At 36.2% G+C, this 72,089-nt stretch overlaps 1 protein-coding gene across 2 annotated transcripts; it reads right to left on the reverse strand.

The window, feature by feature from the left end:
- Positions 1–12,844: 12,844 nt before the first annotated feature.
- On the reverse strand, positions 12,845–41,302 carry LOC131157550 (protein TONSOKU). 2 transcript variants are annotated; one of them, XM_058111801.1, is made up of 21 exons: positions 40,947–41,302; positions 38,897–39,691; positions 30,879–31,055; positions 29,987–30,078; positions 28,514–28,612; positions 28,180–28,280; positions 27,799–28,101; positions 27,671–27,711; positions 27,336–27,584; positions 26,421–26,568; positions 24,912–25,028; positions 20,602–20,702; positions 20,340–20,463; positions 20,021–20,133; positions 16,150–16,261; positions 15,787–15,891; positions 15,638–15,704; positions 15,397–15,517; positions 14,726–14,899; positions 13,614–13,731; positions 12,845–13,539 (listed from the first exon to the last, which is right to left on the reverse strand). In XM_058111801.1, the coding sequence occupies exons 1-21, from the start codon at positions 41,217–41,219 to the stop codon at positions 13,040–13,042; spliced, it is 3,930 nt and encodes a 1,309-aa protein (XP_057967784.1). In that variant the 5' UTR covers positions 41,220–41,302; the 3' UTR covers positions 12,845–13,039. The 2 variants fall into 2 exon arrangements, with proteins under 2 accessions (XP_057967784.1, XP_057967775.1); XM_058111792.1 differs by having other exon boundaries at positions 27,799–28,280.
- Between the last annotated feature and the right edge of the window lie 30,787 nt (positions 41,303–72,089).

The raw sequence follows: 72,089 nt of genomic DNA on the forward strand, positions 1-72,089 counted from the left end.
AATAGAAGGTTTGACAATTAATTCCCCTTGACAGCAAGCAGTACACATGAAATCATTTGATAAAAGAATCTTCTGGTTCTTTAGTGGATGACCATGTGAATTCTCAATGATTCTTTGCATCATTACATCTCCAGGATGTCCAAGATGATCATGTCAAAGTGTAAATAACTTTGGGTCATTGCACATTTGGTGTAAGACATTATATGATTCAACTGCTTTAATCTTTGTATAATACAATCGAAAAGATAAAGTTAGCAGTTTTTCTAAAATTTGTTTCTTCCCATAAACAATAGAAGTAATATAAAGGAATTTTTTACTACCCTCTTTTGTATTTTCAATGTAATATCCATTGAGTCTTAAATTTTTAAAGCTTAATTGATTTCTTTTGGATCTGTTGCAATATAAAATTTCATCAATTTGTAATAAAGTATCATTGGGTAACTTTATATTAGCTCTTCTGAAGCCTTCAATCAAATTTGTAGAATCGGATATTGTATTAACATTTTTTGAATATATATTCAAGTAATGGAAATATTTCCTATCTCGAAGAATTGTGTGTGTTGTAGCATTGTCAGCTAAACAAACTTCTTCCAAAGACATCTTAGAATTGATCAAAGTTTTAAGACAATTCACACTACAACACATATTTTAAAAATCCATTATTATAATTGATCATAACAACAATAAATAGGATAATTTATTTATTAAAATTCAAATACAATATTTCTTACTTTAGATCTTAAAATATTACATCATTATTTTCATTTTGATTTACAAGGAAATCAGCAACATCAAAATAAATAGAGTTAAATGGTCCAACATCAAGGTCTATTGGAACAATATTATCAGCAAAATTTTCTATTTATCTACTATTTTCCTTTCTCTTATTAAGGCTTGGTATAGATCTACCAAGTGTCTGGGTGTACAACAGGTATGCAACCAATGAAATTTTTCATCCGCATCTGTAGCATTCATTTTCATGATGTCTGGCTCTCTAATTTTGATCATTAACCCACTTCTAGGGGCTATCCCTCTTCTAGGGGTTATCCCTATTCTGTAGGATTGTAACCTCATGTCGATGTCAGTGATTATTTTGACCACGACCACAACCATACACACAATCATATTTGTAGCCTCGTCCTCGACCACGAGATGTATTCATATTCACTTCAGGGAATGGGGTTGAACCAGTTGGACGAGTGTTAATGTTCATTCAACTTGAACACGCGCAACGGAAGCACACAATAAAATATGAAAAAATCAACAACCACTAATGCAATCACTTGATAATGAAATATACTTAAGAATCAATCAAACAATAATAAGAAGAATCAAAAACACAATTAGAATGCACAAGACTTACGTGGTTCGGCAATAGCCTACGTCCACGAGAGCAGCACTTCGGTTCTCACTATGATCAATGTCAAATCTTACAACTTTGAATCTTACTTGAGCTTAATCCCATCTAGGGTTACATAATGATGTTTATATAACAATCTAATGAGTACAAAAGTGTTCTAGTATAACTAAACTACATCTGTAGCAATCCCCCAAAGGAAAATCATCCAGATAAGCCCAATCTACAAGCCCCCCGATTTGAATTTACATTATTTGCGCCAACAAAAATCATTGACGGTTTCACTAAACTATCGACGGTTTGGAGTAGAAGAAAACTCTTTGCTGCTATTGCCTGAAACCATTGACGATTAGGCCCCAAACCATCGACAGTTTGCCCTTCTTAGCTACACCTTGCTTCTGTCCTTTTGTCCCTCATGTCATATAACTTTCTCCGGTACATGTGATCCACTTTGAATATAAGCCACGTCCTCAATAATCTCCACCTTGGAGAATATTCACCACCTTGGAAATTTGAAAGCATAAACCGCTGCTCCACCCGAACCTGTAGATTGGGACGTGCCTCCCCTCTAACACCTGAAGACGTAAACCAAGTCCAATTCATGCTTGAACTTGACCGTGGTAACTAGGACTCCACCTAATTGAATACCCAGCTCCTTAAAAAATCCTCTGAACCACAATTCTACCTTGGCAGCCTCAATCTCTGCCAAGAACTCCAATCCAGTTGTAACTAGCGCACCCTAAGACTATACCCCAAACTTCAAACAATTAGGCATTCCCACAATGTACCCCGTTGCAAGCCTCCTATCTTCCAAGTCCCCTGTGTAGCTTCCATCTATGAATGTCACAACTGACGAAACCCTTTGTTGTCCACCGAAGTACTCAAATGCACTAGCGTAGGAAACCTTTGACATGACCCGAACATCACCATTCATCCTTGAGTACTGAGTGGTAGACTATTTACTTAGATTCACCAATGGTGTACCGGTGACCAGTTTAACATGAACTATAAACAACACCAGCACTTGATCCCCAAAAACCACCCCGAGATAACTACAATTTCCATGTAGTTTTGTCCATACAGCCGCCCCGAGATAACACCAATCTCCCCGCAACTACAAAGTCACCCTGAGATAATTCCAATCTCCCTGTAACTTTACTCTTGTAAATCTCTAACCCAAGAATAATCTTGGCAACACTCAAGACCTTCATGTCAACTTCTTTCTTAATGGAGTCCCTAACTGATTTACCTCAGTTGGAACCTTTCCAGAAATCAGCATGTCACTCACATAAAACCATAGAATGCTTGCCCACTTGTAGCCTATCTCCCTCTCCCCATCTAGGAGCTCCACCAAGCCCCCTCTCTGATTCTTATACAATACCTCCATCTCCTCCACCATGGCACTTGTTCACCTACCCTTCTCTTGGTTGTGCACTACCTTCTAAAAGGTCGTAGGATCCTTCCTAGTAGTAACGGTTACATAAGACATGAGATCACACCTGGGAGGTGGCCTGATAGTGCCTCTGAGCCCATTGTGATCCTGTTGGCCTCCCAAGCTTAAAATCCTTGCATTATGACCAACGTTATCTCTGACTTGAGTTTGAAACTCCACCTACATCACAATCTCCTTTTTACTTGAGTTTATCTTGCATCACTGCAAGTCTCTTGAGTTAGAACTCCCTGCACTTCTATCCTATGTCTCCAACTCCACCTGTTCAACATGCTCATAGCTACTATTGCAGCTTTCTGGCACCCATTTCTCTTCATCTACCTAAGTACGTTGTCCCATGGCTTTAACACCTAAAGTCATATCTCCACCAATCACCACCCTATTTTTCATTGAATCACCCAACTTGAACCCATATTTCTTATATACTAGAAAGATTCATGGTCTAAACATCACACCAAGCTTAGATCCCACCTTACTAGAAATATCCATGGATGGACCTCCAAAGTCTATCGCATAACCACTCCAAGCCTCTTCTACAACTCTCCCATCTAGTGATTCTTTTAGTGATTGATTAACCAAGAAACACACCATACTCGCTGACATTACCAAAAAGTCTCTTACAAGCCTTGCATACACCATGCCCTGCTCACAAAACTCCTTGAACACCAGCGTACTCAATAACAATATCTGACCTGAGGAACTCTCTCCTAGTCTGGTACTCCATCTCAGCCACAAGTTACACCTAGCAAACAACTCCAACTTGTTCCACATGAGATACCCCCAAACCTTTCATGATAACCTCACAAAATACCCATGTCGAACCCATGATGCTGCCCTCACTGGTCCCTAAACATCCACACCAATGTAGTTAATACTACGTATTATTTTGTGCATGGTTACATTACATAAAACAGTATTTCTTGACACAAAACTCTCAACTATAGCTCCACCTACAACTGTGTTACCTTGCTGTGCATAGAGATTCCCTGCTATCCTCTATCCCTTCATCACCATCAATACGCCATCACATACCATCATCGTCCCGCCTTTAGACTTGTAACTATACCCATCACAATCCAAAGCACCCAATGATATCATGTAGAGATCTGAAGAATTATAGTAATTAAATAATAAAAGACAAAAAATAAAAAGGAAAATTTCAAAAGGGACTCATAGGATCTCTTCGACAAACGCAGGGCCCTCATCAACGAGCATCCTTCTTAGGCTCGTTGACATGGACCCATGTCTCGTCGACAAGAACTTACTGAGAGGGGTTTAGTAGAGTCTGAAGTTTGTTGACGAGGGTTACGAGTTCATCAACGAACTCCCTTCATGGACTCGTCGACGAGATGATGTGTCTTGTTGACGAATCCGCATTTTATAAATATGCTTAACTTGGGTTTTACAGTGAGAAAATCATGCAAAAGTACTCTCTCTCTCTCTCTCTCTCTCTCTCTCTCTCTCTCTCTCTCTCAAACTCGTCCCTCTCTCCTTCTCTCTAGATTTCTGGCTCCATTTCTTCCCGTTTCGATGATCGGAAGCTGTCACGCTACTCCTGGGAAGATTCTCTTCAAGTCTGTTAGAATAGATTGTTGGTTAGGCCAACTTGGGCACCATCCCAAAACTAGGGTAAGTTGATTATTTGGGTATTTTTAGTATTATCAGGCTTATTTGAGTTTAGATTCTATGTCATGTGGGAATATACTGGTGTTTTGTGGAGTAAAACTAGGGTATTATGTTTTCAGGATTAGGGTGTTTTTGGGACCCTGCAGATATGGGTTGAGGACCCCGAGTGGGTATATTTCCAGGAGCTCGAGTAAATTATAGTTTAGAAATGTTGGATATGAAGAGTTGGGGAAAATATGAATGTGATCATTATTATGGTAAATTAAGTTGTGTGACTAGGGGTTATATGGGTGTTATTTCAGGGTGTTGAAAACTATGAACACCGGATGCGTGAGATTATTAAATAATATCTAGAGCTAGATAGTCAGGTAAGAGGAATACATGTTATGCCAGCGTTATTAGACATTTTACCAATATAATATTGTATTTGATCAGAGCATGAAAATTATACAGTTTTACAGAACATATTTATAGAGTTTTATTGAATTGTGTGGCATGAGAAATATTGGAATGTTATTAGAATATGTTATACAGTTTTACAGAAGCATGCTTTGATAGTCTACAGAGTTATGAAATATAATTCATACAATTTTATATACAGAGCTACGACTATACAGAATTATACAGAAATACAGTTTATATGATATACAATATTTTACAGAATCATGCTTATACAATATTTTACAAATTACGATTACGTAGTGTATTTCAGAACAAGATTGTACAGTATTTTACAGAGTTGATTATACAGTGTTTTTATTACATTGATTATATAGAAATATACAAAACCATGATTATACAAAATTTTATAGAATCATGATATACAGAAATATATATTATACAGAATATAGAGTCATGACATACAGAATACAAAATTACAGAATATACAGATATATAGTTATTACAGCGTCATAGCTATACAGTTGATACAGAATCATGGTTATTACAGAAATACAAAATCATGGTAAAACAATTAGATTTATATAAAAATATTATTATAACAGCATCAGACCTCGATGGAACACAGCAATTTATAGAGCACGGTACCGTTGCGATACAGTATAGATAGTGCAACCATACGTCTCAAATAGAGTATGGTACAACCGATTGTGCCCTCGAGTAGAGTTGTTAGCTCCCTAGCATCCGAACTAGTTGGAGCGGGCCTTTCGTGCTATAGGCATCTAGATATGTATACAGTTAGGCTAGCACTGGAGGGCCAACCAGTCTTTAGCCCTGCCTACGGGCCACACAACCCAGTCATGAGGGGGTAAGTCATGACATATATTTATCCAGGGGGAAGTCTACAGATATATGGTTATGTATAGTACACACAAAAAGCAAAGATTACGTATTATAGATAGAAGTACTTTTGAATAGATAACTCAGAAATTTTCATATTCTATATGATACAAGCATGTGTTATTATACAGATTTTTTTCTTGATGTATATCATATACAGTATTAATTAAATGATGGTTGTCAATTAACTCATATGCCACACACTAGTAATAACATGTTTCTCCTTACTGAGAGGTTTCTCACCCCTAGTATTATTAAACATTTCAGGTAATCCAGAGAAGCGAGCAGAGCCTGCTCAGAGGTAAAGGTGGTGTAGAGTCAGCATAGCTTTTGGGGTGAGTTTTGGGCTGGTTTGTGGAGCCCACAGTATTTTGGAATTTTGGGGCAGTGTTATGTATATGTGTGTATGTGTACAACTAGGTATAAAGTACTCTAGTATTGTATTTTGGAATATGTTGGATATGTATGTACTTCTACTGCTTAGGTGTAATATGAAATGCACAGGATACCACCGTCCCACTTTGGGTCGTGATGATGTCAGTTATGCCCATGCAAGGTATCACAAATTATATATTAATATAGAAGAAAAAAATGGATGGAAATTTCAAGTCGTTACATATCACGTTCTTTCGTAGATCGGGTACATGCCTTACCCCACATAACGTCCTTACCACACCGTCAACATCTTGATCCTGATATCCCCCATTCCGATAACTTTGCAAACCACATTGTTTCCCATTAGAATGGATTAGGACTCACCAATTTGTAAGTGGTGAAGCAAGCTTTGTTGGGTTTCATGTGAAAAGAATATCCCAAGTGTAAGACCCAAGAACTCGTGAGGCATTCTGCACCTGATGAAACAGGAAGCATCTCACCATTACTACTCCCCGAGACCCCTTCTTTAACTACATTCAAGGATTTTGATGAACTCTTTTGAGATTTTGCCTTTCCCTTCTCCCACTCTAGACATTCCAATTATATGTGCCTTAGTTTCCCGCACTTAAAACAGTGAATTTTTTTCTTCCTCCTAGACTAATTTCTATTACCACTTAGTCCACTTCAGGATTTGCCTCTCCCACAATCCTAATTACTTTTCGCCATGAGCCCTTCACCATGTGAACCATCATCGTAGGCCTTTTTCCTTTGATGGAACCTCAGTAATGCACTCGTGATATCCTCCAACTCTACGGTTTTCTTTCCCACAAGTGTTGTAACCAGATTCTGATATGTAGGTGACGTAAGTAGGGAATTCAGCAGCATCAACACCTTGTCCTCCTCCTTGAACTTCACATCAACTCGCCCTAGATCACTAGTGATGTGATTAAATGTGTTGATGTGCTGAGTCAAGTCTGAAATCTTTGCCATCTTAAGCCAATAAAGCTTTTTCTTAAGATATATCTTGCTCGAAATCAACTTGGACATGTATCAGTACTCTAGTTTTAGCTAAACCTCCGCCGGCAAGTCCTCATCCATGACATGATACAACACATCATCAACCAGACATAACTTGATCGTGGAAACCGCCTTTACTTTAAGCTCCTTCCAACTTGCATTGTTCATGTCGTTCGACTTCTTTTCGTGTAACGCCTTCACCATCCCTTGTTGCACTAGCAAGTCCTTCACCCTTTGTTGCCAAAACCCGAAATTACTAGTTCCATCAAACTTGTTCACATCAAACTTAATCGAAGAGACTCCAGCCATTGTAGAACCAATAGCTCTGATATCACTTGTTAATGTTCGTCCAACTTGAACATGTGTAGCAGAATCACACAATCAAACATGAAACAATCAACAACCACTAATGCAATCAATTGATAAGGAATTATACTTAAGAAGCAATCAAACAATAATAAGAAGAATCAAAAACACAACTAGAATGCACAAGATTTACGTGGTCTAGCAATAGCCTACGTCCATGGGAGCAAACTTCGGTTTTCATTATTATCAATGTCAAAGCTTACAACTTTGAAGCTTACTTGAAGCTTAATCCCATCTAGGGTTACATAATGATGTTTATATAATGCATATAGAAGTGTTCTAGTATAACTAAACTACATCTATAGTGATCCCCCAGAGGAAAATCCTCCAGATAAGCCCAATATACAAGCCCTCGATTTGAATTTATGTGATCTGCACCGATGAAAACCGTCAACAGTTTGGAGCAGAAAAAGACTTTTCACAGCTATTGCCTAAAATCGTCGACGGTTTGCCCTCCCTAGCTGGACCTTACTTCTGTCCCTTTGTCTCTCATGTCACGTAGCTTTCTCCAGTACATGTCATCCCCAACAATGAGTTTAGTGATTTTTTATCAAAAGCTCGTTATTTTGATCAGCAACAAGAATACATAATATAAGTTCAAAAAATTTAGTAAATTTCCTCTCTCTATATGCTGCTGCAAAAACACATTAGTGGGATGGAAAGTAGTAAAAGTTTTTTCTAGCATGTTTTCATCAGTTTATTTTCACCACATAATTTTAGCTTTAATCTAATCTTATGCAAATTCGAGTTATATTCGCTGACTGTTTTAAAGTCTTGCAACCTCAGTTGCAACCAACCATTCATATCGAACTTTTGGTAAAATCACAGTCTTTTGGTGGTCAAATCTATCCTTTAAATTTTTCCATATGATAAGTGGTCTTCAACAATGAGGTATTCAGTCTTTAATTCTTCATCTAAATGATGATGTAGGAAGATCATAGGTTTTTTGTGATCCTACAGGGACGTAGTATTTCCATCTAAAATAGTGTTTTCCAAGTTCATTGCATTTAGATAGATATCAACATCAAGAATCCATGATAAATAATTGTTGCCTTTGATATCAAGGGGAACAAATTCAATTTTACTTATGTTCGACATGTAAATAAATTAACAATAATAAGGTAATTTAGAAAAATAAAATGTAAAAATTGAAATAAAATTGAAATAGTAATCTAATATTATTTCCACCCTTTTGGGGTACTTAAATATGTTTTCTCGGGAACATTATGTTACTTTTCTCAATTTGTACTCTTCAAGATATGATTTCAATTACAATATGAAAATGGGTAATAATTTACCACTTCTTCTGAAGAGTAAATGTACTACCTCATCTGGAGGATAAACGTCGCACCTCTTCAAGAGGTCAATTTTAATATCTCTTCGAGAGGTTAAAAATATACCCTCTTTAGAAGATAAATGTTTACCATCTCCTCTGAAAACTAGATACATAGCCTCTTCAGGAGGTCTATCTCTTCGTGAGATTAAATATATAGGCCAAAAATTTAAATATATAGCCTCTTCAGGAGGACTATCTTACCATCTCTTTTGAAGATTGGTACTCTTTAAACTTTAAAAGATATATTCTCTTCTGGAGAATATATACTTTTGTGGAAAGAAAGTTACAAGAAATAAATTAAATAGGATTTAAAGAAATATCTGAGATAGTTAGAGTCTCGTACTAATAATATGTTATAAAAATGCAGAAAATAAATAGAGATGAGATAGAAATTTACGTGGTTTGGCTATGCCTACTCCACGGGCAGATAGGATCAAAATTTTCACTATCTAGGGAGGAATTACAAGATGATTTGGAACCGGCTTTATACAAAATATATCCAGCTTTGAACAAGATATCTCTCTTCTCTTTATCTCTACTCTTCTTTCTATATACCTACTTATTTCAAGCATGCAAATGTGTATACAAGCATGTAATGTGTATGTTCCAAATGAGAGGGGAAGGATGCCCTTTTATAGGGAAATAAGGATAGCAAAACATTTATTGGGGTGGAAGATAAGGGGTGACATTCATATTTTTCATAACAAAGAAAAATTTTTAAAATTTTTAAAATCTTAAAGAAGATCAATATTTATTTTTGTTAAATTTGAGGGGAGTTAAATGTGTTTTTCCTTACAAAATAAAGACCATTTGTTGACTTTTTTCATGAGTACAGTCACTGATATTATAAAAATCTTATGCTCTGCTTTGATACTGTTTTCATCCATTCTATGGAATTGGTCATCACATCCATTGCGGGGTTTTTGGTCCCACTCTGCGTTGCTTTTTCAATGGTGTAGTCAGAGCATCGTCTAGCGAGTGCACAATAAAATTTTATGAAAAAAGCCCAAATCAAATTGTCTTGAGTGGCTTGGTAGTTGGTAGCTTATAAAAGGGTTTAGGTAAGGATTGGCCCATTCCATATCGAAATTTTAGATCCAATCTCGAAGTCGACTTGTTAGGAGAACCATTCAGAAAATTTGACTACTACATCAAATACAAGGGGGAAAGCACAAAGGATGATAAGTTTCCCCATATCAACATGCTCGAACCTTCAAGCTATGATGGTGAAGCAACTTTTAATTGGCAGTCAAAGAATGTCATAGCCCAAAATGCTCCAGCAAATTATGGATAACCAAAGAGAGTTGGGCAACAATGTATAAAATAAGTTCGATATCACATCAATCCTCATCGAAAAATGCCAAAACCATATCCAAAGATTGCATGAAGAGCTTATGCACATGATTGAGCATATGACGGCATTCTCTCCATCTTTCAAAAAAAAAAAAACGCATAAATGTAGCACCTCAAAGCCCAGCTTAATTCTCTCAAGCAAAGCCAGCAGCAACAACATAGACAAGCAAGGATTGACCCTCTCATCCCCCCAACTACTTTGGTGTTCAGCTCTCCTTAGCCAACATTCCGGCCAGTATCAATGCAAGCATCTTTCAGAGGCAATGACTCTTTTCTGCATCTCAAAAAGAGTTAGTACACTCAAAAGCCAGCTTAAACCCAAAAGGTTGAATCAACAACTATATCCACTACTCAAAAGAAGAAAAACAAGAAAAAATTTGGAGAATCAAGTGATCCAGATCGAGAACCACAAATTAGGGTTCTAGAAAAGGATAATCCAATCTCTAAACTCCTTACTGAGATGGCTAATCTATTACACCCAGAAGAAGCACCAAAATCATCACTTGCCATGATGATAGATGATGATTCTTCTGACGAAGAGATCCAACTTCCAAAGCCTACAATGATGACCCAACCATCCACCCACAGAACTGAATACGACAGTCTTACAAACGATAAAGGAGTAGATAACAACATCAATCTCTTAGAGAATACTGCATCAGCCATTCCCACACATAGTTCAAGCAACAATGGAAATGGGTCAACCATTTCATTGGAAGGAATACCTCCAAGCCAATGGAGGAATAAGATCCCTGAGCTCCACGCATGGTGCACAAAAAAACTAATGAAGGAGGGAATTACCCTTAAGGAGGTCATTGGAATGGCTATTTCCAAATTCATTGGAAGATTAAGAATCTTGTGGATCAATCTTGGAGATTACAGACAGTTGCAAGTATCAGAGGTTCCAAACCTTGATGTCTTCATCTCCACAATCATTGAAGAATTCTATGGTGCCCAAGAAGACCACGTCACTCAGGCTAGAGAAAAGTACATGAAGATCAAATGCTGCTCATTTAGAAGGAAAGATCTGGAGAAGCATTATAATCTTATCTCTGAAAGGTATTACACTCTGCGGGCCAGATGACATCAACCTCAAGCAAGCTTATCTTAATAGCTTGCCTAATCCACTAGGAAAAGAAGTCCTCCGTGAACTTCAAATGAGCGGAAAAAGACTCGAAAGCACCTCCTTTGATAAATTCTATCAGAGTGCTCCTATGAATCTGGATGCGCTTTGTAGAAAGTACGACATGTACCGAAGAGTCTAGAAAGTAGGCTACTTGTGGGGCTGGAGTTAAAGGGCTACATTTATTTTTGTGTATTTTGTAATAATTAGGTAATTTGAAATGCTGAAGGATCAAAATATGGGCACAAATAGTTGGAAAGATAAAACACACTTACCGAACTTTGAGAAATGGCTAAAAGAAACTCAATTTTTCTATAGTTTTAAGAATTTTATGAATCCCCCTTATTGCTAATTTGAATCAAAGGTTTTATTTGAAAAAGGGAAAGAAAAGAAAAATAAGAAGGAAATTTATTTTTCACTATATTTTTTCTATATTAAATACCATTTAAAATAAAAAATTATTTTAATACGATTAAAAATTAAGAAAAATAAAATGTTAAGGATGTGTAAAATTAAAATTTTGTTAACTGATTTGATGCATTTTTTATTTTCTTTTTCACTTTCCTTGATAATATAACATGAAAACATAGAATCCTTTTTATTTTCCTTTCCCTAATATTTTTCAAGTTCCAAACAAGTCGTAAAGGTTTGTTAAAAAGACGTAAATCTTTTCTTACATTTTATAAAAATAAATAAATAAATCTTTTGAAGAGTGTAAGTGTTTCAAAAATTAAATCTAAATATGTTTGTAAAAATTTTGAAATCTCAATAAAAATTTCTGAACTTTTTTAAATCTCTAAGAGAAGTGCCCTATCAAGTCTCATAAGAGGTCAGTGTCTTTTACCTTATGTTAGAACCCTCCATAACATAAAACTATGACTAAAACGAGGAAAGAATTCCTTAACAAAGAAAACTAAAATCCATTAATGAAGAAATAACATCAACAAGAAAACAAATTATTCTACCGAAGTAAGGCAAACTAAAAGGGAAAAAATCATGAAAAATGAACATTACAAGCATAAAGGTAGAGTTATGGGGTAATTGTTTTAATTTGATTGGCCTTGGAGTGGGATTGTGTTTAAATAAATTCACTAAATAGGCAAATCAATTAAAACTCATGTATTTTGGGGTAGCTTTTAAATTTTTTTAAAAAAAAAAAAAAAAAATTATATTTTTTTTATTTATAATTACTAATTAATTTGTAATAAGAGAACATTGCTTTATTTAAAACTTTAATCCATATAATTGCATGCTAATTTTACCAAATAGCTACAGTCTAGCCAGTTAAAATTAAGACAACACATTCAGATATTTCATATCAAATAATTAAAACAATTTAGTATTTAAATTCATTGGCTAGTTTAAGTTAAGTTGAAAAATAATTCATAAAATCAAATTTGATTTTAGTGTTCGCCACTCACACTTAACATTATGAAACGCACACCACTTTTCTGCCAATTATGAGGAGGGTGCATGGAGATAGATATTTCCATATTCCATAGCAGGGAAAGAAATAAAATTTACATTTAGAACAATGAACCCTGCCACCAAAACATGATCTTTGACGTACCATATAATACACGAGAAACCGCAGCACCACACAGAAGCCCTCAAATTAGTGGACACATAAATATTACTGATATATTACAGTGCTGGATCCTTCTGCTACGGAACTGCAGAAGATGTTATATATAAATATATATCAACATAAAAAATAAAAAAATTAATAATAAAAATTCAATCCCGTGGTCGGCAGCAAGGTTTCACCTTGCAACACCTAATTCCCTGAACTGAGAAATGGACCGTCTCTTCCTTAATGTGCCTCTGAGCCATCCCGGCCCTAAAACTCGACGACCACGCATTATATAAAGTTTCTGCAACTTGTGTTGAGAACCCATTGTTGCTCAGATCCAGTGACTTCAAGAGTCTGGTCATACCAATAGCAGTCGAAAGCTCTTGAAGGAACTGGGGCGAGGGATCTCTTTGGCATGAACTTGTGCAACTGTCATCAAATCCAGATAAAGCAGCAGCAGCAGGAGGTTCTTCTTCCCTGATTAACTCATCTTCACTATCAGCAATTTCAAGTCGATCGCAATTGGTACTAGTAGCGCATATATTAGAAGCATTATGACTTGGCCGCAAAGATTCTGTGCACCCGTTAGTCATGCCTTTTGAAGTGTAACCCTTGTCCATGTCCACATTTTCAGCAAGATAAAGCTCTTCCAGGGAGTTATTCTCTGCTATGACAACATATAACAATTAGCTGGAATGTAGTTTTCAGGATGAAAGAAAATTGGGTTGTGCGTTTAACCTGCTAGTGCCTGCATTACTAGAAGAATTCCAGCGAGCCCTAGTTGACACTTGTTAAGCACCAAAACTTGAACATAGCACCAGGGGCTCTTGAGCAGTGATGCTAAAGCAGTGCCACCCTGCGTTCATTCTTGCAGTCAGGCTCTCTAGGATAGAGAAAGCTTCAGCTTGAAATATTACAGGAAACATCATGCAAGACCTTATGGGAAAATGAAATAAATATTGGAATCTAATTACAATTATACCCCCTTTGACAGTTGTGATTTATATAAACCCTAATGTTACGTTTGGTTTGTGAAATAGCTATTCCTAGGACTGAAAAATGGGATAGCTTGAGAAATTTGGGAATAAAAGGTAATAGCCCTTCCTTTTCTATTCCTCATTATTCCATCCAACATGGAATGTAATGGAATAGACATTCTTATGGTGAACTTTGGGAATAGTTATTTCTAATTTATTCCTTTTTACGTGTTCGTAAAAGGTTCTAGATTGTTATTTGCTTTATGATAATAACTTATTTTTTAATACAAACCATCAAACTATTCCACTATAATGGCTCTATTCCTAAAAATAGGCATTGTGCGAACCAAACATAACATAAAAGTAGCACCAAAGCATCAAAGTCTCAGTGTATGTTGGAAAAAGTTTTCCTACAAGTCCCCATAGAATTCTGTGTACATTAGAATTGCAGGATCAATGATTCAGGTCCATCACATGTTTAAACACCAATCAGCTCCAAACTGACATGAAGCTGTGAAATCAAAGTGACTGGCATGTACCAATCAAAGAGAACCAAGCCAAGATTTTTAAAGGATAAGGAATTAAAAATAAAAAAACCATAGGATATTATTTCAGTTCCTAGAAATTAGTTGAAAAATGAGTTCCTGGAAAAAACAAATTCTGAGAAGCTTTGAAATGGAGAGGGGGAAAATTCAAGATTAATGCTTGCCTCATTTTCTGCTTCATGTGAACAGACTATAATTTGCAAGTTCAAGTTAAAAGGAGTGAACTGGTAATTACACAATCACTTTGAATATGATAGCTGATGACAATATATCATAAATTACACAAGTCTTTCACGGGACAGAGGGAAAAAAAAAAAAAAGGACGGACCTCTTGCATGATAGGATTTCCTCCAAGGTTCAACTCAATAATACCACCAGCTAGAGGAAAATCAGCATTTAGTTTGACAATGTATTGAGATGTTAGTTCACAATATGACAGGTCAAGTTTTGCATATTCTTGAGCCCCACCAGACAATGACTCAGTTAATTGCAATGCACCATCCTGCAAATAAAATCAATATCAAGTCACAAGAAACAGAAGCAAGATACCTATATGCACTAAAAATTCAAAAAATGAAAGAAGATATAGAAATGAAATGAATTTTGGATTAATAAAAATGGCAAAAGACACTCACCTCCCCTGAGATTTGGCAAAAAGATAGAGACCTCCCTTGAAACTTTAAAATTCCTAGGGTCCTTCTCTAAGGTTTGTTTTGTCAAAAATGACAAACCTCCCTTGAGATTTCAAAAATGCCACAGACCTCTGAGATTTGTCAAAAAGACACAAATTTTCCCTCAAAAAACTTGTCTTCTTGCAAAATGCAAGAGGAGGTTTGTGTCTTTTTGATAAACCTTAGGGGAGGTCCTTGAGATTTTTGAAAACTCAAGGGAGGTCCCTAAAATTTGTGAAGCCTCAAGGGAGATTATTGTCTTTTTGTCAAACCTTAGGGGCGGTTAATGTCTTTTACCCTAATTAAAAGGAATATGAACTTAACTCACAGTTCCAATACTAGTACTCCCAAGCATTAATCCTGACAAGCAACAGCTTTTTGCAAGCAGACAAAGGCTGTCAACTGCAGGCTTGCTTAGCTTTAAACCATTCAAGTTTAGTTCCGAAAATCTAAAAACAACTTAAATATCATTATCAATCCAAAAAAATTACTCACGTTGCCACTTGCTGAATGCTAAAAATCCATGTACCAAAAATGGGAAAATTACAATAAGTTAGAAAATCAACCACCTTTTTAAAGTTGCAAGTTTGGCTAGGAGACTGATAATAGCATTTCCAGACATAGGGTGGTTATGTCCTGTTACAGAAATGAGAAAATTAACCAAGAAATAGAAAATAATTTGACAATAGTTAATAAGCTATTTGCTAAGTCAAAATACCTAACCAAAGTTGTGCAAGGACAGATCCAGGGTCCAGTGAATCAGCAACCCTCTGAACCGTTCTAGATGTGATAGAACAGCGCTCCATGTTTAAGCTATAAAGTGCTACAAGCAAAAGAAAAAAGAGGGGCAAAAAACAAAGGAATATCTTAAACATAACTGATGAAGTGCAATTATAATTGACATATTTCAATTACAGTGTAACCAAGCATCAAATTCAAACTCAATAAAATTCTTATCTCACTGCTTGTATTGAATAAACATAAACCACCTAATAAAATTATTGAGCTATTATAAATTGTTACTTGACTGAATCACTGAAACTGCCAGTCAAAATTAATTGAATGCTGAGAAGCACCACACCTTTGCACTTTTCTAATATGGTTGAAAGGTAAGACCCACATGCATCAGTCAGGCGGTTCCCAGAGATATTCAGCACTTCCAATCGAGCAAATAGCACAGAGCATTCACAAATCTGCGGATTAATAATAGACAATATGAAGCAGCTTAAAAAGGCATGCCTCACTTAGTAACATTGACAAAATAAATTAACAACAAAGAAGTGCAGAGAATAGAAACTCATAATTTAAAAAGGTTTAAGTCAAAACACGCTTTCCCTACTGAAATTTGCATTTAAAAGAAAGTAAACTAGGCAAAGTAAGTGTGTGAAACCAATAAACTGAGTGAACCACATTCTAAACATAGAAGCACTTCAATTGGTGCCACAAAAATTTGATGAATGTCACAATGCTTCGCATAATGCACACACTACCACAGAACTTGATTATATAGACAATTTTCCTTTTGATTGTGCTATCCTTATTCCAAATCACTTGAAGGTGGGGTCATATTTTCAGCACATGTATCTATCTTTGAAGCCGAAGAACTAATCTAGGCATTGGTTTCTTTCTGGGCAACCAAAGATAAACCCTAACCTAATGCCTTCCATTTACATTCATAAATAGGGACCCAAGATGCATCTTACGATCACACAAAATCCCTGCCACGTGACTGATGGCATTAGAATATTTAGAGTGAAGCACAATTGAAAAGCTACCTCTCAAAATGAAGGAAGCAAACCTAAAGCCTAGGGTAAAATTTCATTACTTCAGCATGTAAAATGGGGAGTAACGTGTTAATCTAACTAGAGGGATGTGCAATTAAAATTCACATTTTTTTTAGAAATGTACACCACAAAATTGAAAGTTTGTGGAAGAATTTGTATGAGAGTGGAAGGAGATGCTGTTTTTATTTTTTTCCTCAGCAAGACACCTAGAAGCTTTTTTATTACACACACACTCACACAGATGCATGTATGTATGTATGTATGCATGCATATATTTTATATATAATTGGGTATGTGTAATAAATTTAGGTAATAAAAATATGTTGTGAATATAAGTAATAAATATTGATATTTATTCACTTATTATATTTTTAATTATCTGGGAATTAATCAAATATCTATGATGTAAAACCAATCAATATAATAACTCTTGTATAATAAATTTTAATAGATAGAAAAACAAGAGTAAATAATAAATAATTTTATAATTTCCACTTTATAATTGGCTGTGAACTCTTTAAAAATAATTTCAAAAATTATAAATAACTCTTAAAAATTTTAACTTGATTAGTCTATGTTGATCTTACTCAGTAAAGAATAGACTCATTTCCAATTTATAGTTTGCCAACTGCTACTATTCTTACTACAGAAATTGTTGATATGCTTTGATAAGACACTGTCCTTCATACCTTACAGTTTATTATTTCTTTTAAGTAAAGCAAGATTAATGATTCATGAATTAGATTCAAATTATTAAATAATCATTTAGAATTACTTTCAACAAACCTGTGCAAAGCACAGGAATGAAACTACTTTCTTAGATCGTAGATGTGTGCCTCGGGATTCACTTCGTTATTTCACTGCATGTCCGAACAATAATCTGTTAATTGAAAGTACAGGTGATTCCTCTTACATCAGGTTTCAAGCTACTTAAGACTTCGCCCCCAATTCAAGACAACTAGGATTATATCCTACTGCAAAACTATCAACCAATCCATATATTGTGTGCTTTATTAACAATTCCTGACATGTGTACTATGTGTTGTGAAAGCAACAAAACAAATGCCCATCTCTTCATGCACTGCAGGGTGGCATCACAGCTTCCAAACACCCTTTTTTCATTGGCGGGAAGGGTGGGTGGCTCCAGTAAAGGTGGGAGAGTTGCTTTTGTTTAATTTCAAGTGTCTGGGCAAGAATAGAAATGGTAGAGCTCTTTGGAGTGCGGCTGCTTTTTCCATCCTTTGGAACTTGTGGATTGAGAGGAATGATAGGAATTTTTAAGGTCAATCAACCTGCTCATAACTTTTATAGGAAAGAGTGAAATTCCTCACCTCCTTTTGGGTGCACTCCTTAGGTTTCTTTTGGGGACTATTGCTGTGGGACCTCATACAATACAGGAGGGCAGCACTTTTGTCACGGTTACTTAAATTTTTTTCTCTATTTTTCTTCACTGTATAATTGATTTTCTTCTTTTCTAGTTTTCTGGGGAGGACTCCTTGTCCTCTAATTATGTACTCCGGTTCTTGGTTTTAATAATATTTCTTTTTTATTCAAAAAATTTCATGCCATCTAGGGATTTTATTTCTATATTTTGTGTACAACAATACAATGATTATGTTATTGTTTGTTATGCATTTTGTTCTTGCATTACTATCCTCTTCACAGTGACTAAAAGCACTATAGTTCCCTATTCAAAAAAGAATAGCTACAGCAGTTCAGAGTTTCCTCTATTTACAGAAATTCAGGATTTCCTCTACTCGAACCCATGGCTAATGCATCCTTTTGTATGATTTCTTTATCAATTTAAATTTAGTCTAGAAGATAATTTCTTTCACTTTATGTTGAATTGTCATAAAAAAATTGGAATTCCCTTGGTTTGCTTAAGCCTTCCACATAGACAGACGCATTGAAACAAGGTTCAATATTTTAATGCTTTGTTGACATTCTTTAATAAATGTAAGCATGTGCAATGATGGTTGAACTAGGTTTATTGCAAGCCACAATTGTCGGATGTAACTTGTGTAAGATTGATGGTTTTGCCTGAGTTGGGTTTGTCGTTTAAAGTAACTTACTTTGTGCTTGTTAGCATCAGATCAAGATGACACCAACTTTGCCATTTTAAAAAACAAACAAACAAACAAACAAAAACAAAGGGCAAACAGGGAGCTCAATAGAAGTTTAGGTCCCCATTGACTTTTGCAATTTGAAACTAAAATTCAAGGGAAGCCAAGCCCTTGCTCAATTGAATGCAGTTAAGAGTACATTGCAATCAACAAGGGCTAATCTCACTTATCAGATTTCATTGTGGACGACACAATTTTTTCTAAAGAATTTGCCATGTGATTTGACCAACTGCCCATCCTACCTCCTCTACTACATTCTTTTCCCAAACCTTATTTTCTCTAAATAATGGGTGTGTTTCCAAATAATGGTGTTAAATTGCTTTTTTTTTTTTTTTTTTTTTGCTCATTTTCCATAAAAAAAAAATATATTACAATAGCACCTTAATTTCAAATAATGAGGACTCCTATCACCTAAGGTAGTTAGGTTAAAGGTTATGGCCCATGAATCCCTTGGCTAACAATGGGTATTCCAACCAACGTATGATTTGTTGGTTAAAAGTGGTGGCCCATGATTAGGGTTTCTATCTTTTGGCCTCTACAGAGTAGAAATCATAAACCATGTTTAATCTAAATTAGTGAAATATTCATATCATTTAGGGTTTAGCATGTCAGAAGTGATGACCAATTTTAGGGTTCCAATCACTTTGCCTTCACAATCTAGGAGAGTAACTTATTATTAACCCATAAAATACTTGGTAATCAACCCTAATTTATAAATAAATAAATAAATAAAAAACCTTAAATCCCAAACTTGGAATTCAATAAAAAAAAAAATAAATTAAAATCCCATATCTAATATTTTCCTTTTCAAAGGGTTTTCCAAATATAAGAGAGAGAAAGAGGGACTACGTTTTGCCAGCCCCAAATAGGCATGGTGCACACTTGTGTCAGAAAATAATTTCTAAATGAAACTGTTCAAAAGTTGGCCCTGTCAGCCAGGAATATCTGTGGTTGTGCCACCTTAAGAAGAGTGAATGCAGAAGAGAGAGATGTAATCTTTTAATGAAACATAGGCAAGTGAAAATAGCTGCTCTTAGTCACAAACCTGGAATAATGCAATCGGACCGAATCGGTTACAGTGCAAATCCAAAGTCAAGCCACCATATTTTTGACTTGATGACATAAGTACTTGTTGAAGTTTCTCCATTGTTCCATTTCCTGAGAGATGGCATAAATGGACTGCTAATATTATAAGGGTGTAAAACACCTCATTTTCTTAAGAGCATTGAGGGAGCTGAACTGCTATTGTTTGTGAAGCACGTTAGAAAGAATAGCTAGTATGTATGTTCCACTGCTAGAATAAACACAGGAGAGCGAAAAGAACAATGAATTAAAAAAAAGGTAAAAGAGTAATATATCATTACCTAACGAATTATGAGAAAGGTTTAACATGGCAAGCGTCTTGTGTGCATGCAATGCATTCAATAGTGGTGCTATTGATATATCTTGCAGTTCACATTCTGATGCAATGACTTCATCCTCAGAAACCTGGTTGGTAGAAAATAATCATACAAAGAAATAAAACCATTTAAACCTACATAAGTAAAACAATTCATATGTATAATCATAGAATATGGAACAGTTTCTGCCTCGCGAACTCACAGGTTCCAAAACCTCTATTCTTACCTCCAAATTATATAGCTTTTTGAGCAATTTCATATTGGGTTTCTCAGATAACTCCTCACAGCAGTCAACATATAGCTTCATCAAGCGCTTTTGAACCCATCCTGTGAAGATAGCAAACAAAGTTAATGTTTCTATCACTAAAAAGAAATATAAAATGAATGAACAGGAAAATATACAGGAGAACAAATAAAAATTTTAAAACAAATACAAAAAAATAGTTACCCAGCTCATACATCTGACAACTGGCACAAACTTGTTAGCACGTCGGGACCTATTATTCCATATACTTGTTTGCCCAATAATTTTGCAAGACTATCAAGATCCCAAAACCCCATTCCAGCCAATGGAACTTTGTTAGATGAGTTCCTATTATGATCAGCATTCCCTAAAATATTTTTAAAGAAAATAATCATAGGAAGCACTATTATTCTTGAAAGGAAATAATTTTGACACACAAGTCCCCCTCTCACTCCCTACCCCCACTGAGACAATATTTAAAGATTGTCCTGTTCTTTCACATTGAAAAGTGCGCTATGGACTTATCCCTTTGCTGCAATTTTACTTACAAGGTCCAGTGCCAAGGTTAATATAGTCAGATTTTGATACGAGAAGCTGGCAGCAAAACGGGCCAGATACACCATATCCAATCTGGAATGAACTAAAAGGCCTACTGAACCAATAATATTACTAGGGGGTACAGAAACAAATCATTAAAAATCATCATATTGAATATGAAACCACTTGAACAAAGTTTCCACACCCTAGTTAAAAAAAAAATTGATTCACATGATTTAATAAAATGAGGCACAAAAGGCGCGCCTTTTTCTCGTGTATACGGCTAACAAAAAAGAGAGTGCCTCTGGAAATCGTGTATTTAAAAGGCACCTGATGCATTTTAGGCCAAAAAGGAGGAGCACCTCAAAAACGCATTTTAAAGCATTGGATCTAATGCTCTAACCAATAACCCCACTCACATAAAATTCTCGAAAAACCTTCAAGAACTCACTTTGAACTGCTTTCAAACCAAAGAAATTAAATATTAAAGCATTCAAATCAAGGATCTTACCCCTTTCCACCCAAAACACCAAAATCCTAACCTTCTCAAAACGTCTCTCCAAGATATGCCCAAACATCATATATTGTTAATTGTATACCAATCCAAACCCCAAGCATAGGCCTCATTCATCCTCCCTAAAAGAATTTTATTAAAAGTGAATAAAATAAAAACCCAGTCACTTCCACAAACTAGGAGAATAAACACTGTTGCGCTAGACTCCTCTTTGATCATGTTTTTTCTTCGGATCGGTGTTTGGTTTTTTGGTAATTTTTATACACCCTACCTCTCGTCCTCAATGGAATAGCTGCCGTCACAATTTCTCTTCAGAATCATCCGGACACTTCCATCAAGTTGCAAAGCATTCTGTGCAACGTGATGACGCAGCTCTCTTCCTAGCTGAATAGCCTGCAACTGAGAAAAATCTCAATTGTTGGCTGTAATTTCCAGTAAGTACACGTTTCACTGCAGTTTTTACCTTCTTTGGAATATGAGTGTTGCTTTAATATTCTTTCCAACATATCCTGTGTTTGTGGTTAAATATCCTTCTCCCACAAAACTACTTATTTCAAAATTTTTGCGTTGCAGGCATCAGCTGCTTCAGCAACAGTCTCTCTTTCAATTTTGGATACATAGATCTTGATCAGAAGTTCATTTTGACTCATATTTTTTCCAGGCACCATCCCCACCAACAATTAAACCTCTCCTCCATCAACGATGCCATGCTGTCACAGTAGAATGGTCCTGATATCTCCACTCTCCAATCTTGATGGGCTTGGATTAAATTTCTGGACTTCATCATTTCCCCTTCTTTCTCTTGGCCTTGTACAGACTTATCTAGATCCACATTAGCTGGCCCAAATCTAAAAGGATGTTAAGTTGGGCCCTTATCAGCTTGCTCACTTAAGCTCACGGTAACATTATCAGTAGCTCCAATTAATTCAACACACAGATTTATGTAAAAGCCAATACAGTACCCTGGTCATAGCCGTTCATCTTCTTCCTCCCTTCAACATGCTGCTTATGCTAACCACCACTTCCCACTCTGAGTATAACCTTTCACTGGCACTAACATCACCATCACCACCATTAAATAAACCTCTTTAACAAATCAACCTGTATCCCATCATTCTACCTCTCACAGCCCAATGTTTTCACTTTGATACCCACCACAGATGTCAGAAAATCCATAAAACACCTCCATTGCTCCCTCTTCCAACCTCCAGGAACATAAATCAAATGGTTCCCCACCCCTACCTAGGCCAATTGCCACCTCAAAAACGCTTTCCCTAGAATTATGATGAAATCCCAATGCATATAGGAACCAAACAAATTTCCTGTCCTCTTATAGATTCTCTAACCCATCACACACAACCAACAACCACACATTCATTTCTCTATTGTGACAATAATCCTAATCCATCAATTCAAAACCTTGCCCCTTTCAACCATAAGAACATAACCTGATTTGTTCATCCTCTCCAAACACAGGTTGAAAGATTTCCCACCATCATCAAATATCAGCCATCTTAGTACACCATTTTAAACAGTTTATAGGAAAGAAGATCAAGAGAAAATATGATATTCGCCATTATACGGACAGAGAGAGAGAACCATTTTTAATACTGTCCATTATAGATGAGAAAAAAAAAATAATAATTATTTGAACACAGGTATACAATAGAGATTGTTTGATAATAATTTACAGTAACTAAGCGTCCACCAATGAAAATACAAAAGCTAAATCCTCTAGAGCAACCAAGTTTTTAAAGTTCGATTTCGATTAAAATTGAGGCTTTAAAAGTACAACAATTTCCAGAGGAAATTTTGATGTCGATGTCAATTTTAATTTTGATTTAAAAAATGATGGGAATTAGCTGTGAAGCATGGAATTTTTATATGAAAACAACAGAAATAGTGATCTAGAAATAAAATACTGTAAATAAATACATGTATGACAAGCGTGTGGCGTATAAAATATAATTATCATCTTAAAATATTTTAGTAATATGAAATACATAACAACTTTTAACAAAAAAAAAAAATTTGAATAAATGTTGTAGCCGATATCAAGTTCAATTTCGCATAAATTTGATAAAATCTTAAGGTTATCATTGACAGCCTTCTTTAATGGTGTTTATTTCAATAGCACAAAAGATTTATTAGAGAGAATTTTCAATTTGGGGTTTTGAATCCCAATTTTTAATTTCAAGGGAATTTTGTTTCAGTCAAATTCTCAAAAAATTTCACTAAAATTTCAAGATTGTTATAAACGTTAGATGACTCGTCCAAATTTTAATGGAAATTTTTTAAGACAAAAATTAGATTCCATTTTGATTTTGAGTGGTGGAAAGCAAAAATTTCAACAGAATTTTGTCAATTTCATGGAAATTTATGACCATGAAGCAACCAGAAAAAAAAAACAGGAAGGTAAAGTACAACAGAAAGTTTCAGGATAAACAGAAATGAGGTTACTTAAACAAGGGGCTTCATCACAAACTCACGAAGCATGTGTGTATCTGACATAGGACAGAAGGATACAAGATGCAAACACAATTTCCAGCATCTGTACCATGGTAAAAAGTTTCAGGATAACCTAAAAACAGCAATGAGGTTAAAAAAGGGGTTTCATTATAAACCCATGAAGTGCGAATGCATCTGACATAGGACACAAGAACACAAGCTGCAACACAAACTCCCATCATCTATTGTATAGTAAAGCATAATTAGTGTTTTTTTTCTTTTGGAGAAAGGTAGGTAGTGTTATATAATTCGTAAAATTAGAAATCAACTTAACCACATGAACAGTTATAAAAATCATGAACCACATGAAGTGTTGCATAACCCCAGTGTGTTAACATAACCCACTAGAAACAACACCAAGAGTTTCAGCAGCTGGAATCTCATGTTCCATTAAAACAAATAGCAAAACAGAATTGTAAATTTTTCCTTCAAATTAATAACGGTAGCACTAAAATTCTAGTCAATGTCTTGCTTCAAGTTAACTATCAAAGTTGAACTTTAATGCTGCCTCATGCAAGGACCCTGATCAGAAATTTGAAGTTAATGTCTTCCACTAAAAATAAATAAATAAATTTATGTCAGTGTTCTAAAAGCACAAAGTACATGCTTATAATAACCAGACATGGAGGATTCACAAACATGTTTTTGAACAGAAAACAGTTGGGGTTTTGGCATGTTCCAGAACAAAATCACATAATGAAAATAATGACATATTGACATGCATAATATGTACCATCAATAAAGACTTCAACCCAGGCTTTTCCAAATTGATTTTTGAGAGCTTTAAGATCTTCCAATGACTCTAATGCTCTGCCATCACACGTCATATGCTGAATGATGGGCAACAGACCTACGGAAGCATGTATGCACCTTAGCAGAATATAAATGGTTTCAAAAAAAAAAAAAGCATTTCTACAACAATTTCGTGAGAGAGGGAGAGAAGCCAAAGGCTATAAAGGGCTATAAAACATGAAAAACATGGTAGATCTATTTATCAATTATTTTGCAGCATCCACTAATTTTTCCATTCTTTCTACACTTACAAGAAGTAAGATAAATAATTTAGTAAATCAATACAATATGTTTGTTGTAATCAGGCACAGTTGCTTCCCTGTAAGAAACAAAAATAAGCACACAGAGAAAATAGCCAAAGCATAACCCAAGGGAAGCTTTCCTATGCATGCAAATGCCAGCGTAATGGTAAATTTGGCCAGCCATTTGGGCTAAGATAGCCCACTATCCTAGTCATTCAACATGCCAAAAACAGCTTAAATTGACAGCTTAAATTGAGCATCACAGCAACAGGCATGAAGCTATGACTATGAGCACTTATGCGCCAGCTTGTGATTGAAACACCACAATAGCTACAATGCATGAGTCAACTTGAATTTCAATATAGAGGTATACTGACGCCCCTTGCTGTCATTTACTAATATAGACATCTTTCTTTTATTATTAAACATAGCACAATATTATTCAAGGAAAAAAAAATTAGATAACAAAACAAATCCATTCAAAAAAAAATTAATTACAAGAAAAGGAGGCTAAATGGCTAATACATCCTCCTCAGGTAAAACAAGGTCACATCAGCTCTGCCTTCCAATCCCTTTGAAGATCAGACAGCAACAAACCCACAAAATCCCCCAAAAAATGCGGCCAAAAAGAAGCTAAAACAAAACGAACTTTAGACCAAAGCCAATTCAAATAAGTCTTCTGATTTTTGAAAATTCTTGCATTCGTTCCAAGCCAAAGTATCACAAAATAACACACTCTGCAATTCCAAAAGTCCTACCTTCCCAAACCCCAAAAATTCACCAAACAAGAAACTAAAATGCAAAAAAAAATATGCTGCAAAAAGCACCAGAACTCAATTTTACAAACACCTAGCACATTTAATTTAAACCTGGTATTTACATGGTTTGTGTTCCTTTAAACCATTCACCACAATCAGTCATTCATACAATTTGTAAACCTTACCAACACATTTCCTGGGTATGCACAGATTCATTCACTCTCTGTTTTTACTTAAAGCTCAAACATAAACCCATTAAAAATCATCAAAATAACATTCTGAACATTTGCTTTTCATTTTAGAATTTCCAGAATAGTTGTAGCAGTACCAACGTGAATAATTTCCTCACCAATTTCTGTACTAATATAACCACGTCATTTGTATTGAACAATTGACTAGGTTTTTGACGACCAGCAATCAGAAACTCAAATTTTGATAATACATTCCTACCTTTTGTTCTCTTCTCCATAGGAAGCTGTAAATAGTACAAGCATGCCACTTCAATCTTCAGAGAATCAATATTCAACTCATCAACAATCATGAAAGAGCTTGTTTCCATGTGTATCAATTGATCATCAAGTTTGAACATAATATGTTGCTGCAATAAGCACAACAAATCATAGGCTTCAAGGGGCGCGGGATTAGTCACGTGGACCGTAAAACGGACACGTGGAAACCTGGTGCGTAATCCAAAAAATAATAATAATAATAATAATAATAATAATATTATCATTATTATCCAAATACAAAGAAAGACAAGGATTATAAAACTATGCAAAAGTAGTTCTAGCCACATGCAACAATAGTCAAAATACACCATAATAAGTAGAAAATATTTATGACCACCCACATAAACATTACAATTACCACTTGCCATTTGACAGCTAATAAATATAGACTTAAAAAAGCATCAAGCTAGTGATCTAAGTAATTCTGTGCATAGATCACTGTGGCAAATGAACTTAAGGCATTTATGGAACAAATGTCTCATGCAGGAAACTACCAGATCTCCAAATGGCAGGACTGTTTCTCTTGAATAAGAGGGCAGCCCCATGCACAAAGCTCCCCACCAATGTGAGGTCTCGGGAAGGGGCAGACCACAATAGGTCTATAGTATGCAGTTTTACCTTGCATTTTTGTAAGACACTGTTTTGAACACTCAAACCCACAACCTCCAGGTCACATGGCAACAACTTTACCATTGCACCTAGGCTGCCCTTACAGTATCCCTTGAATGCATTATGAAATAGATTAACAGAAGTGAATATTACGTTTTACTCAATAAGGCAACAACCTACTGCACCATTCATCCACTATTGCCCACATATATTTGTATGGAAGTGTCTTAATAATAGTAACACTCACACCATGTTCACCATGAGAAGTATTCAACTTCAGACCCCCACTACTATGTTCGTGCAACAAGTTGTCAGCGTATTTAGAACCAGGAATATTAGAACCAGGAACAATTTTGACAGTATTCAGAGGTTGCAAATCTCCACCACTTTGAGAAGCTACATTAGAACTGTTGGATTTGTATGAACATGTGCTTTCTTCCAAAATAACTGCAGTGCATAAACTGAAGGCACTTTTGGAGGGAACTGCTGAGACATCCTGCCAAACCAAAAGTATAAAGTATTCAGGAACAATTTCATTGTAAAAACAATTCTTTTAAGAACTTGGTCTAGTAACTAATATACCTGAAATTCACAAGGACTAGAAGCTTCCTTTCTATTCTTATCTGCAGTCAAGTAATCAATACACCTGATTGTTCAGTTTATATAAAATAAAAATCTAAAGCCCAAATGAGCATGTTATTGAAACTCACATTCATTTGAAGTGGCAACATCCTCCAATAGGCATTTTTTAAACTTTCCTTGTGAACAGCCTGCCTCATCATGCATCTCACCTTCATCGTCAGAAATAACTACACGAATACGCTTACGACCAACACCTGTTTGCTGATCACTGGCTGACTTCGATAAACTTTTAGATGAAGCATCAAGTGGTTCATTGGTAGCATTCTGTTTCTCTATTTGAGCATTTTTCAATGTGGGGAATAGTTTGCCAGACTGTAGAAGTGAAATCAAAGGTACGTCATCCTTCAACTCTTCAACATCAGGGAGTGATTCTGATGTAGAGGAATAAGATTTACTTTTCACAGCCGACAAACTTGTATTTGACCTATTGTTCGATAAACAATCATCACCTTCAGTATCAGTTTCAGAGCACCAATCTTCCATCACTTTCTGTGCTTCAACATCTCTAATTTTTGACTGGTTCAAATTGTCAATCAAATTTTGCAACCTCCTACACAAGATCATCTTCCTTTCAGAAATGGATATTACTTAATGATAATTTCCGTGTGCTCTAAAAAAATTTAGACAAATCTAGTGGATCAAAATAAAATCCAAAACTTCATATCAGTCCAAGACATTTGACCTTCAATTTTTACAGTTTTGAGAAATCAGCTCAACATCCAATGGGGTTATAGTTATAATGCATGCTTAAAACTGAAACCAGCTTGCCTGAACCAAATTTACCTGGCCTCTTCAACATTATCGAATCTTATCATGTGACTATAGTGCATATTCTCTAGTGCAGAAACTTGTACAGAAGGAAGGTTTGCTTCAACAGCAATCCTGCAACATGTGAAATAGCATGAGCATAGAAAACACATGACCTCATAAAGCATTGATTAATCAATGAGTGTGCATTTGTGTGCAGTTCAGACGGAGAACGACTTTTCTCATGACTTGTAGGGGAGCATATCAGCCAGAATCATGGTACAAACTTGCAAGCGGAAATAATGAACACAGTGTGCAGCAGAAATGGGAACTTCAATTCTTCCTATTAAATTGTGAAAAAAATAATTTTAATGAACAAAACACCGTCCCAGTCCATTAATTACAAGCAATGTTTTAAAAGGCTCAATTGAGGCTCACTTCAATATGAGGCATCCCCTCAATGCTTTGAGACTTAGTCTAAAATACCAAATTCCAAAAAGACCAACACAATATGCATTGTGGCTTAAGAATTTGTATGGAAGGAGCGCCATATGTTTTATATGAAAGGAAGTCATACTATGAATTGGTCCTCAAAACCCTCAACCTCTCTAAAATAATTGAGTTGAATCTTAGATCATGAAAACAATTTGAACTTTGTAATATTATAACCACCTCTAGGCATGATTTACTTGATGAATTCAAGTTAGTATTTTTTTTTTTAAAGGGCTAACAAGTGTTTTCAATTTATATATATTTTTTTAAATTTATCTGTAATTTTCTTAAATTTTTATTTTCAAAAAAATATGTAATTTATTTGCATATTTTTATCTAAAAAATAAAACTCTCAAGAGGCTCACACTTCAACACCTTAAGGCTCATGCCTCACCTCATAAGGCTTTAAACGACTTGACTTATGCCTTGACCTTTTAAAACATTGATTGCAAGCATATAACCATCATTATTTTCAAAAAAAATTTTGAGAAAATAGGCCTAATAACTGCTTTAAAATATAACCTTTTCATACCAATCAATAAGAAATTATACCTTATTTTCTAAGAAATATCAACAATAACTCACTGATGTAATGAGTTCTCTCTTTCCCAATCAAATATAATAACGAGTTCCATGCAAATTGCACTTAAAATGTCAAATGATTAAGTAGATTGCAACTGAACCCTAGAGGTCAATAAAAGCCGTTCTCCCTCAACGACCCCTCCCAAATCTTCTTTCCACACACACAGTACAAAAAGGGTGTCCCCAGACCACAAGGCTCCCTGCTTTTAGGGTAGGGGGAGGGTCGTCACAGTGTACGCAGCCTTACCCCTGCTTTTATGAAGAGAGATTGTTTCCTTCAACTCGAACCCATGACCAACTGGTCAGAAGGAGCAACCTTATCAGTGTCAAATAGAATTATAAAGAATTTCACACACACACACACATACACGAGAGAGAGAGAGAGAGAGAGAGAGAGAGAGAGAGAAGGGGAGAGAGAGAGAGAGAGAGAAGTGCCTGTATCCTTCTTCAAATGCATCTAGTGCGCCTGCCCAATTACCATCGGAATCCAAGACATCTCCAATGTTAATCTTCACCAATGCTTGTCCCTAAAGCAATACCAGTTCAGAATATATGAATCTGGCAGATTCCAAAAAAAAAAAACCATATTCTTGACAGAATAGTCAATTTTTAAGTTGTAAGGCTCACATTTAACAAATTCCATCTCTAAATTTCAAGCATCTCAAGCTAAATATGTAGGTTGTATATCAAGATCACCTCAAAAGCCTGAATTTTCAAAATAAAATAAAATAAAAATCTATGATGCTGCTGGTAATGGCACATTAGGGAACCCATTTCTTCCTTCTTATTTTCTTTGGCTAATGTCTAATGCATTTTGGGGGGGAAAAGTACAAAACAAATTCAAGAAAAAGAAGAACTGTTTTCACCTCTATTCTTATTATAAAGCATGTCATCAAAATGGGCAGACTCTGAAAAAAGAAAAGTCGCCTGCAGCTGTTAGCAGACCTTTTGTGTTCTCTTGCTTACTTTATATTTAGAAAAAAAATATAGAAAACAAGTCCTCTGTTTACGGGAAACAAAAAATAGAAAGCACATGGCATTTTCAAACACACCCAAAAATTCAGTACCGAAAATTTCTAGCACCATTCAATTGAGAAATTTCAGATTACAGTCCTCAGGTAAGCTCTCTGACTGATTCCATGCCTTTTCTAAGCACTCATATGAGTTATCAAAGAATTAAATACAAAAACCACTGGTTGTTCAATTTTCAACATTATAATAGTCATCCAGAAGGCCCTAATTTAAGTTGCATAAAAATTTTCAAGCAATAGGAATTAAACATAACAAATGGTTTTCTAAGAGATTGTAGCATTTAAATTGAGTGTACCTCCAAGTTTCCAATTGACTTGTATGCTTCCCAACCTTTCTTGTACCATTTAAGGGCTTTCCTGAAGTTCCTAAGCTTCTGATAAGACTCTCCAATAACCAGATATGAATCACTCAACTTTTCTTTGTCACAGAGTTCACTTGCTATTCTCTTCTTTCTTTTAGCAAATTCACGATGCTGAAAACAAAATTTCAAAATAAGAAGTGAAGCAACTTAAAAAAAAATTAAATAAAGAAAATAGATTGAAAGCAATACCAAACTATTCACAGGTCACTTACACAGATCTCTTGGATGTACCAGAAAACCCATATGTCCCTCAACTTGAAATGCAATAGTCAGTTATGACAGAACATTTCTATAAGCATTGCTAACACTAATCCACAGCTATAACAGGTGCAATAGTTTGCCTACATTACTCAAATTCTTTAAAATTGGTGACATAACTTTGTCAACAGAAGCTCCAATATTACAATGATTCTCACATGACCAGCCTGAATTTTCATTATCTTCAAAATGACACTTGAGTTGAACTAATTTAAAGCAATTCAAAAACAATTTTGGCTTCTAGTGAGAAAGCTAACCAAGAATAAAGAGTATTTTAATCTCAGAGGCACAATTCAATAAAAAATAAAAATTAAATGCAGCCTGTTTTAGACCGTAGACTGAAATTTATTAAGTTTCTATTATCCTAATCTTCAGAATATATTCCTTGGAACCCAGTTCACTACCTCTTCCAACCAATTAGAATCTAGGAAACAACCAACCAGGGGTTCCAATGAAAAGCATAGCTGTTTCTGCAAGTCTTATTCCTATTCCAATGTTGATCATCAATAATTCTATGTTATGACTTACGTGCAATGAGGATTCTGTTGAAGAGGGGGCAACCCAAACTGTTGACCTTCTCGGGGATAGAGGGATAACCAGATTGCTTAGAACTTTCCTTGTGAGGAGAGTTGGGTCTTAGATTATGTTAGTTCATTATGTTAATTTTGAGGGGGGGAAGAAGGTGGGAGGAGTCTGGATCTTATAAAAAATTTGGTAAGATGAGGATCCTTTCTTCGAATGTGCAAGGGATTTTTAGTCATGGTCCCTCAAAGTGAATGCTTTCTTAGAAGCTTTGGAGTCTAGGTTTAAGATCTAGGTCTTCCTTCAACTGTGGGTATAGTGATTGTGAGGGATACTACTTACTAGAGTGGCTTCTATTAGGGATCATGTTCAAGGGTTCCTCTGGAGTTGAGAGGTTTTGGGAAGCAGTGGATTACAGCCGTCCACTCAGTCCACTCTAAGACGAGTTGAGAGGTTTTATCTAGGCCTATGTCTGATCATTGTCCTGTACTACAAGATTCTAATCATGCAGGGACCCTGCTCCATCTAGGTTGAGAACTTGTCACTTACAAATCACCTCTTATGGGATCGATGTCAAGCATTCATGGAAGGAGTGTCACGTTCAAGGTTGGGAAGGGTCCAATTTATGATAAAGTTGGAGTTTGTAAACAATAATTTGAATTGGAATAAGGTGATAGTTGAGATATGAAAGCAAGGGAAAATTACATCCTTTTGGAAATTGGATAGGCTGGATGAGCATGCTTGTTGGATGAAGACAACAGATCCAGGAAATTTACCCAGGTAATGACTTGGAAAAGATTCTCTTCAGGGAGGATATTAGTTTGAGGCAAATGTCAAGATGAAAGTACATTTAGGTGTTGAACTGCAATTCTAGATTTTTTTCAAAGTCGTTTCTAGGAGGAGCAACAGCTTTATTAAGAAGCTAAAGTTACAACTCAGGTCTTATGGTGAGGGATAGTAGGTAGCTTGGTGGAAGATTAGTAGTATTTTCAAACTCATATTCAGAAGAAATCAAGCATAGACTTATTGTAACAACAAAATTCATGCCTTTAGAAAATACTACCAACAAGCAAGGACTAAAATTTTGATTCAACTTAAAGAAACATAAAAAAAACATATAATAAATTATGGAAATTATTAATGGATCTTTGAGAAATATTAAAGTAGATGATTGTGAATACGTTAGAAATGAATTAAAAAAAAAAAATTGTTGGTTTTCTTCAGTTTTTAATTTATCTTGAATCTTGATTTCCTTTTAAACCCTCCCAAAGTTTGAAAAAATTTTAGAACATGCCCACAAGCAATGTTTTTAGACACCAAATTCCTGACACCCAAACACCCCCGCCCTCCCTAGACCTACAAGCAATCTCCCAATTTACAAGATGATCCCTTTTCTCACCAACAGTAAGCAAAGAATGTCTCTCATAACCCTATTAGGACAAGAATATTAGTACAAAATATTTGATTTCTGTATTAAATAAATAATGGGTACAATCAATGTTATTTTTACAACAAACAGTAAAAGTATCCTCTGATTCGATCTCCTTGAAAGTGGATTTGCCAATTCAAGGGCTCAAGGAGCGTGTTTCCGAACGAAGCAACAGTGGATCTTCAGCACAATCAACTTGACAATCCATGGAAGACAAATTTGTTTAATCTTGATCTATTTGACAAGATCTACCGATTCAAGGGCTCGAGGAGTGTGTTCCCAAACAAGGCAAAAGTGGATCTTTTGCATGATACCTGCAAAAGACAAATTTGTTCGATCTTGATCTATTTGATAAGATTTGCCAATTCGAGAGCTCAAGGAGCGTGTTCTTCAACAAGGCAATGGTGGATCTCCCAGACAATGAAATTGTCGATTTGTCGAAAGATGGATTCGTTTCTAATCTTCATGGGCATGAGCTTGATCACGAAAAATAGGTGTCCAAATGAAAAACGGATCGCACAAGATCGATTCAAAAATTTGAATGTTCTTTCATCACTGAGATTGCCAAAGAGCGAAGGCTAGGTTGTTGATGCGTGCCATCTCTCCAACCTTTTTTATTTGTTTTTCTCTAGTCAACCCCTTTTGTGAAGCCAATGTGAGATTTTAATAGGCAAGGATAGGGTTAGGTAAAATCCTAGAATCCTTCATATGAGGGCATATGTCTATTTGTATAGAACATGGCCAATGGGCTGGAAAAGCATATTTAAATTGGCTAAGCTCAAATATTTTTGTTAAACCCACAATATTTTTTTTTTTTAAATGAAGCTCATTATGGGATCCTTTAAAACATAAATCAAATAAATTTATATTTTATTTTGACTAATAAATTAATTTTAGACATTTTTTTCTATGTCTACAAATGCCCCACTTCAAGGCTTGCCTATTTCTAGCCTTGCCATGTAGCAAAGGCAAGAATTGAAGAAAATTTCTTTGTTTAATGTCCTATTAATTATTCAAATACTATTATTGTACCGTTAAAGAATTTCACATGCAAATATACAAATTTCCCATATGGGTTACCCCACACATTATACTGCCCGTGGGCCATTAATTCTATGGGCCTAAAACAAATACAAAGTGAAGCTTCACAAGGCCATATGACCACCTAGGGCTTAGTGAATAGCCGCAACTTGAAAACCAATTATAAATGCATAGCAGTAGAAATCTTTTTTTGTCCCCATTTTTTATTGGATGGTAGAGAAATACTAAAAATAAAATAAAATTGAAGGAACTTACAACATGCAGATATGTAAGTTATTTTAAAGAGAAAACAAGTTAGGTTTATTTGAATACTAGTCATTAAATAAATACATACTAAACATCAAAGCAAATATACCTAAAAATGATTTTTTTAATAGCAAAATACTAATTCAATATACCAACATAGATTAGAGTTTCTACGATTTAATATAGGAAAAGAAGAGTAAAAAAATGCAAAAAAAAAAAAGGACTCAAATCTAGCTAAGTTATTTACAGCAATGTAGCAGCCTATAGTGGTCTATAGCAACCCATAGCGGTCTACAGCAACCCATAGCTGTCTGTCACACTGTTACGGACCTATGGTACCATAATTTGCTGTTACAATAATGTAACAGACCGTATTAACCAATATGGTTGTGAACTATGGGACCTAAAAGGTATCGCACAATAAGAGTCTTGGAAGCCACCTATGCCATTACATAATGGCAAATGCAACTGCTATGCACCAATTTTAAAACTATGGGAACAAATCAAATAAGAATAAACCAAATGCATCTAAAGTCCAATCCTAACATCCCCCTTGCAAGTGCTTGCAAAAATCAAATAACCAAAGAAAGCTCCTCAACCTCCCTAGCATTAAGATTCCTATGTAAATGAAAATCTCAAGAAACACAATCACCATGAATAACAATAATATCATGATGATGATGATGATAGGAACATATGGGCGCAAAGGAATGCAAAAGGCAGAGGTAAAAACAAGAAAAAAATAATAATGATAATAATAATAATAATGCTCCTCTACGCAAAGATCCTTCGCAAAATGAACTCAAGAATCATCCACCACTTTACTTTTAATACAAGAGGAAAAAAAAGGTGAAATTTGCAAGATAAATCCAAAATTGCAAACCAAATTTACTCCTAACAACTTTATGTCAAAGAGGGTTAACCACCAAAAGAGAACGTCAAAAACCACTTACCAACAAGCAAGGACTAAACTTTTGATTTCGACTTAAAGAAACACAATAAACTCACAATAAATTATGGAAATTATAAATGAAAATTTGAGAAATATTAAAGTAGATGATTGTGAATACTTTTGAAATGAATTAAAAAAAAAAAAAAATTGTTAGTTTTCTTCAATTTTTAAGTAACTTGAATCTTGATTTCCTTTCAAACCCTATCAAAGTTTGCCAAAATTTAAGAACATGCCCACAAAGCATTGTTTTTAGACACCAAATTCTAACACTTGAACACCTACCCCTCCCTCTCCTGGCATCCCTAGACTTACAAGCAATCTCTCAATTCACAAGATGGTCCCTTTTCTCACCAACACTAAACAAATAGCATATCTCATAATCCTCTTAGGGATATCATTTGGAACTACTTATGGAAAAGTGTTTTTCATAAAAAGGGCTGAATTTAATAAGTCCTAAACTAGAACAACGTTGAGAGTCATAAGTGATGTTTGGTTGTGTTTAAAATAAGTGATATTTGGATACTCACTTTTATTATAGAGTGTTATTTGAATTTATATTGTTATATTTCATCAATAATTAATATGTTAAAGTATAAAATAAAACAATATATGATTAATTTTAAATATATTATAAATTAAAATTATTAATATTTTCTAATTAATAATTAAGTTGTTTTTAATTATCATTAAATATTTTTATTCAGAAAAAATAATATAATATAACATTATTTTTAATCAACAATAATCTTGTTATTAATGTATATTTACAACATATGACTATCAGATTAATTTATGTCAAAAATAATATTATTAATTAAATTAAAATTTTTCAATTCATTTAATGATAACTTAATATTTTAAAGTAATATATGGTTCTTCTTCATTCCAAAATTGAATTATATTTCACTAATAACTAATACATCACAAAACATAATAAAATAATATATAATTATTTTTAATATATATTTTAATAAAAAAATATTAAAATTTTTTAATTAAAAATTTGATTGATAATCATGTTAATTATTTTTTAATTGAATATTTGAATTTTAAATATTTTATATTAATTAAAATAATATAATTATTTTTTAACTAACAATAAATTTGTTATTGATGCATGTTTATAACATATGATTATCACACTATTTTATGTTAAAAATAGTGTTAATAATTAAATTAAAATTTTTAACTTATTTAATGTTAATTAATTTATTTAATGTTATTTAATGCTAATTTAATATAATATATGACTATTTTCTAACATATTTCTTAAAATTATAAAATTGCTAAAAATTTATTATATTAACAAAACTAACCCGCCTATAAACAATACCACTTATAAGTGGCCAAAAAAAAAAAGTTATCTTTTTTACTTCTCAAGAATTCACTTAAAAATTTCTCAAAAAAGTGGTTAAGGAAAAGCACTTTTTGCAATAAGTACTTGTTAGAGTAAGAAGAGACCATCCCCTCCCCCCCCCCCCCAAAAAAAAAGAGTGCCCTCCTAACCTTCTAGAAGCTTAGAAACCTTTTGCAATCACTAGATTTCAAAACCACATAGAGCAAGGATTGCCATCTAGAGGAATACCTAAATAAGTCAATCACTGCATAGCGTAATGTAACAGTAACAGGTGTAACGGGAAGCAGAAGTAGCGGATGTTACATAACGGGAAGTGGGTGTAATGGCCGTGAATTTTTTTGAAGCACGCACAACCTTGTGCATATTAGCATACTTGCATGTTTTAAGCTTTTAGCCCTTCGTAGAAAGAGCTTTAGTATATTTTGGATCCTTTAGCTCGTGTAACTAAGTTATTTGGTAAGGGCAACAAGTTTACATTTGTTTTAAACCACCATTGATAGAAAAACTACGTGTCTGTGCATATTTATACTTCTAATTGTTCTTATCTGGATAAATTCTTATGTGTCATAAATTAATTAATAAAACAAAATACATTATACACTCCATTAATCTATTAGACACATAAGACATACAAATAATTCAAATATAAAATAGCTAGAAAAGAAAGAAGGTTAAAGTTGAAAAATATATAACATAAATATCACATTACTAATATTATCAAAATAAAATATTTTCCTAACAAGTTAGTATTTTCAAATTGTATATTAATGCATCTCTTATGAGTATTTAAAGAAATAGTAAATTTTGTATCATTTTCATCCTCATTATAATATTTTCCCCCTCTTGCCACATGGTATGTGATTTATGAAAGAGAGGGAAAATGTGAGAAGAAAAAGTAAAAAATAAATTATTTTTTTGGTGTAACAGTCCTATAGCAGTTATGTAACGGTCATAGCGGCCTTTAAGTAATGATCACGGTCCGTAACGGCCGTTACAACCGTGATTTTTCTTCCCACCGATTTCATGGTGTGTAACAGTATCGATAACCCAAAAAGCCATTACGTAACGGTCGCGACCATTACTTAAAATCATGATTAACAAAACCAACCCGCCTACAAACAATACCACTTATAAGTGGCCAAAAAAAAAAGTTATCTTTTATTACTTCTCAACAGTTCACTTAAAAAATTCTCAAAAAAAGTGGTTCTGGAAAAGCACTTTTTGCAATAAGTACTTGTTAGAGTAAGAAGAGACTATCCCCTCCACCACTCCCCCTCCTCACCTTCTAGAAGCTTAGAAACCTTTTGCAATCACTAGATTTCAAAACTGCATAGAGCAAGGATTGCCATCTAGAGGAATACCTAAATAAGTCCAACAACAAACAACAAAAAAACCAAGCCTTGAGTCCCACTAAGTGGAGTCGGCTATATGAATCCTTTTCCGCCAATTTATGTGATCATGGACCATTTCTTTGGACAGATTCAGAGACATTAAATCCTTACTCACTATCTCCTCCCAAGTTATTTTAAGTCAACCCCTGCACTATGAGGCTTACGTTGCAAGTGTTCATACCATCTGAGTCGTCCCTCCCTTACCTTATTTTCTACAAGAGCTACACCTAAGTTACCACGAATATGTTTATTCTTTAATTTATCTTTCAATGTTATATCACTCATCCATCTAAGCATTCTCATCTCGGAAACTTTTACTTTTTGGATATTATGTTTTTTCGTCGCCCAATATTCCGACCCATATTGAATAGTTGGTCTTATAGTTGTCCTATAAAACTTCCCTTTCAATTTTAAGGAATACCTAAATAAGTCCATCACTGCATAATACAGCAACCCACAAAGATAGCAAGCCATATACTAAGTGGCACTCAAAAAATACTAACCCTCAACTCCTAACGTCTAAACCATAAAATATGTGCATAAAACTACGTTTAAAAACATAAAATTTAATCTTTTGAGATTTGCAAGGGGAAATGGTTGGATACATAATTTGCAGCATAAGTTGTTCAGCTCAACAATGCTAAAATTAATGCTCTTAAGATTTTCAGATGTAATTTGATACTCCTGCGGTGCAGAAACTATTTTTGATGATCAACAAGAGCAAAGAAAATGATGTGTATAGTGTAGAAAACTTACTTTTAGCCAAGCAAAGACCATGCTTGATTTCTCAATAAGACGGTCAACAGATGCATTCTGCTGCAGCAAACACTTCCGTTCACCTGGCTTACCCCTAGCCATGATCATGTTTCTTGATAGTTTCTTGAGATTCTGCTCTTCATTCTTCAATTCAGCCATGACTTTAATTGCTTCTTTTACAGTTTCAATATTTTGATCAATCTGTCCTGCCAGGGTATCTTCATCTTCCAGGGACTTAGCCAAATCAAGTGCCTTTTTGTAGCAAAGAATCGCTTCCTCATATTTTTGCACCTTATAATGCAATTCACCAAGATTGATATAACCCTTTGCCTCTCCTTGGCGATGCCCAATTCTTTTACAGATAATGATATCCTCCTCAATGTGCTCCCGAGCTTTATCCCACATTCTCAGTTCCATAAAAACATTTCCAAGGTTGTGATGGAGCCTGCTGCGCCCATCATCATCTTCAATCACCTCTTCTTCATCACAAATCTCCAATCCTTTGGTAAGGATTTTCTTGGCTTCTTCCAAATTATCAAGATCCATTTCAAGCATTCCAACATTATTATGGGCATCAATGAACTCTTTGAGGAAAGAAGTGTTTGGCAGTGGATTCTCCTTCAAAGCCTGAGCAAGTTTCATGGCAGCTTTGAAATACTTCTTGGCATTCCGAACTGAGTAATGGTCATCATTGGATAGTAGAAACATTTCATGGTAAGTCCGACCAAGTTGTGTGCTTGCTCTTTGCTGCTCAATTAGGTCATTGCTATCCTTGGCTAACTCTAGATGTTTTTTCTGCCACCAAAACAATAATAAGAAAAATTTTGATGGAAGGAGATAGAATAACTCAAGACTCCTAAACAATTTTTCAAAAATAGTTATCTCAAAAATAATGGGGGGAAATATTTAATAAAAGGAAATCGATGGGATTAAATTATTTTAAATGACTCAATTCACAAGCAATATATAATGGCTCAACAGATCTCTTGAATTGCATATGAACAATTAAGCTAAATAAAAATAAACCAGAAAGAAAGTGCAACATGGGGTTTTATTTATTTTAAAAAAAACAAAAACAAAAACAAAAAAAAAAACACTGTTGGATCTAAGATGTAACTAAACTCCAATGAAAATACAATTAATTGTCTGGTAAACCATGGCTTTCCTAACTAAACATGAGTACGCACATTTTGAGTTGAAGTTTAATTTGTGAGTCATGCTTGCAGCCAATCACATCATCCATTCACCAGGTTTGAGTTATAAACTAGTATTACCCATGGAAAGCAAAATCAATGTCCTGCTTTTATAGAGCAAGCCATCATGTCTGACATAAGGTATCTGCTCCCTTGATAAAATCATAATTTTCCTTCTCAAGGAAGGAAAACAAGTAAATTGGCGCTTTCCTAAGACAATGAGCCAGTTAGATACTAAACAGCAAGACTTTTTTTCTGAGTGGGGAATCAAACATTAGAGCAGATGAAGCACTACATGTGCGACAACTGCTTGGGGCTTCATTTAGACCAAAAATTATAGATTTTTTAAGAATCAGAGATCTTAATTTATTCTACATTGAAGTTATTCTGTCCAAAACTGAAATAACACCATCTTTGGTTGCTGAAAAGGAAGAAAAAATTTTTAAAGTGCCGTTATAAGATAAAGTTAAAAGTGCTAAATTAAGGGTTAATGAATCCAAGTCTTAACCATAGCTATCTTAATTTAACTCGGCCTAAATAGTTATGAAAGACTTGCATTTAGTCGTATGTGATGGTGGCTTTCGAACTTTTGGAGATGGCAGCACAATTCCAAATCCACAGTTCGGTTGCCATAGACTCCCAAGAATTCGGAAGTGAATGTCAATTCCATAAAGCCCTAATTTCAAAAGCAATTTAACAAAAGAAAAGCAATATTTTAGAATGACATAGAAATACAATGCCAAATCAACTCCTATTTCATGAGTTTACAATAGTTTCTTCTGCTCCAACACAGTTTCAACTTCTCTTTTTGCAAGCAACCAAGCGGAACACGAACCAAATAGAATTGGGAAGAGTACCTGATAAATTAAGGCATCTTTGAAGTACTCGAGGCGAAGATAGACTTCTCCAAGAGACTGGCAAGTGGGGAGAAGGTGCTTCTCGGGAAGATACTTGACGGAGATCTCGTAGTCGATCCGGAGCCATTTGAGTGCTTCAACGTACTCTCCTCTGTTCTTCAGAATGTCGCCAATAACGTTGGCCCACCTGGCCTCCTCCTGCCGGTTGCCCTCCGCCGACGCACTCCGATACGCCCGCTTCGCTGCGCTGAGCTGCGAACCATCTCTCGTCATTGAAAATAATGGGGGATACAGAACTAGGGTTTGCAGATTGCAGAGATTTGCTACTTCTCTTTCGTGATTTTTGGCAAATGGCGTTCGGGTTTTGGCTTTTTGTTTTTTAAAAAATAGTACAAGCAAAACTGGCATCTAAAGTCTAAACTCCCGCCAAACGCTTTCACGGGAATGTCGGAGTTAACGGACTTGCGCTTTGGACCAGACGGGGAACGCTTGCGGTTAAGTAGGTAGAATCCCCTGAGACGCGGTGATATCAATATTAGAGTCTAGAGACGCCGTTAGCCACCATCCTATTCAATAAAAATTCAAATATTTTTAAAGCATAGTGTGAATTTAAATGAATAAATGTTTGATCGATTATGAATGAATTTATAATGTCAATTTTCATAAAAAATATACAGATAGTGATAGGATCGTATAAATTGTAAAATGAGAGAGAGAAAAATGTGGCCAAAAGACTTTAAATTAGAAGACCCCCTTTTATTAAGAAGATGATTGACATCAAGAACTAGATTCTTCAGTGTTCTAATAATCAAATAGTTGTTGCAGAAAGAATGCTGAATGGGTGGGAGCTTGGATCATAAAGGCTCCTCTCAATGTTATGATTACTGGAGACAGAAGGGAAGTAAGGCTCCTTGGGTTAATGAAGTGTGCAGAAGTGGAAGTACTCCTAAGCATTCCTTTACTCTATGGTTGGGAATTAAAGGGAACTCACATGTGATAAGCTGTGTTGGGATGATAGTGACAATTAGTGTGTTTTTTGTAAAAATGGGGTGGAAACTATTGACCACGTATTCTTCAAATGCAAGTTCTCCTCTCATGTCTTGGATTGCATTAGGAGTTGGTTGGGCCTACGAAGGGCTATGACCGCCTTAAAAGTGGCGGTAAAGTGGCTCCACAAATAGGTTAGAGGGACTAGAATTTTTTCAGTGGGAAAGCGGATTGGTCTTGCTACTACAATCTATTTCCTATGGCACTTTAGGAATAAGTGCAGGTTTGATGGCGAGACTATTTCTCCTGAGGAGTTGATTGTGGTAATCCAGAGACACATTTATAGAGTTGTTTTTGGCAAATTTGATTTACACTCTATAGGCTAATGTTGTTAGAGATTTATACTGAAAGACATGCTTTATGTAATTGGTTTTAGTATTTATTAATAACTTCAGTTATTCTATTTTAATGAGAATTTTTGTGAGTAATGTTTGCCTGACATTATTTATTTAATGATTATGCATGTGTGTCTTTTATTCTATATAGTAGGTGATCTAGTGTGTAGAGTACGACTTATACACAGAAGATTAGATCATCAGTTCTTATAGAATATAAGTTTATTGTTCATAATCTTAAATGAAATTGGACACACCATTGGTAGGACTATAGGACAAGGTTTTAATAGGTCTATCTTGACTATTGGGAATGGTACAGTTCCAACTCCTTGTACTAGTATACTTTGTGTGTATTGAACAAAACCATCTGTTGACGTTATAGATCACGCCCGATTTTGATTATGACAAATACTCATTGTATCTAATGGGTATTTGAGATTATGTGTAGGAACTCAAATTGGTAGATCAAGATGCACATAAAAAAAGTGAAGAGTCAAGACCAAATCATTTCATGTTGTAATATATAATTCATTTTTGTAAAGGGTCTGTAATATTAAATTAGGGTGTTTACTTGTAATAATCACATACCCCACATGCATGTTTTAATACGTAAGCTCACAATGCTCAAAATGAAAATGACCTTAAAATGACCTTAGGATTTACCCTTCGGTCGACCGACACCATATTTTTTCGATGTCTTCAAAAGGACCCAAAAATGACCCTAGGACACTCAAGATTTCACTTATAAATGTTAGGCACTTGATTAGGATTTGTGTGAATCATAACAGAACCGAAATGCACACTTTGTGCACTTTTGGTCGATCGACCTTGGCAATTCATTCTGCCCCAGTCGATCGAACCCAGGTCGAGGTTAATAGTTGACCAATGTCCTGGTCAACCGAACCATTGTAGTTTAATTCCCCGGTCGACTGAACCCTCCTAAGGTCAACAATTTGACCACCTGGTCGACTGAGCCAAAATTGAATACCAACTACCTGGTCGACCGAGGGTCCTCAAGAGAAATCCCAACTATCTGGTTGACCAAACCATTTAGTTCAAAGTGGCCTGGTCGACCTAACCTCGATAGAATGGAAAATCGCCTTGAGCATGTACATTTCAGTCGATCGAGTCCCTAGTTCAAAAATGTCCTGGTCAACCGAGCCATATGAACTTCTGTCGACCAAAAGTGTTCTGGTCGATCGGACCTCTCGGGTTGCCCTGATTTTTTTACCGTGGTTAAAATGTTTTAAATAGGGTTAAATTAATTAAAACGTCATTAAACTTTTCTAATAATATCAGCCTTGTCCCCAACGGTCATAATTCATGGGGTGTCTATATATACCCCTTCATTTGGGAAAATTAAAGGGACACTAGCAGATTTGATTAGGGAGAAATTCTTTGAAAATCCCAAAATCCATAATACTCATCTTTGAGCCTCCAACACTTATTCTTACCATATCTTACTTCTCAAATACTTTTGTAAGTGTGATTTAAGTGTTGTTGTTCCTTAAGGATTGTTCTCTCAAGATTGTGCTTGTGTGAAATTATTTTATTTGAGAGCGCATCCTCAAGTGTTCTTAGGGGACTTTATCAATAAGTCCTTCCTAAGAAGTCTTCGTTGGAGCTTCTGAGTTTTGCATCGTCATTGCAATATCTTGAGAAGTTTATATTTGATTTTGATTGCAAAAATTCTTTTCAAAACACTTTCAAATATCTAGTGTGTTTCATCTTGATAAATCTTTGAAGAGATATTTGTTTGTGTGACAAAAATCTTTGTTGCAATATTCACTGATTTATATCATTCGTTGAATATAAAAATTAAACTCTTTTTGCAAAAAAAACATATATATTACTTGAGCATCATATAATTGAGAAAATCTATTGATTGAAATATACATATATATATATATATATATATATATTGTTTGGCTAGTATCTTCGTGTGAGCTGTTAGATTGAGCACATATTGTGATACAAAGATCATACTGATTGATACTCTCACGCACTCATTACACTGATAGTAAATATATATATATATCAGAGAGTTGAAATACTACACCACACTGAGCTTACATATTAAATCATATTGTAGTGTATGTGACTGAGTGTATTTGGGTACATATCTGCTTTACACAAAAGCACAATCACTGTGTCGATATTATTTGATTGCAAATTGATTATATTTCCAAGCAGGGGTCTGAAGAGGGAGACTAGCCCTGGAATAGTCCCGGATTGGCTTAGACCCGATTAGGAAAGCTAGGTGCGCTATCCTGTTAAGGCGTGTAGGTTGAGGTCAGCCCCGCTAATTGACCTGGTTAAGGTTGAGGTTAGCCCTGTGGTAATTGACATAGTTGTAATCGGTGTTGCTCCACCCTTAAGTGAACTATTAGTGGAATCCTTGGGCTTGCAAACTAGAGGTGGGGACGTAGGCACAGTTGGCCGAACCCCGATAACATATTATGTGTTTGTTTACATTTCTGCACTTTATATTTACTGTACGTATATGTTATGGTATGAATGATGTGCATGATTTAAAATTCGTATATTTTATTTATCGACACATTTGGAATTGTGTACAAAGACCCTAGGTTACCAAATCATATTGACTTCTGACTTAACGTAAGAGAAAAGCTTAAATTTCCAATTCACCCCCCCCCCCCTTTTTGGGAATACACCAATTCTAATAATTGGTATCAAAGCCTCATTGCACTAGACTTAAACGTTTCTACAAAAAGATCTCAATGGCTCAAGTTGGTGTATCCTCATTCAGTGAGGGACAGACACCTTCCAGTCCTCCGTTAGTTTGTGGTGTTGATTACACCACTTGGAAATTAGACTGAGTGTTTTCATAAAATAAATGAATTGGATGGCCTGGCGAGTGATTGTTAATGGAATTTGTATGCTAGTAGAAAATGATATTAACTTTATGCATACAAATTCATATGCCATGGATCTACTATACTATGCTTTAGATACTAATATTCTTCATGAGATTATGGCTTGTGGTAGTGCACAGGAGATCTGGGTTGAGCTGGAAAACAAATATGGAGAATCCGAGGAGACGGAGATCGTAACTCCTCCGAATGCTCCAAGATCAAATGATTAGGAGGAGGTAAATCATGAGTTAGAAATCAATGAGGAGGTATATGATTCTCATTTTCACTCGTTTGATGATTCTTGTGATGATGTGTGTGATGATTCTTATGCTGAATCCTATGTTGTGTCATATGATGAATCATCAAATATTCCCTATAACAATACTGTTGAACATGCATGCAATGATTCATATAATAACTATGACATATCTTTTGATGAATCATGTGCTGAATTGAATATTAAAAGCATGTTGTCGCATGAAAAACTAGAAAAGACTTTATTGAAAATGCACAAGTTTCTAGTTAGAGTTTCTAAGCATAAAATATTTTTGAAGAGTGAGAACAAAAGAATAGCAAAACAATTAAAGGGGTTGGAAAATTTTCATGCCATTCTTGAAAAGAAAAAGATTGAGAAAATATTGAAAATTGCATGTTTAAATGAAGAAATAGATGATTATTCTAGATTTACACTCAAAGCTAAAAATGAGAAGGATAATCATAATAAACCTTTTGGAGTTAAAAGAAATGAATTGTTTAAAAAGGGTTCATTTTATAAATCTCATTGTCATCAAAATTTTCATGCCTCATTGAGTAAAAACAGAATAAATAAGCATATCCCTTCACGAAAATTCAATACCTGCTTATTTTGCAAGACTATGTGGCACGTATGGTTTAATTGTTTACTTAAAAGTGCCAGAGGCTTAGAAAATGAAATGAAATGGATAATTAGCAAAGCGAACCCCATAGGATCTAAGGAAAAATGGATTTAAATTAATACTATTTAATTATTTAATGCTTCCTTAGATCTTAGGATTAGGTTTAGGGGGTTGTAATGACTATAGGCTGGGGAAGTGGTTGTTGCTTAAAATGAAAATCTTAGCATACGCACTCACCTATCTTGTTATACTAAGAATCTTTATCCACTTCCATGTGGACATGGCACGTATGCTTGGTATTTAATTCAAAATGCTTAACCCATGCTAACATAAAAATTACAAGTTTAAGCATACTTTTGTCCATTGTATAGAATTGAGCTTTAGGGATGTAACGTCCCTCAATTTCTTAACATAAAATATCACATAATAAATAAAATGGTCAACCTGAACCCGTGGGTAGCGGGGACACCTGTCAAACACAGCAGAAAACCTAGCAGCAGTAAACATAAAATCTCAAACATCCAATCATAAAACATAATACCAAAGCTTTCTATAACATTATAAAACTGTACTTCTATACATCCTCATATACATCAAAAAATCTCTAGGGTCGAACACAAAATAACTCTGACCCTATTACAAAATCTTACCCTTCTCACAGGGTAATCTCACTAGCTCAACAGCGGTCTTGACCTGCCGGTCTCTCAGGGGCTCCCGAAAAATTAATTAAGTTTGGGGGTGAGACATTTCTCAGTAAGGAAAAATAAACTAAATACAACTGTGTGGCAACATGAATATTTAATGCATTTATACATATATAGTACATTTCATAATTCTATAAACATCATCATATCGTACTGGGTAAACATATATTTTCACATCTATTAATATATCATAACATACATAAAATCATCTGTTATAACTGTAGTACTGAAAACAAACCCAAGATGAATAGCTAGCTGGTGTCATGTAGTACCCCCCATGACGGGTTGTGCAGCCCGAGGGCAGGACCCGACAATGACTAGCCGACCACTGCCGAATAAAATATGTTTGTAAGTACGATGAGCCCGCCACACCCTGGTCCGGACTGCTAGGTGGACGTCCACACTCTATTGAAAGCCACATCGACTATCCATCTCCCATCCCCTCGTAGGATGGTTAGCACTAATCTGACGTAGATATCTGATCTACACATATAGTTACGGTACCGAGCCCCTGAACTGAACTAAACTAACATCCTGGTGGTGATAACATATAATACATGATCATATATATAACATCATTATGACCTCGTGCCGAAAATATAGTAATTACGGCCTCGTGCCAAAAACATAAATACATGGCCTTGCGCCAATAACATAAATACGGCCTCGTGCCGATAACATAAATACATGGCCTTGCGCCAATAACATAAATATGGCCTCGTGTCGATAACATAAATATATGGCCTCGTGCCAAAAATATAAATACGGTCTTGTGCTGATAACATAAATATATGGCCTCGTGCCAAAATTTTTTTTCAGGTATATATATTTTGAAAATACATCATTTATCATATAATCATCAAAACCATCACAACATAATTCATCTTTTCATAATACCTGAAAACATGTTTCGTTCGTAAAATTTTTCAAATCATAATACATTCCACGTAAAACAATATTCATGCCACACATGTGCTGTAAAAAAAAAATCATACTTCATATTCTAAAATCGTGAATTCCTTACATCTCATACATACATATACATTTTAATCATCATAGCAGTATTTTCCCAATCGTACATTTCATTCGTAATACACAATATAACATATGTTTTTCTGAAAATAAATTTACTCCTAATCAATAATAATTTGTATGGAAAATTACTACTTTAGTTTATTCCCTTACCTAACTACTGAGAAATTCATTAGGACCCAAAATTTCACGTCCTTGGCGCCCAAAATTTAACTCCTGCAATTTACATTTTCCTCAGATTAATTAATCTATTTCTCCAAAATAATACTCATCTAGCCTTTCCTAGGCTCCATATATCTAAAATTAATATTTAAACTATTATTTAACATACCCACTTAATTTTTCCAAATTTTGCTCGTGGGTCCCAAAATTACACCCGCAGCGCTCACCCGGGCCCTAAATTCCAGAAATCCTACTTCAGTCCCAGATGCTTAATATTTTAGCATTTCTAAATTAATGCTAACTAATTAAAAATAAGTCCCTTAATAACCCCTGCACCCCAAATTTGGGGTTTTGACCCGACACCCCCATGAGAATTCTGTCCCACTAGACTTGTAAAGAATCATCCCTAGATTCTCGTGGTGGTATCTGTTCATCAATTGGGCTTATATTTTGGCAGAAATTAAAGAAAAATGAGAAAATGGCTTACCCCAAGGAATACACCTACGCCGCTCCTACCACTGATCCGCTCCGGTAGAAATGACGGCAGTGGCGAATGGAGTTTAGTGGTATTTTCGAATATTCAATCAAGCGAAAATCCGTCATGAAATCTAGGAGAGAGAACGTGAGGAGAGAGAGAGAGAGATTGCAGGTTGCAAGAAAGAAAAAGTAAATAAATAAAGAAGAAGAAGAAGAAGAAGAATAAGATAGAAGATAAGGGGGGGGGCATGAATAATGCATTAATAGAACTCACTAATAATAATAATAATAATAATAATAATAATAAATTTAATTAATATTAATAATAATATATTTTATTAATAAAATAAAAATAAATTTTAATTAATTTTCTTTTTCTTTTTCTTTTTTCTTTTAAATCCGATTAATTAATTAATTATTATTTTTTATTTTTTGGAAATTAATCCACTAATCTTTTATATCTCTTTTTGGGGTTTTTACAAGGGATCTCGTCTTACATTGTATCTTTTTACCCTAATCTCATTAGTCAAGACCTGGTCATCACTCTAGGTATAAGCAATGATAATAAATTCCATGTCTTTCTTATGCTAATAAATAAGACACCCCTCACACAATCAAAATTAGAGGCATCCACTTGGGAATTCGTATTTTATTGATTAAATCAAATTATTCCCTTTGAGCTTAATATTTAAATCCTCTAATCTTTATTCACCTATCCCCTTCATAGGAAATCCTTACCAAACCATGATCATATTCGATAAGGTTTCACCTATCTACTTGTATCCATGCTTTAGATTGTAATTATATTTATAGGATACTTTCCATTCTCCGAAGAGCATTGTTCAAGAAAACTCAAATACTCATAAATGTTTTTTGCCTAAGCAATTGGACATATCCACTTCCATGAAAATATCTTGAGTCATGTCCACTTATATTGAATACTCTTCGAACTTAACAGAAATTATAATCCTTAAGAGTATTTAATCTACTTCACACGCATAGCTCTTAAAACATTAAGTCATATCCTTTAGAGCTTCATATCCTTAGAGATGAGTTGAATGGCTATGTTGGTTGTAGTAGGTCTCAATCTAGATGAGTGCACAAAATTCAAGTAAACCTATGCACATGCAATTTAAATTGAAAGTCATTCCAACTTATGCCTCTCACACATACTGAGATTCATAAGAAAAGAGGCAGACATTGGCTTATGATCCTAATGAATATTTGAAACGCCCCGAACCCCTAAACCTGGGCTCGATGCGTTATACCTGATTATAACCCTGATAAATCATGATCCATAACATACGCAGCGGAAAATATAAACAAAATCTCCATATAACATAACACCAGAGTTTACTAATTCTAACTATAATCCATATTAAATCATCCAACACCTGCATTTCCATAAATCTACATAACTCCCAAAATAATTCAGTATTTTCACAATCATTCCTTACTCAATAGCCTTAAAACATAAAGACATAAAACTTAAATATTTACTGTAACGACCCGGCCCTTTACACGGACTCAGGTGTCACTCACATATATCAAATACCTATACCTGTTCAAGATATGGAAACAACCCGCCCTAAATAGGGACATACGGGTGTAAATAATACATAATCATGATGTAAATGTCGTGGAAAAACATAAACATCCATAGGGATTACTACTAGCCTTATACCAGAGTTCACTAATACATTCATAATTTACATACATTCGGACTTAGAGTAATCGTCATATTACAACCCTCCAAAAAGGACTTTCATCAAGTTTAGTACAAAATTTAGATGCTTACGTAAGCTAACCAAAATAACCTCCCCAGTCCCTTTATCTACTAGGACCGACACACGGACGGACCTGAAAACAAAGGTTGTAAGATAGGGTGAGACACCTCTCAGTAAGGAAAAAGGATTTACAACAGTGTGTGACTGTATACATGCATATTTTCATTCAACATCTGGAATATAAATCAAATATTTTCAATACAGTAATGCATAAGGTATATCATTATTCATATTACAAAATTCCCACATCTGTCTTTCGACCATTTAATGATTTATCAGATGACCAACAGCAAAATATCCCTATAACCAGTTTTACCCCATGGCCTAGGTTGTGCACTAATACTCGTCCAATGCCTTGTTTGTGCAGGCACTGTCGAGTACCTACTTACGATCCGACTGCCCCCATTGGCCCAATATCAGCCAATGGTTTCACCCTGCTAGCTGACCATCTTGGTACCCACATCGTTTAATACGCGTGGTTGCACGTGTACATCTGGCTATGATATCGTGCCATATCATATAACAGTAGTTTATTTCAACTCTGCAAAGAAAGTATTTTTCAACCCTATATCAATAGTATAGAAATAATCCCAGCGGGTTCAAACCGGCGTCTTTCCACTCAGTTTACCCCTCTTTGTTTACTGATGCGGCTCGGTGTATCACCAGCCTCTATTTATCACATTGTTAGTATAAAAAATTGGAATTTCATTCCCATATTCTATATCAGTAGTATAGAAAATACATTCATTTCCATTTCAACATATATCACACAAGTTTAATACAAAAACCCGCTAAATGATAGAAATTCAATATACATAGTTTAACTGAATAAATAAAGGATTCGAGCCTCTCCTATTATAGTATAAACACAAATAAACAATATTTGTAAAATTTGGAGATCACACTTTGAAATTCTCATTTTTACCAAAAATCGTAAAACTGGCATTTCTACTCGGTAGAATTTCACAAATAAGCAGTTAAATCATACATAATAACATAAATTAGCTTTTTAACAGTTTAGTTTTCCAAAATAACTGTTGTAATCAAGTTCCCCTTACCTTATACTCGAAATGAAAGTTCGTATGAAAATGGTCCAAATCGACAACTCGAGATCCCGAAAACCTAAAACCACAGAACATAACCTTACTATGTTTTCTACTGCTATCCAAATATCCAATCAAAATTAGGATCAGATTCCTACCTCGATTCTTGGGAAAACTCGAAACTCTCCGAAATGACGATCCGATCCACTAAAAGTGTAGAGTTTCCTCTTTTGATCCACGCAGTACCCTCCGTTTTTGGAAACGGACGACGAACGGCGAAGGATCTTAGAGAGAGAGAGAGAGAGAGAGAGAGAGAGAGAGAGAATGAGAGAATGAAAGAGAATAAGAGAATTTATAAAATAAATCCTAACTTAATCTAAATAAATATCTCCTCTAAGATATTTATATATAAATATCTCAAAATATCTCTTTTCAAAATATCTTCTCCAAAATATCTTTCTTTTTTTTTTTGGTCGGGTTACTACAATCTCCCCTCCTTATAAGAATTTCGTCCCCGAAATTCACCAATTGATACCAAGCATACTCTACCTTATGTCAGAGACCTACAGAAGAGTCGGCAGCCACCCTTAAAGTAGCTCCGGCACGAAGTTATTATCTACCCTTGCTTATGGCGGAGGAATACCGTGATTACAATGTGATGCTTCGGAAGATTACACACACAAAACTCTTCCGAAGACCATACCACCTATACTACTATACATAATTACGTACCATCCGAAAATAACTGCGGGTACTTCTGGCTTATTTCTGACTCTAACTCCCATGAAGCTTCCTCCACTGTATGGTTACGCCATAATGCATTCACTAGCGATATTTCCCTAGTCCGCAACTACTAAACTTTCCGATCTAATATCAGTATTGGTACCTCCTCATATGATAAAGCCTCACTGATCTCTAGAGGTTCGTAACTCAGTACATGCGATGGATCTGGTATGTACTTCCTTAATACAGACACGTGAAATACATCATGAACTCGGGATAATGCTGGAGGTAAAGCCACTCGATAAGCAACCGAACCTATCCTTTCAAGGATTTCAAAAGGCCCGACATACCGAGGACTTAGCTTCCCCTTCTTCCCAAATCTTATCACCCCTTTCATCGGAGCGATTCTCAAGAATACCATATCTCCGACTTCAAATTCCAACTCTCGTCGACGAGTATCAGCATAACTCTTCTATCGACTCTGAGCTGCTTTAATTCTTTTCCTGATCAATGCGACCTTTGCAGAGCTCTGCTGAATCAGTTCTGGACCTAGTATCTGCCGCTCACCTACCTGATCCCAGTACAACGGAGATTAACACCGACAACCGTACAAAGCCTCATAAGGTTCCATCTTTATGCTCGCCTGATAACTGTTGTTATATGCAAATTCAACAAGCGGTAGATATCGTGTCCAACTATTACCAAAATCTAGTATACAAGCCCGCAACATATCTTCTAATGTCTGAATAGTTCTCTCCGACTGTCCATCCGTCTGTAGGTGAAAAGACGTACTGAACATCAGTCGCGATCCCAAGGCATCCTGTAAACTTTTCTAGAAACGAGATGTAAAACGCGGATCTCGATCTGAAACGATAGATATAGGAACACCATGGAGTCGTACCACCTCCTCCACATAAAGTTCTGCCAGCCTATTCATAGAGTAGTTGACACTGATTGGAATGAAGTGTGCAGTCTTCGTCAACCAATCTATTATAACCCATATGACATTTTGCCCATGCATCGCCGCAGGTAAACCCGTCACAAAATCCATTGAGACATGTTCCCACTTCCACTCAGGGACGTCGAGTGGTTGAAGTGGTCCTGCCGGCTTCTGATGTTCTGCTTTAATCTGCTGACATGTCAGGCACTGTTCTACAAATCGGGCGATCTCTCTTTTCATATTAGACCACCAGAAAGATTCCCTCAAATCCTGGTACATTTTCGTACTACCAGGATGTACAGTGTAAAGCGAATGATGTGCCTCCTCTAGAATAACCCGTTTAATCATGGCATCAGTCGGAACGCAAACCCTGCTGCGGAATCTCAGTATCCCATCACCAGAAATACTGAAGTCTGGCTTTAAACCATTCGGAACTCCTTCTATAACCTCAACTAACTTTGGATCCTCTTTTTGCGCTACACGGATCCTCTCTTGTAAGGTCGGTTGCACCACCAAGTTGGCAAGGACAGCCTGATGATTTCCTTCTACCACTTCCAAGCCCAACCTTTCTAGGTCCATACAAATTTGGTGCTGAACTCTAATCGCTGAAATAGATGCATCAGCAGACTTTCGACTCAGAGCATCAGCTACCACATTAGCCTTTCTTGGGTGATAGCTAATAACACAGTCGTAGTCTTTGATCAACTCTAGCCACCTGCATTGTCTCATGTTCAGCTCCTTCTGGGTGAAAAAGTACTTAAGATTTTTATGGTCAGTAAAAATCTCGCACTTTTCACCATACAAGTAATGCCTCCAAATTTTTAATGCAAATATTACCATTGCTAATTCCATATCATGTGTCGGATAGTTCTTCTCGTATTCTTTAAGTTGCCGAGAAGCGTAAGCAATTACTCTGCTCTGTTGCATTAGAACACAACCAAGACCCTTCTTAAAGGCGTCACTATAAATAACAAATCCACCATCCCCTAAAGGAATGGTCAGGATTGGAGTAGTAACCAGTTGCCGTTTCAGCTCCTGGAAACTTAACTCACACTCCTCAGTCCAAACGTACCTCACGTTCTTCCTCGTGAGTCGCGTCAAAGGACCTGCTAAACTGGAGAACCCTTTCATAAAATGACGGTAGTAACCTGCAAGACCTAAAAAGCTTCTGACTTCCTGAACATTCTTCAGTCTCGCCCAGTCCACTACTGCTTCAATATTACTCAGGTCCATGGATACACCTTCCTTGGAAATGACGTGACCAAGAAACGCAATCTGCTCTAGCCAGAACTCACATTTCTTCAATTTAGCATACAATTTTTTATTCCTAAGCATTTTCAAGACAAGCCTTAAATGCCCCTCATGCTCTACAGTGTTCCTAGAATACACTAGGATGTCGTCGATAAATACCACGACGAACTGGTCTAAATATTCGTGAAAGATCCTGTTCATCAAATCCATAAACGCTGCAGGTGCATTAGTCAAACCAAAAGGCATAACCATAAATTTATAATGGCCATATCAAGTTTGAAACGCCGTCTTAGGAATGTCTTCCGCTTTCACCTTCAATTGGTGATACCTAGATCGTAGATCAATCTTATAGTAGATTTGCGTGCCCTGAAGCTGGTCAAACAGATCATCGATTCGAGGTAGCGGACATTTACTCTTTACCATCACCTTGTTTAGTTCTCTGTAGTCGATGCACAACCTTATCGACCTATCCTTCTTCTTAACAAACAAAACGGGTGCTCCCCAAGGAGAAATACTAGGACGAATGTACCCTTTGTCTAGGAGCTCCTGAAGTTGTTCCTTCAGTTCTTTCAATTCAGCTGGAGCCATACGGTATGGAGCTTTCGATATCGGTGCCGTACCTGGAACTAGCTCTATCGCGAATTCCACTTCCCTATCCGGAGGTAACCCTGGCAAGTCCTTTGGAAACACATCAGGGAACTCGCACACTACAGCAATTGTTTCCAACTTATTTTCTTCAACCGGCATATTTTTCACAAACGCCAGATACCCTTGGCAGCCATCTAGGAGTAGCCTCCTAGCTTACAAAGCTGAAAGGATTCGTGGTGTAGAACGCACACACGACCCCTGGAATCTGAATTCTTGCTCCCCTGGTGGTTTAAACAAAACCTCTCGCCTGCGGGAATCAATACTAGCATAACTGGCTGACAACCAGTCCATCCCAAGGATGATATCAAAACCATGCATGTCATAGACCACTAGGTTAACTGGTAGTATTCTTCCCTGAATTTCCACAGGGAAGTTACGGACTAACTTACTACACACGACTGCAGACCCAGACGGCGTAGTCACTACCAGTTCATAATCCAACAGTTGCACCTCCAAACCACATAGTTTAACAAAATTACGGGAAATAAAAGAATGCGTAGCTCCAGAATCAAAAAGTACTACAACTTCATGAAAAAACACATAAATAGTACCTGTGACCACGACAACAGCGTTCTCAGCGTCACCAGGAGTCAGAGAATATACCCTAGCCTGGGCAGTATCCCCCTGCTGACCGCCACGCTGTGTCGGAGCATTCCCTCTGTATTGCTGCTGTGTGACTCCATCATTCCTCTGCCTCGGACAGTCTCTCATCTAATATCCTTGTCTACCACACCGCATACAGGCTCCCGTAAACAACCAACACTTCCCCTAGTGTTTCTTACCACATAAAGAGCAACGTGGAACACTTGCGGCACTCTGGGACGTGCCACCACTATTTTTATTCCACTTACTCTGTCCTGCCCCAGATGAATAATTAGGAGGCGCTGGCCTCTTCTTCATAACCTGAACTTCTGCATCCTCTAGTAAACACTCCTCTACTACCGTGGCTTTATCAACCAACGTAGCAAAATCCTGCAACTGCAGAATCGCCGTCTGCTTACGGATCTCGCTCCTCAGACCCCTCTGAAACTTCCAAGCCTTCTTTGCTTCATCAGGAATCACGAATGGAGCAAATCGAGATAGTTCCTGGAACTTGGCAGCGTACTACTGCACTGTCAGTGAACCCTGCGTCAAATTTATAAATTCCTCCATTTTCGCGTTTCTAATTGTGGCCGAAAAATAACATTCAAAGAAGAGCTCTTTGAATCGAGCCCATGTCAACACTATCGGTATCGGTCGGTGCTCCTCCATCTGCTTTACCGACCCCCACCATCTCTCAGCCTCCCCTACCAACTTGAACGTGGCGAAGGTGAATTTCTGCTTTTCAGTGCAATTTAATACACCTAAGATCTTCTCGATCTCCTGGATCCAATTCTCAGCACGAACTGGATCTGTACCGCCCACAAAAGCAGAGGGCTTCAATCTGGTGAACTGCTCAATGGAGCAACCCAACTCAGTCATAGGACGATCCTGCCCTCTATTCGTACGCACTACCTCAGCCATAAGCTGCTGTGCGAATTCACGTAACACACTAGTAGAGTCGTTACCAGCCTTGGGGCGGGCACCCTCATTACTACTGCCACCTATATTGGCAGTAATATTCCTGGATTCCATCCTAAAAACATTTACGAGAATCCATTAGAAGGTAATAGCCTAAGCATCAACTAACACTATCATACTATAGACTCAGTTCCTTAAATCCTAAGTTAGCCCTTAAGTAATCTAAATAAATATCTCCTCCAAGATATTTATATATAAATATCTCAAAATATCTCTTTTCAAAATATCTTCTCCAAAATATCTTCTTTTTTTTTTTTTGGTCGGGTTACTACATTTACTTTCTACAAAAACATCATTAAAATGTTTATACCCTTTTTCTTATATCTCCTAATAATGCTATAAAAACCTCAAGCTCTCTAAGCTCGATCTCGAGGAAATCCTGAAAAAGATAAATTCATATTCGGATGAGACACATCTCAGTAAGGGAAGAAACCATATATTAAAACAGTGTGTGGCCAACATGAGTTTATTTATAACATAAGATTTAACATTTGAAAATCCTTAACATAATTTCCGAAATCATTCCCTGATCCTAATCAAACACATGCAAATGATTAACCCACGAGATTACCTAAGGATAGGGGTGATTACCCGCCCATATAAGTAGCACCCCTCTGCTATGATACATTTGGCAACACAAAGGTCACAACTAAAACATACTGGGGCACTCACCTTACTCAGTAAGCTCTCAAGTGATAAATTGATCTCGTACTCACACAGTTTATATAAAAGTTTACCGGCAAAGACCCTAAGGATAGGGAAATCTACATGCCCATACAAGTAGGTTCTTTCTGCCCTAGTACGTTATGCGGCTACTATCACATCTGTAGCTACTAGTGCACTCGCCTTACTCAGCAAGCCCTCAGGCGAAAGGTACGCCTCGCCCAATCGTAACATGTTCTACGTACATACATACTTCTAATATCATAATACATAATTCTTTTCTATCATTATACATTCATGCACATTCATTCCTGTTCATAACTTAACTTTACATTTCATTTCATTTTAAGTGACTTTTTACCATTTACATCATTTACCTTTGTCATTTCATTTCATTGTCATTTCATCGTCATTTCATTGCATAACATTTCATTTCATTACTTCATACTACAGCTGGTCTTTAGCCATCATCAGTTAGTCTATGTAGAAACGTGTTAGGTCTGCTAACACAGCTCTTTTTAGCTGTCATTAGTTAGTTTACACAGAAGTGTGCTAGATTTGCTAACATGACTGTCTTTCAGCTATCTTACATTAACATGATTGCATTTAACATACATAGGCAACATTGTCCATATCATATTTTATTTTCATTGCTTTACTTACTTAGCCTGCATCTCATACATTTAACATATATTTGCACAGAATCTCATGTCACACAATTTAGTAATAAAATTCATACACTGCCTGTAAAATAAGCCGACCAACATTTAATGTTTATATATTAAAAATACCTTTCATTTCTTACTTAATTATCCTGAAAATATTTCTCACTTTCATTAGTTCATTTTCGCATATACAAATCTAATAAACAGCCCTAAACTCGGAAAAAAATATAATTTAAATAGTTAACATTTTACCCATACTAAAACATATACACGTACATATAACACAATTTATTTTTCCATTAAATTCATAAAAATTATGATTTAATATATATTTTTTCCCTTACCTGGTTTCTTGAACTACACCAACCTGGACCCTGAAATTAAATTCCTAGTTCCAATAAATTATTCATGAATAAAATATTAATTTAATACTTCCTAGGGCCATAATTCCTAAATAAATAATAATACCCTTAAATTTAGCCAAATTGCCAAATTTCCCAAATCTCACTCTCGCTTTGGAGCAGAGCCTAGAAAATCTCAATTGAAAAATTATCTACGTCAAAATGACGATGACGACGACTAGGACCCCGTGGTGGTATTCGTTCATCGATTTAACCACATATTAACTGCGAAATTGAGAAAATGCAGAAAAATTACCTTTCCCTAGGAGCAGTGCCTAAGCTATTCCCATGAAAAATCTGCTCCAATAGAAATGTCGGCAGCGGAACTAGGATTCCAACGACACCTTCCTTTTCCCGATCTGTCGCAAACTCATCGAGTAATTTAGAGAAGGAGAGAGACAGAGACAGAGTGGCTGAAGGCGGAAGAAATTTCACAAAAGGGGGGGGGGCGTTAACCTTCCCGACTCAATCTTCTTCTTTCTTCTTCTTTCTTCTTCTTCTTCTTTTCTTCTTCTTATCTCCTTTTACTTTATATATATCTCTTATTTTAATTAGTTTTTTTTTAAATCCAATGCAATAATATTTAATTTAATAACTAATTATTTAATTTATCTTAATTTAATTTAATTTCTTTAATTTTAATTTTTTTTATTTTTTCCACGCCATTCCTTTTATTTATTTATCTGTTATTTATTTATTTATTTTTCTAATTATTTTATTCATTTTAAATTTTTCGGGTCTTTACAATATTAATTGTGACTTTTTGGTCCAATAAGCCTAAAACATTCACGCCAAGTCTAAATTCATTGAAAATCCTAATAACCTTGGCTAAAGAAAGTTGATTATTAAGAAAAGGCATAAATTGAATAAGTGCACAACTTAGGGGGAGCATCTCTCTTTTATGACTATTTATATTAAATGCTCTCATGATCATAATTTATATGCCTCAATGAATGAGAGCACTGTATTGAACTCAAATCTATCCTCTACTCTCTACCATTTATATTCTTGGTTGGATAGATTATATTTTATGAATGGTTGCTTGCTACCTGATTGCATGCTTAGTTTAGAATGCCTCCTGCATGACTGATGCAGTTGATGAGAATTGCATGCTGGTAGTAGATATACGTTCTTGCATGCTCAAATTATTATTTTGAATTGATTGCTTGAATCTATCAGGTTTTGGTGCATGAAAATTTGGGAAATGTCCGATTTATAAATGGCATGCTGTCGAAATTTCGACAGGAATTTTCCCAAATAAAACCTTGTGTTAAAGATGATTATGATGAAATCAACTTTAAAATATTTTTGAAAGGATGAGTGAAAACTCAAGTAGATAATTAATCTTCATCCTAACATAATCATCAATTGTTTAGAAAGGCTAAGATCCATCCCTATAGGAAGCGCATAAATGATCCATATGCATAACTTTCATTTATTGAATATCGAGGTTCTTGAGAGTACCCAAAACATTATATCTAGTGCATAAAGGCTTGTGTTTTAATATGAAATGTTCTTGGGTCATGAACATTATTGCATGCCTTAATATATATCTTCTGATGCATCTACGGTCTATAGGGACAACTATACTAATTAAGTGATAATATGCAATTAACAAATACTCAGTATATGCCTTAATAAAATATATCAAACAGTAGTCCCCACGGATGAATTAGAGGTAGGTAAGGCTCGGTTTTCGTTTTGGATTCAGAATATGTGTAGTAGTACGAATTGTAAGCATGTATTGTACTGTGGTTTGTAGGTTTTAGAGTCTCGGTTCGTAGTTTTGGGGACCATAGAGTTCGTAGTTGGAATTCATGTTAAGGTAAGGGGATTCAGTTTATATCAGTTTATTTTCGAAATCACAATCGGTAAGCTTGTAGGCTACGATCGAATGTATGTTTTGGTAACTTATTTGGGAAAATCTATCGGGTAAAAATACGGAATTTTCAGGTTACAGTTTTTGGAAAAATTTGAGGATTTCGGGTATCATATCTGCTTTGTTTGGAAAACCATTTGTTTCGTTTAAACTATATTATGGAGATGACTGTTATCCATATTTGCATAAACTGTATACTTGAATTGGAAAACAATATGATTTTTCGTAGCCAAATAAGTGTGGTACATATGGTTGTATGTAAATGTTCTAGGTATTTTGTAAAACAGTTATGTGGTGGCTAATTACCGTACGCTGATATGTATAGGAGTGTGAGCTCCAAAATGATTCTAGGTTTTGTGAAATCGGCTAGGGGTGGCTAATTACCATATGCTGCGCCATGTACCTGTGTGAAACTCATGGGTGAGAGTGCCCGACTCTATATCCAAGGGTGTGAAATATCACTACGTATCCTGGCTAGTCACCGAGGGGTGTGAGCTGCATCGTATGACAATGTAATCACTGTGAAGTTTCGGGTTTCATGGAGTAGTTGCGTGTTGGCAATGTAATCGTTGTGGAACTTCGGGCTCATGAAGTAGTTGCGTATTAGTGTGAGCTACATCATATTGGCAATGTAATCGCTTGAAGCTTCGGGTTTCATAGCGTAGTTGCGTATTAGTGTGACAACACTGACCGTATGTTTTGGGTATCGTATGTACTAGAATGAATTTGTGAAAATACTGGAACTGTATGTAACTGTATGGAAATGTTTTCGAACTATATCATATTGTATAGTGTTATGTTTTGCATAAAATAACACTGGTATGCCACACACTAATATAACCTACTTTCTTCCTTACAGTTGTCTCACCCCGAATGTAAGTACAATGTTTTCAGGTCCCTCAGGTAACCGTAATTAGAATCCTAGCAATTGGAAGCGGGGGTGTCATTAGCTGCTGTTAGTACCAGATTAGGTATGAGATTTTGTAACCAGGTAGTCGTGATGGTTTTTTGTAGACACCTGGAGTATGTACGGTATTTGTGGGATTGTGTACCTTAGTATTGTATGGGTTTATGTATCCTAGTTTTGTACAGACTCCGGAATGGTATGTTATATAGATAGATGAAACATTTTTCGCTGCGTACCTGATGAGTATGGATGTATGTGTGTATGTGTATTGGGTATCTGTGTACCTCACGGAGTCGGACTCTCTTATTGTATTATATCATGTATATTTGAATTGATACAAAGATAGGTTAGGTTACTATATTCACACCTGGGACCCATCTGCGGGTTCAGGGCGTGACAGGTTAAAGCTGGATTTCAGTGTCTCCGGTGATGGGATATTGAGATTTCATGGTAGGGTTTGTGTATCGAATGATGCCATGATTAAACGGGTCATTCTGGAGGAGACACATCATTCACTCTACACTTTACATCTTGGTAGTACGAAAATGTACTGAGATTTGAGGGAATCTTTCTGGTGGTCTAAGGGATTGCGACTGACGTTCAGTACGTCTTTCCACCTGCAGATGGATGGACATTCAAAGAGGACTATTTAGATGATGAAGGATATGTTGCGGGCTTGTGTACTGGATTTAGGTGATAATTGGATACGATATTTACCGCTTATTGAATTTGCATATAACAATAGTTACCAAGCGAGCATAGAGATGGCACCTTATGAGGCTTTGTATGGTCGTTGGTGTCGATCTCCATTGTACTGCGATCAGGTAGGTGAGCGGCAAGGGTCGAATTAATCCGAGAAAGAATCAAGACAGCTCAGAGTCGATAGAAGAGTTATGCTAATACTTATCGATAGGAGTTGGAATTTGAGGTAAGAGATATGGTATTCCTGAGGATTGCTCCGATGAAAGGGGTGATGAGGTTTGGGAAGAAGGGGAAGCTAAGTCCTCGGTATATCGGGCCTTTTGAGATCCTTGAAAGGATAGGTTCGGTTACTTATCAAGTGGCTCTACCTCTAGTTTTATCCAGATTCCATGATGTATTTCACGTGTCTGTACTGAGGAACTACGTACCAGGTCCATCACACATACTAAGTTATGAACCTCTAGAGATCAGTGATGCCTTATCGTATGAGGAAGTACCGGTGCAGATATTGGATCGGAAGGTGCAGCAGTTACAGATTAAGGAAATACCTCTCGTAAAGGTATTATGGTGTAACCATGCGGTGGAAGAAGCTTCATGGGAATTAGAATCTGAAATACGCCAGAAGTACCCGTAGTTATTTGATAGTACATAGGTATATAGTTGTGTAGATGGTATAGATTAAATAATATGATCTTTGGGAGAGTTTTGTAATATATGCAATATTTTGATATATTTTTTGTGTAACCATGATATTCCTCCGCCATATGAGAAGGTATGTAATGAATTGGGCCAAAGTCACTTTGTAGGTGACGATCGACTTTTTGTAAAGCAGAATTATAAGGAAAGTTTATGTTGAGCAATGGTTAGTAAATTTCGAGGACGAAATTCTTATAAGGAGGGGAGATTGTAGAGACCCAAACTAATAAGTTGGGTTCATTGACGATGGAGTCACGTTCGTCAACGAAGTCCTTAACAGCCTCGTCGATGAAATTCAGGGCCTTGTCGACAAGCAATTACCGAGCGGGTCAGAGAAACATCCGGATTGGGCTTGGCGACGAAGGAATGGCTACATCGATGAGCTGTGTGGCGGATTCATCGATGAAGACCCTGCCTCATCGATGAGTTTGACTTGGTCAAAGGCTCTATAAATATCTATTTTGGTTTCTTAGAAGCTAAGTTTCTTCCCAAAGCTCTCTCTCTCTCTCTCTCTCTCTCTCTCTTTAAACCAGTGGAGTTCCTCTCTCTCTCTCTAAGGTTCTTCGTCGTTCAACGTCCGTTTCTAAAAACGGAAGTTCTTGCGGGGACGAGAGGAGGAAGTTCTACAACTTTAGTGGATCAGATTGTTATTTTGAAGATTTTTGGGTTTTCCCAAAAATCGAGGTAAGGATCTGATTTCAATTTCGATTGAATATTTGAATAGTAGTCGAAATTATAGTAAGATTATGTTTTGTGGTTTTTAGGTTTTGAGGATCCCAGGTTGTCAGTTTGGATCATTTTCGTACATAGTTTCATTTTAAGTTTAAGGTAAGGAGAATTTGATTACAACAACTTATTTTTGGAAAAATAAACCGCTAAAAAGTTAGGTTATGCTTATAGGTATGATTTAACTATTTATTTGTAAAATTCTACCGAGTAGAAATACCGGTTTTACGATTTTATGATTTTTGGCATATGATCTCCAAATTTTATGAAAAATCACTTCTTTACATTTATACTGTAATAGGAGATGCTTGAATCCTTTACTTTTACATTTAAATGATGTTTACTAAATTTTTATCATTTAGTAGATTTTTGGATTAAACTCGTGTGATATATGTTGAAATGGAAATGTATGAATTTTCTATTGTAAGAACGCAAAAATTTTACATTGGGTTCGTTGACGAATACAGGGGATTCGTCGACGAGCACATAAGGGACTTTGTCGACAAAGCCACGTCTCGTCGATGAGAAAATACCAAGAGAGGTTTTGAGGCAGCCTGAAATTCGTCGACGAGGGAGTAAGTTCATTGACGAAATTACTGAAAGATTCATCAACGAGATGACATGTCTTGTTGACGAAGGCCACAGTATAAATAGTGTTTAACCCAAATTTTTGATGAAAATATCGCAAGAAACCCTCTCCTCTCTCTCTCTCTCTACGCCCCTCTCTCTTCGATTCTGGATCTATTTCTTGCCGGATTGAAGATCTGAGGCCGCCATGACGCTCCTGGCGAAGTTCTCTACAAGTCTACAGGAGCATATTGGGGGGGAAGTCGGTTTGAAAATCATCCCAATTTCAGGGTAAGGTATTTTATTCAGATTAGGTCTTTCCCTCAGTTACGAGAAATGTTGTAGGTAAGAAAATACTGATATTTTGTTCTGAGGAATTTTGTTTTTAGGATGTTGAGCTAGGAACCCTGCAGGTATAGAGCTAGAATTTTATAGGGGCTTTTCAAAGTTAAGGTAAGGGAAATATGCTATGCTAGGATTTTTAATGATATTAACAGAGATTTCATAGACACATATTTATACCAGTTTATTATACAGTTTTTATAGAATATGAGTTTAATGCTTGTGTGGCTTGAGTAGATTTTCATGTGATGAAAAACTTATATAGCTTTTATAATATATCATACTATACTGAATCCACATATATAGACAGTATATATAGTTTATATAGTTTTTCCCAGTATATAGAGTTCTACAAAATATACAGATATAGATATATATTCACAAAGATTATATAGAGAAATTTACATGCATATATAGCTTTTATATGAATAGTTTCATGAAACAGATATATATATATATTTATATATATGCATATACATGTATATAGTTTTACTCAGATCAGTATATATACTATAGCTTTGTACAAAACAGTATATACAGTGTTATAGCATGCCATGTTTCCTATTACCATAACATACAAAGTATACAGATAGAGTATATAGATAAAGTATACAGACAAATATACAGAGGTAGCATCAAGATGCTACAGATACAGTATACAGAGATTACAGTATTTACAGTACAAAAAGAGAGCGTTATGGTAATTTTGGAAACATGATGAAAACAGTAAAATAGTATATATGTATATATGTATATTGTATCAGATCCCTGTGGAAAGATTATAGACAGATACAGTACAGATATAGATTACAGTGAACGATACCGTTGCTATATACAGATAGAGTCCAACCACATATCTCAGATAGTGTGTGGGTACCGTCAACCGTGCTCGGAGAGGTTGCAGCTCCCCAGTTCACTGGGTGGAGAGGGCCTGTTTGACGAGGTAGTAGCTAGTCCCGAGCTTAGGAGTGGATGCAGTTTGGCCGGACTAAAGTAGTGTAGAATATATTGACTTATCTGGAGGGCCGACCAGATGAAGTCCCGCCTACGGGCCGCACAATCCTACCATGAGGGGTTAAACAATGACGTACAGAGTCTTAGGGATAAAGCACAGTTATGTATATGTATACAGTTTTATAGTATATGATGAGTATAATATGATATTAGCAGTTTGAAAAGTAGAAAATACAGATTATACAGTTATATTTTAAATTGTAAAAAGAAAGATATGTTTTACAAATTATTTACTACATTACAGCTCAGTTACTATTTAAAAAGTATTCTTAACTACACACTAGTAATAACATATTTCCACTTCTTGAGCGTTGACTCACCCCATTACTTTAACATTTTTCAAGTGAGCCAGTTAGGCGAGTAGATCAGGCTCGCGGATAGAGGGTATTTTAATTAACTTGGTTATAGGGTGAGTTTTTGACAGAGTTTTGTTCATTTTTGGGTAGATGATGCTGGAGGGGTATTTTTGTATGGCTATGGTCTGTATATACTGGATTCTTGTATTGTATAGTATATATGTGAATGGTTGTATGATATATGTTCCTGCTGCTTAGGTATGAATGTAGATACACAGATATATATATATATATATATATATATATATATAATGGTAAGAATTTTGAGGATATGTTACATTTTGGTATCAGAGCCTAGGTTGCTAGGTTTTGTAGACTCTATAGTGCAGCGGAAAATAATACCAGAATATAGGAGAAAGATTTGAGTTGTTTTGTGATCAGGATACGGGATTTCGTGATTATTTCTGTGTTTTTCCTAGGGTGACGATTTCAGGAAAACCATAGTAAACTATCGACGAATCATGTGTTTGGGTTGTAGGAGTGGATTTTGGGGCTAGAATCAAGAGGGATAGTTAATAGAAGATTTGGAGTTTTAGTTGAATAATTTGGGTTTGTGGGAAGATAGAATTTTGAAACGGTGTTCTATGTGTTTGCAGGATGGATCCAGGGGGCAATATCGCTTACGCTAGTGGGGATGATGCCGCTGGTCTTTCTGGCGCAGCAGGCGGGGATTCAGATGTTGTGCTATGTAGTGTGGCTCCGTAAGTTATGGCTGAGATAGCATGGAGCTCTAGAGAGCAAGGAGGTCCATCCTCAGCATAGTGATGTACCATAGAGAAATTCATGAAGATGAATCCGCCAACTTTTTCTAGAGCGACTGACCCTGTAGTTGCAGAGAACTGGGTGCAGGAGGTAGAGAAGATTCTGACAGTACTTCATTGCACTGATGAGGAGAGAGTTTTGTATGCTATGTATAGGCTGGCGGGGGAGGTTGAGAGATGGTGGGCAGCCACCAGGTTGTTGGAGGAGTAGAGGCCTATACCAGTACAGATGTCCTGGGCCCGATTCAGGGATATGTTCTTTGATAGATATTATCCTGCTTTAGTTAAAGATGCTCGAGTGCAGGAGTTTCTGAGTCTGTCCCAGCGATCGTTGACTGTCTCGCAGTATGCGATGAGATTTATTGAGCTCTCTCGTTTCTGCCCCTATATTGTCCTAGATGAAGCAAAGAAGGCTAGAATGTTTGAGAGAAATTTGAGGCATGATATTTACAGGCAGGTGGCGATACTGAGGATTCAGGATTTTACAGAATTGGTTGACAGGGTCACTATAGCGGAGGAGAGTCTATCTAGAGAAACGGAGACACAAAGTCAAAAGAAGAGGGCTGCGCCTTGGAGTTTTTAGGTGGGTCCCAGCCGAGGTCCTTGGAGAGGAGGTAGATTTGGCGGAGGCTAAAGATAGATGGTAGAGCATGGTGGATTTCAGGGCGGACAGTTTCCTGCCATTTGTCCTAGATGTGGACGGAGACATCTTGGTAAGTGTCGACTGGGGGAGAACGTTTGTTATCGATGCGGGAGGCCCGGTCATATGGCTCAAATATGTTAGATGCCGTCGAATTATGCATAGGCTTGCAGACCATTTCGAGGTGGATATTAGGCACCCTGCGGTGGTCAGCAGAGGAACACTACGCCGGCAAGGGTCTATGCGTTGACACCGGGAGACGCTGAGATGGCTGGAGACATGGTCATAGGTACTCTTACTGCTTTACTATATAAAATGATTGTATTGTTTGATACAGGTGCCACCCACTCTTTTATATCGGCGGGATATGTGAAAATAGCTGGAATAGAGACACAACCATTAGATATAAAATTGTTTGTGGGTACGCCGATGGGATCTGTGATTAGATACAAGAGGGTACTTCGAAATTTTCCAGTAAGTATTCAGGAGTGAGTGTTTTTAGCTGATCTTGTGGTCCTGGATATGCAGGGATTTGATGTGATATTGGGTATGGATTGGTTAGCTATTTATCACGCTAGTATTGATTGCCATCAGAAAGAAGTAATTTTTAGACCCCCGGGAGAGCCAGAATTTAGGTTTACGGGTTCACATGTGAGTGCCTCGCCATAATTGGTGTCGGCTATTCAGGTAAGGAGACTGCTACAGGATGGTTGTTAGGGGTATGTCGTATACATAAAAGAATTGCCAAAAGAAGTATTGAGCCAAACTGACATACCAGTAGTGAAGGAATTCCCATATGTATTTCCAGAAGAATTGTCTGGTTTGCCACCAGATCATGAGATTGAATTCACTATAGACTTATTGCTGGGATTTGCACCAGTATCTAAAGCACCGTACCGTATAGCTCTAGTCGAGTTGAAAGAACTGAAAGATCAGCTACAAGAATTATTGGATAAGGGTTTCATCAGGCCCAGTGTGTTACCTTAGGGAGCGCCAGTTCTGTTTGTGAAAAAGAAAGATGGAACCATGAGATTGTGCATCGATTATAGGGAGATAAACAAACTGACAGTCAAGAATAAATATCCTCTCCCTATGATTGATGATTTATTTGATCAGCTTCAGGGGACCCAGGTTTATTCTAAAATTGACCTGCGATCGGGTTATCACTAGGTGAAAGTTAAAGTAGAAGATATTTCGAAGACCGCTTTTCGTACCAGGTATAGGCATTATGAGTTTTTAGTGATGCCATTTGGGTTGACTAATGCACCAGCAGTTTTCATGGATTTGATGAATCGGGTGTTCCACCAGTATTTTGACCAGTTTGTGGTTGTATTCATTGATGATATACTGGTCTACTTAAGAATTTTTGAGGACCACGAGCATCATTTGAGATTGGTGTTGCAGGTATTAAGGGAAAGGAAATTATATGCAAAATTCAAGAAATGTGAGTTTTAGTTAAGGCAGGTTACTTTTCTCGGTCATGTGATCTCAGAAGCAGGAGTATCAGTTGATCCGAGTAAAATAGAGGCAGTGGTGAGTTGGGAAAGGTCAAGAAATGTTTAGGAAGTCAGGAGTTTTCTAGGATTAGCAGGTTATTACTGGCGTTTTGTGGATGGTTTCTCTAGGCTATCAGGTCCATTAACACGACTTACGAGGAAAAATGTGAAATTTGAATGGACTGATGACTATAGCAGAGTTTCCAAGAGTTAAAGCAGCGGTTAGTTTCAGCTCCAGTATTGGCTATTCCATCAGGAGAGGACAATTTTGTAATATACAGTGATGCCTCTTTGAAGGGTCTTGGATGCGTGTTGATGCAGCATGACAGGGTTATTGCATATGCGTTTAGGCAGCTTAAAGAATATGAGAAGAATTATCCTGTCCATGATTTAGAGCTTACTGTAGTGGTGTATGCTCTCAAGATTTGGAGGCGTTATTTATATGGTGGAAAGTGCGAGATTTTCACGGATCATAAGAGTTTGAAATATTTATTTACTCAGAAAGAGTTGAACATGAGGCAAAGAAGGTGGCTAGAACTTATTAAAGACTATGATTGCGCGATTAGTTACCACCCAGGAAAAGCAAATGTAGTAGCAGATGCTCTGAGCAGGAAATCAGGGGGATCCGTACTAGCAGCTATGGAAATTTAGCACTCAATTCTGTTGGATTTGGAGAGGCTCAGTATAGAATTGGTGGAGGAGAATCCTCAGGCAGTTATTTCCAATCTAGTGGTTCAGCCTACACTTTTTGAGAGGATTAAAGCAGCTCAGGGTGATGATGCAGAGTTGGCTGCAGTGACGGCTAAAGTACATGATGGTCAGGGTGAGGAGTTCAGCATATTAGATGATGGAGCTCTGCGATTCCGTACTAGGCTATGTGTTCCTACAGATACTGAGATCAGGAGAACTATACTGGAGGAGGCTCACAGATCCTTATACATGGTCTATCCCAGAAGTACTAAAATGTACAGGGACCTACGAGAGTATTTCTAGTGGAGTGGAATGAAGAGGGAGATAGCCGAATTTGTTCAGCAATACTTGATGTGTCAGCAGGTTAAAGCTGAGCACTAGAGACCGGCAGGACAGTTGCAGCCATTGTTCATTCTAGAGTGGAAATGGGACCACGTTTCGATGGACTTCGTTACGGGGTTACCACCAGTATGACAGGGACTGAATGCGATTTGGGTGGTTGTAGATCATCTGACAAAGACCGCTCATTTCATCCCTATTAAAATCGATTATTCCATGGACATATTGGCAGAGATATATGTTTAGGAGATAGTTCGTGTTCATGGTGTACCAGTATCCATAGTCTCGGACCGAGATCCTTGGTTTACTTCACGATTCTGGAAAAGTTTTCAGGAGGCTATGGGTATGCAAATAGCTTTTAGCACTGCTTTCCATCCCCAAACAGATGGTCAGACTGAGAGAACAATTCAGACACTAAAGGATATACTTTGTGCTTGTGTGCTTGATTTTGGAAGCAGTTGGATTCAATTCATGCCGTTGGTTGAGTTTGCTTACAATAATAGTTATCAGGTTAGCATCGGCATCGCTCCATACGAGGAATTATATGGTAGGAGATGTCGTTCTCCTCTTTTCTAGGATGAAGTAGGTGAAAGGCGAGTTTTGGGTCCCGAGATAATACAATAGGTGTCCGACAAAGTCTGATTAATTAGAGAAAGAATCAGTACAGCACAGAGTCGGCAGAAAAGTTACGCAGACACTCGCCACCGAGAGTTGGAATTTGATGTGGGAGATCGAGTATTTTTGAAGATAGCTCCTCTGAAAGGAGTTATGAGGTTTGGAAAGAAGGGCAAGTTGAGCCCTAGGTATATTGGCCCTTTTGAGATACTTGAGAGAATAGGGTCATTTGCCTATAGGCTAGCTTTGTCGCCAGCTTTAGCTCAAATTCATGATGTGTTTCATGTTACTATGTTAAGGAAATACGTCCCAGATTCATCCCACATCATCAGCTATACAGAGATAGAGTTTAAGGATTCATTCGCATATGAAGAAGTACCAGTGCATATTTTGGATAGGAAGGTTCAGATTTTATGTACTAAAGAAATACAGTTAGTTAAAGTTTTTTGGAAGAATCACGCTATAAAGGAAGCTTCTTGGGAGCTCGAGGAGCAAATCAGACAGAGATACCCGCATTTGTTCCAAGAGGTATAGAGGTATTCAGGTAAAGTATAATAGTTAGATAAGTTTTTCTTGTAGGTACATGTATTGATTTTAGTTAGTACATAGTTTTTAGTTTTATATGTGTAATTTCCTAGAACATAAATGTAACCACGGTATTCCTCCGCCACAAGTGAGGGCAGGTAATAAAATAAGTAGACCTTTTTCCTTTATGGAATGATGGAGTGTATAGGTGGGATACATATAGTAAATTTCGAAGACGAAATTTTATAAGGAGGGAGAATGTAACAACCTGGAATTTTTACACAGGGTTTGTTAACGAATACAGGGGATTCGTCGACGAGCGCATAAGGGACTTCGTTGACAAAGCTACGTCTCGTCGACGAGAAAATACCAAGAGAGGTTTTGGGGCAGCCTGAAATTCATCGATGAGGGAGTAAGTTCGTCGAAAAAATTACTGAAAGATTCGTCGACGAGATGATGTGTCTCGTCAATGAAAGCTGTAGTATAAATAGTGTTTAACCCGGATTTTTGATGAAAATATCACAAGAAACCCTCTCCTCTCTCTCTCTCTCTCTCTCTCTCTCTCTCTCTCTCTCTCTCTTTACGCCCCTCTCCCCTTCTCTCTTTGATTTTGGCTTTATTTCTTGCCGGATTGAAGATCTAAGGTGGCCACGACACTCTTGGCGAAGTTCTCTGCAAGTCTGCTGGAGCATATCGTGGGGGAAGTCGGTTTGAAAATCATCCCAATTTCAGGGTAAGGTATTTTATTCAGATTAGGTCTTTCCCTCAGTTATGAGAAATGTTGTAGGTAAGAAAATACTGATATTTTGTTTTGGGGAATTTTGTTTTCAGGATGTTGAGCTAGGAACCCTGCAGGTATAGAGCCCGAATTTTATAGGGGCTTTTCAAAGTTAAGGTAAGGGAAATATGCTATGCTAAGAGTTTTAATGATGTTAACAGAGATTTCATAGACACATATTTATACCAGTTTATTATAAAGTTTTTACAAAATATGAGTTTAAATGCTTGTGTGGCTTGAGTAGATTTTCATGTGATGACAAACTTATATAACTTTTATAATATATCATACTATACTGAATGCACAGATATAGATAGTATATACAGTTTATATAGTTTTTCCCAGTATATGGAGTTATACAGAATATACAAATATAGATATATATTCACAGAGATTATATAGAGAAATTTACATGCATATACAACTTTTATACAAATAGTTTCATGAAACAGATATATATATATATGTGCATATACATGTATACAGTTTTACTCAGATCAATATATATATATATATATATATATATATATATTACAACTTTATACAGAACAATATATACATTGTTATAGCATGTCATGTTTCCTATTACCATAACATACAGAGTATACAGACAGATATACAGAAGTAGCATCAAGATGCTACAGATACAGTATACAGAGATTACAGTATTTACAGTACAGAAAGATAGCGTAATGGTAATTTTGGAAACATGATGAAAACAGTAAAAGAGTATATATGTATATTGTATCAGATCCCTGTGGAAAGATTACAGACAGATACAGTATAGATATAGATTATAGAGCACGGTACCATTGCTATATACAGATAGAGTGCAACCACATATCTCAGATAGTGTGTGGGTACCGTCAGCCGTTCTCGGAGAGGTTGCAGCTCCCCAGTTCACTGGGTGGAGGGGGCCGG

The sequence above is a fragment of the Malania oleifera genome, chromosome 1, assembly GCF_029873635.1.
Source record: "Malania oleifera isolate guangnan ecotype guangnan chromosome 1, ASM2987363v1, whole genome shotgun sequence".
NCBI classification, from domain to species: domain Eukaryota; kingdom Viridiplantae; phylum Streptophyta; class Magnoliopsida; order Santalales; family Ximeniaceae; genus Malania; species Malania oleifera.

What these genes read in the sequence shown, in the direction of transcription:
- LOC131157550 (XM_058111792.1), bottom strand. Translation starts at nt 41,219, where the DNA reads ATGACGAGAGATGGTTCGCAGCTCAGCGCAGCGAAGCGGGCGTATCGG. An exon ending in GCATTTGAAGAAGGATACAG is followed by an intron (nt 28,613 to 29,986) that starts GCACTTCTCTCT and finishes CACATGTTGCAG; the next exon opens with GATTGCTGTTGAAGCAAACC. An exon ending in AAAAGCTATATAATTTGGAG is followed by an intron (nt 20,464 to 20,601) that starts GTAAGAATAGAG and finishes TCTACCAACCAG; the next exon opens with GTTTCTGAGGATGAAGTCAT.